Source organism: Carya illinoinensis, chromosome 9, assembly GCF_018687715.1.
Source record: "Carya illinoinensis cultivar Pawnee chromosome 9, C.illinoinensisPawnee_v1, whole genome shotgun sequence".
NCBI lineage: Eukaryota > Viridiplantae > Streptophyta > Magnoliopsida > Fagales > Juglandaceae > Carya > Carya illinoinensis.
This window is the reverse complement of record NC_056760.1, coordinates 10,165,255-10,227,711: the sequence shown is the minus strand read 5'-3', so window position 1 is coordinate 10,227,711 and position 62,457 is coordinate 10,165,255. Positions and strand designations below refer to the sequence as shown.

At 33.6% G+C, this 62,457-nt stretch overlaps 4 protein-coding genes across 10 annotated transcripts; all 4 read right to left on the bottom strand.

The window, feature by feature from the left end:
* Nucleotides 1-1,383: 1,383 nt before the first annotated feature.
* On the bottom strand, nucleotides 1,384-5,461 carry LOC122277170 (cysteine-rich receptor-like protein kinase 26). The gene is made up of 7 exons (XM_043087066.1): nucleotides 4,323-5,461; nucleotides 4,053-4,160; nucleotides 3,716-3,825; nucleotides 3,403-3,610; nucleotides 3,030-3,264; nucleotides 2,731-2,875; nucleotides 1,384-2,561 (listed from the first exon to the last, which is right to left on the bottom strand). Exons 1-7 carry the CDS (start codon nucleotides 5,224-5,226, stop codon nucleotides 2,250-2,252), a joined length of 2,022 nt encoding a protein of 673 aa, XP_042943000.1. The 5' UTR covers nucleotides 5,227-5,461; the 3' UTR covers nucleotides 1,384-2,249.
* A 5,109-nt stretch (nucleotides 5,462-10,570) lies between these two features.
* On the bottom strand, nucleotides 10,571-11,786 carry LOC122277540. The gene has a single exon (XM_043087554.1). It carries the CDS (start codon nucleotides 11,641-11,643, stop codon nucleotides 10,987-10,989), a length of 657 nt encoding a protein of 218 aa, XP_042943488.1. The 5' UTR covers nucleotides 11,644-11,786; the 3' UTR covers nucleotides 10,571-10,986.
* Nucleotides 11,787-42,752: 30,966 nt separating this feature from the next.
* On the bottom strand, nucleotides 42,753-47,963 carry LOC122276116. Of its 7 annotated transcripts, none has more exons than XM_043085606.1 (4): nucleotides 47,815-47,959; nucleotides 46,821-46,921; nucleotides 43,276-43,462; nucleotides 42,753-43,106 (listed from the first exon to the last, which is right to left on the bottom strand). In XM_043085606.1, the coding sequence occupies exons 3-4, from the start codon at nucleotides 43,444-43,446 to the stop codon at nucleotides 43,035-43,037; spliced, it is 243 nt and encodes an 80-aa protein (XP_042941540.1). In that variant the 5' UTR covers nucleotides 43,447-43,462; nucleotides 46,821-46,921; nucleotides 47,815-47,959; the 3' UTR covers nucleotides 42,753-43,034. The 7 variants fall into 7 exon arrangements, with proteins under 7 accessions (XP_042941540.1, XP_042941536.1, XP_042941538.1 ...); XM_043085602.1 differs by having other exon boundaries at nucleotides 46,821-47,037; nucleotides 47,815-47,952; XM_043085604.1 differs by lacking the exon at nucleotides 47,815-47,959 and adding an exon at nucleotides 46,398-46,556 and having other exon boundaries at nucleotides 46,821-47,787.
* Nucleotides 47,964-49,975: 2,012 nt separating this feature from the next.
* Nucleotides 49,976-52,524, bottom strand: LOC122275618. The gene is made up of 2 exons (XM_043084746.1): nucleotides 52,165-52,524; nucleotides 49,976-51,689 (listed from the first exon to the last, which is right to left on the bottom strand). Exons 1-2 carry the CDS (start codon nucleotides 52,474-52,476, stop codon nucleotides 50,436-50,438), a joined length of 1,566 nt encoding a protein of 521 aa, XP_042940680.1. The 5' UTR covers nucleotides 52,477-52,524; the 3' UTR covers nucleotides 49,976-50,435.
* Nucleotides 52,525-62,457: the final 9,933 nt, after the last annotated feature.

Genomic DNA, 62,457 nt, shown 5'->3' with positions numbered 1-62,457 from the left:
GGTGATTTTAAAATAATTGTTTAGATAAAATAGTGTCTCTCTATACGAGTTGAGAGACAATGAGATGGTTTCATACCGTCTGTTAAACCAAATGGCTCCTGATAAAAAGATTGAATACTTAAACAATAAAAGATTTTTGAGAAAGATGACCAAAAAAAGAAAAAAAAGAGGTTTGTCTTCTAATCTTGTAAGTGACAATGGCATGCATTTGTCTTCTAATCTTGTAAGTGGTGAAGCCAGTGCCTCATGTAGGAGCATCCGAGGCTATGATCGTGTAATAATTTTATTTTATTTTATTTATTTATTTATTTTTATAGATGCTCAACAGGTTAAAATATCTTTCAACTTTTACCCACCTTCTAACATTTGACACAAACAGACGGGATGTGTAGCAGTATAGTACAGTAGTACAATTCCAATGTTCGTCATCCATACCTGCCCCCATTAGTTCATACGAGCATGGCTACTCATAAGCCCATACAATCAAGCTGGTCAACAGTAATCAAATGACAAGTCATTTATAATTTTTTTGAGATTAAAAGTTTCTATTGTAGTACTATATGTGGTGATTGTATCTGCTTGTAAATATGCTTTGGTATCTAGGCATTTTGTGCAATCTCTGACCTCTTTCTTTCCCTTTCTTTTTATTTTTTTATTTTTGGTCTAGAAAAATAACTTATGAAGTGAAGTAAAGCTCTCAATTAATCAAGAGAAATGCCCATTTACCAATTGATTAATGCAAAGATTGTAATTAGTGGAATGAAAAGATAGAAATTGGGTGTCTGTCTTGACTTGCAAAGATTGTCTCTTGATGCAGTTTGTGTCAGGGGAATATGAAGCTAAACCTTGGATACCATCCTTCTACTTTTAAATTAATCCCAACCCATATGAGCAACCCTTTGTTTGTCAAAAAAATACGGCATCCCCATCTTAATTTAATCAGAGCTTTTCAATTTAAAAACTAAGAAAAATTGCCTAAGAAAGCACCAAATCACAGGGTTAAAAGTCCATGAAATATGTGCTGGTTAAGGTAATGGAGTCTGTAATGAGTACACACACGCTCACACCCCTTGATTTACTGTCTTTCTAGTTTTTAAGATTAAAAAAATAAAAAATAAAAAATTGGACCTTGGAACTTAAGAATTGCAAGTGGGAAGGGGGTAATATAATATAATATTATTCTGTTTGCCTTGTGGAATGTGTTTAGTAAGATTAAGCTTTATGATATTTAGTTTATTATATACATTTAGTAGCTTCACATGATATGTTGTTTATGTAGCTGTGAAGAAATATGCGACAATGAAAAGTGGATATATTTTAGTTAGAGATGACAGGCCAGATATTCTAGGGACCCAATAATTAAAAAACTTGAAGATTAAATTGTCATGAAATTTCTCAATTGTATTATCACATGCCTCGTAATGATTGTAGCAGAATACAGGAGACAATATCTATCAAGAGAGAGAGGGATTCATATTCTCCATAATTGACTGCTTGAATTGCACAAAAATTCGAACCATCAATGTGAAAGGGGCATGCTATCTCACTAAAAATGGCCCAGAGCAGAGGTTGCACCTACATAAGGCAAAGGGGCTCTCATGCTCTTTTCACATTGGTTGTCCAAATTGCAATACAATCTAACTAGCCAATTTCAAGGGATCTCCACCCGAGTCACAGAGAGAGAGGAACTCAATCCTAACCTGATAAAATAGTATATCAGGTCAATGCAAATGGTATAATTGGTCTGCAATGCAAAACACGTCTGCCACTAAACAAACTTGGACCTTGGTTTTAAGACGAACCAGACCCAAGAAACAAGGCTCGAGGGCCCTGCCCTGTACACGTAGTGGGACGATATTTTCCCAGACCTTCCGCGGCTTCGCTTTCACGTCGGAAACATATGCCCATTTACCCGCTTGCCTATCACCTGTTCTGAATGGCATATCTTTTCCTAAAGATCCCCTCTATCAGCCGTTCATCAGAGATAGAGCTCCATAATCTGGCTCACCAAGTAAAAAATCCTACATATCCTGGGCAATTCCATTACTGGAATGTCCATTGCCATCTCTGTTCAACTCCAAAGAAATTGAAGTCAATAGTATTGTGACAAGTATTCATCCTACCTGACGCTCTATATGGTGGAATAATTGGGAGAATTCAAAAGTTCAGAATGCGTCCGATGCCTATATATGGTGGCTCAGATCAGCGTTTTTTTTTTTTTTGAAATAAGCTCAGATCAGCGTTGTCTACTATGATTGTAGGACTCGAAAGCTTTTTTGCTTCCAAAACAATCTCCGGACGCTCTGACGGAAAGTTCTCCTACCTAACACTTTATGATCATCCTCAAATAAAGGGATTTCGATTTCAATGCTTCCATGTTTGTCAAAACCGTCGAGCATGGTAACAACTGAAGCCATGGTTGGTCTATCAGCTTCATTTGCTTCAGCACAGAGTAAGGCAGCGAGGATGCAGTTCATTATTTCAGATGTTGAGCCATCTGGCATCAATATTGTGGGATCTATAATTTCTGAAGCAGTTCCTTCAGTGAAGTTTTTCCAAGCCTGCAGGATAGAAATATATACATGATTTTAATTACTTAATAGGCAGAGGCAGCTACTAAGAGCATTTATTTCCATTATGATTATGTTGATTTCGTGTGCATGAAGTACTGACTAGTGCTGGACTAAATGAAGAAAGGAAATGCATCCGATTGAGTATGATTGTACTTACACAGCTCAAAAGATTGTCCGCATTCCCCTCGTTTCGAAAGCAATTGTTCTTCTGCCCGCACACTATCTCCAAGACTAATACACCGAAGTTAAAGACATCGGACTTCATTGAGATCAACGGCATGTGCATCACATCTGGAGCTCCGCTGTACATTATAAATAATGTCCATCAGTTTAATTCAAATATTATTGGTATCCATCAGTTTAATTCAAATATTATTGGTACTAACACCACTTACATGTCCTTCTACAATACAAGTTATACCTATTAAATGCTAATCTCCTTTCCATGATACTTACTTGGTCCTCCCAATTCTACTTGTATTCTCGGGAACTTGATCCAATGAATGCAAACTTTTCAAGCAAAAATCTGAAATCTTTGGATTCATTTCTTCGTCCAGAAATATGTTACTAGCTTTAAGACCATGATTCAAACATAGGTTATATTTTTCATGAAGGTAAAGAACCCCTTGTGCAATGCCTCTTATGATTTTGTAGCGCATTTCCCAATCCAAAGTTGCAAGCTTGAGCGGATCTACATTTCCAAGCAAGTATATGGGTCATTTAACTAAAATAAATGGAAGCATATATATTCTAACAAGATATGAAAGGCAAAACAACAAATGTTCTGCATATATAAATCAGAGAAGAAGTAGGTAAGTGCGAAATATACCAGACAGGTAGTGATCAAGGCTTGTATTTGGAACAAAATCATATATTAGAAGTCTTTCATTTCCTTTGACGGAACAGCCTAGGAGCTGAACAATATTAGGGTGTTGAAGTCTAGTCAGCGAAAGGACCTTATCCTCAAATTCTACCCCTTGTTGTCCATAACCCATTGACAGCCTTTTTACAGTAATGACTTTATCAGAGAACCTACCCTGATCAGAATAAAAATGGAGTGTATGTAATCATCCAGGAATTTGAAATTTACTATCTTTTGAGAATTATAGTTGTTACAATTCAAAAGGATAACATCTACTTACCTTATAAACATTACCAAATTCACTTTCACGGAGTTTATTTGCTTCGGAGAAGTTGTTCGTGGCAACTTTAATATTGTCAAAGTCGAATGGTATGGATCCAATTATCTCATCTACATTTTTAAAAAGAACTAATCAACACACATAAGTGATCAATTAAGTTAATTCTAAAATGAGAAGTAAAACAACTTAAAATATGTCCATACAGCAAGCCGGAAGCTGAATCTTATCCCCAACATCATGCCTATTGTTTGAATTTGTTATTTCCTTTAGCGATATACAAAAACAGTCTTTACTCAATAGAGTAACAATTAATGAACATGAAGAACGTATCACTTACTTTCAACTTTATTCCTTCCCCGCTTCGCCCTTATATAGATGCCCGCGATGGACGAGATTAGTCCCAGAAAAGTAATAGATGCCAAAACTACAATAAAGTTCAGGTTCCCTGCAAAAATTATAAAGTGAAAATTGTTGATCGAATATTGGAATTCATATTTCGTCTGGATATGGAGAACTAATCTTTAAAGTGAAAATAACAACAAACACATATCAAGCATTACATTAAATGTCAACCATGAGATTCTTATAAGCGTAACGGCATGGGTACCTTTTCTAATAGGCGACCTGTGAGGATCAGTTGGGGTTGGCGGATGATAAGGGCGTTGCCTGGGATAATAACTTCGGGTTGGCGGATGATAAGGGGGTGGCGTGGGTGGCGAATGATAAGGGGGTGGCGAATGAATTGTTGAGTTATAGAACGGGTAGACCTCAAACCTGATATCACAGCTGGGTCTAGCGATTCTCCCACCTTCCTTCCCATCACAACATCGTGGAATACCTTCAGATGCCCCAAGCAAGCAATCGTTGCATTCTTGTTCAGATAAATCAGGCGTGCATTGCACGAGTGCATATATGGTTTTGAAGTTTGATACGGTTGCATTCCCTGATGCAAACTTACGAAGAGAATAGCGTGCGGCAGCTCGACTTCTAATTAGCCTTTCCAGCAAGCTCCTAACAACGTCAAAGAACTGATCCGCATAGTTAGCCGATACGTTATTGATGCCCCACATGGTGAAATTGGGGCTGGTTTCTATGCCACCCAAAATCGAGCGATTTGAGTAGCGTAGCATACAGTGGTCGTACCACCCAATTGCCTCCTTATGATCGGGACAGAGCTCAGGGAGAAGGTAACTAGCATTGTAGAGGCAACCACGGCAAACATCCAGTTGAACATCTCCTCTACAGAGTCCAATTGCGTGTACTTCGTTGATGTTCTGGCCATAAGAGGAGTTGTAGAATCCGTTGTTGATAATTTCGGTACTGGTGTTGGATATGGAGTGGAGGAGGTGATTGAGGTTTGCCTCATATGTACTATTAGAAATGTAGTTATCCCTGTCGTCGTATAAACAGGAATGGTATAGGAAGGCTGGCTGTGCAACGGCTTGAGAAATTATCCTGAAAATGGCAGCGACGAACAGAAGAACTAATGTTGACGAAAGCATTATTGCCATATCTTCAATAAAATGAACCCACAAGGGAAGAGTTCTTTTTATAGGCGACAGTAGTAAATGCTGAGGGGAAAGGTATTGGGCTGAGTCGAAGAAGGAAAATTTTGTAAACTACGATTTCGTCTTACTTCTTTTTAACAACTAAACAAAGTCTATACTCTCATAAAAGTCTTATAATTGACCATCCTCGAAATCCGAAGTCTGAACAGGCTCTTGAGCACCTGAAACATTCCTGTTTCCGGGTAATACTTTTTCCCCGTCAATCTTGGTCGGTTGGCGTCAGAGACTCAGAAATTACCATCACGTGTGACTGTGTCTTAAATGACCCACTCTGTGAGATAACGCGTACATGTACAGTTGCATTTGAGAATGCTTTACTACATTTTTTTTTTTTTTTTCACTAAATGTATATTAATTAGCATTCATTACATAAAATAAAATTCCCAATTTGTTCTCCTACCTTAATCTGACGAAAATAATTTGTTTCCCGTTCGGATATCCCAAGGATCAACTGGCAAGGTCTCAGGTGCTGCGCTCTTTAAATCCTTTTGAGTTTCGGTTTGGGAGCTCAACCCACATCCGCTTCAGTTTCCAGCAAATCAAACAAAACTTTTGGCGAAATGAAAATGGGCCTCTTGGCAATAGGCCATATGGCTTTTTCGTGCAAATAACTAGCCACACAAAATTTTCATTTTAAAAATAAAATTCACATTTCATTATTACAATTTTCTTACATTTTCATACAAAATATAATAAACAATTTAACTTTTTTCCTACTTTTTCAAATCTCAAAATAATAATAATATTAAAATATAATTTAATATTTAATCTTAAAATTCAAAATTCTCATCTGAGAATTCTCAGTGACCAAGCAGAACCTAATTGAAGTTTTCTACTGCCATTTGTGATTACATGAGTTGTGTCGAGAAATAAATTTTATATTACTTGTGGATAAGGTCTTGAGTTTGTTTATAAAGAATGTGTAATCATCTCTTATTAGACCGATTTTATTAAATGAGTTAGGTTTTTGAATTTCTTCATGGTATTAAAGCCTATCATTTAACAAATAGAATCCACGCCACTTAACTTGTGACAATGATCAGAAAAAATATTGGCATGTACGTAAGGGAGGATGTTGAAGAATAAATCTCATAGGATAATTGGGCATATTTATAAGGAATGAGTAATCATCTCTTGTTGAACCGGTTTTATGAGATGAGTTAATCTCTTGAATTTATTCAAGTTTAGATGAAATGAAAGTTAAATAAAATATTATTTTTTAATATTATTTTTGTTTTGAGATTTAAAAAAAATATATTTATTATATTTTGTGGGGAAGTTTAAAAAAATTGTAATGATATTAGTTGAGATGAAACGGTTTGTAAAAACAAATTAGGTTATGTTTAGATGTCAAAATCACTTCAATCCATCTCAAATGAATCATTAACGAGACTCATTACTTATTCAATTTCTTATAAAAAACTAAGCTCATTTCAACTTACTTTATATATTCAAACACATATCTCAATCAATTTATATTCAAATACATCTCAATAAAACTTATAAAATAGTACTATTTACATATCAATTCAAATTATTTGAGATCATTTCAACATCTAAACACTGCCTAAGAGTTCATAACGAATCATTATGGTCAAATATGCAATGAAACGAACCTATTTGCTTTACTTTAAAAATAAATAAATAAATTTGAGGGTCTTATCATACTATCCATACATATTCTCGTGTGTTGGCTAATTTGTATAGTTTTGTATGCTTTACTTTAGGGGTGAACAAAATAATCGGCAACGGATTTCTACCGAAAATTTGACCCAACTCAACCCAAGTTAACCGATCTGAAAAGAAATAGTTCAGAATTTGCAAACTTCCATAACCATTCCGAAAAAAGGTTTGAAATTTGGTTATTAACCGATTTATGTTTTTACCCATCTATCTTATTTCTCTGGGCTTTTGTTTTTGAGATTTATCATTTGGGTATTGTACTGGGGAAGGAATCCCAAACCAGATTCGTTTGAAGAGAAAGAAAGAGATAGTTTTCATTTTTGGCCAAGTGCAGCTTGGAAAGTCGAGGATGCCGTTGCAGACCAAATCCCGGCGAGGCTACATGTGTGATCTGCATGCCTTGTGGTCTTAGAAAAGATGCTCTGTGTTTGATTGTGGAGCTACAAAAATTTGAAGGGGCTGGTCCTTATCTTTTCATAGAAAACAATTTGTGTTGCTTTGCTTTGACAATAAAACCTCAAGCAAAGTGGGTGCACACCCTCCTTCGATCCTCAGCTTCAGTTTCTTCATACATTGTCTTCCAAGACAGATTCCATGATCATGTTTTCTGCCAACCCAAAGATAATGAAGCAGTTATCAATGACGATGAAGAAAAGATAAGCAAACAACAAGTTAGACTTTAATTGGATTTGAAATCTTATTCTCTGAACTTATCTTCAAAAGACCTTCTTGAAGATTCTACAATAACCCACTTGAAAGAGAGAGTATAAAATGAAAGAACAAGACAAAAAAGAGTAGATTTGTAAAAGAATTGCATTAATCGAAGACATGACTTAAAGCATACTCAATTACTTAAGTTCTAGAGTCTAGTGTTGTGTGTAACGCCACGTATTCAATCCCATCCGAAACTGTAAGAAAGAGTATTGACTACTAACTTCTATTAAAGAATGATGTATTCTTAAAAAATAATAATAAATTAAAATTAAAATTCCAGGTCGGGAACCTGATTTTTTTAGAATATGCCCGGTTCAGACAATCGTTTATTCGGTCAATCGGTTAACTAAAGTTGCTTAAATCGGATCGGGTCAGAACTATGCATTTTCAGGCCGGGTGATCAGTCTACTTTACTTTTTTGCCTCAGCCCATATAAATCCAGAAATAATGTGCATGGATACTTATTTTTTGGGGCAAAAATCAATTAAGTAGATTTGTTTATATATGAAATAATATGAATGGCAGTGAAAGAAGATCCGATAGATCATGTGAAAGCCATCCAAGTTGTGAGGCTCGAGGAAGGTGTGGCGTCGTTTTCTTGAAAAAGGTAAGCTAATAAGGAATACCACAGCCGAGACCGTGAGTTTTTGTTAGATCATTCCGTCGTTTGGACGTCGGGTTGAATTAAATTTATTTATGAATAGTTATTAATTAATATAGTAGAGTGAATTTTATAAAAATTATTTAGGATGAATTTGTTTAGATATATTTAGATATTAAAATTAATTTAAATATATTTATGAAAAATTAAAAAATCTTATGGATCTCCCGTATAAGAATATGTTGAGTTGAAAAAGATTATAAGCCTTACGTGTAAAGAAATTTTGAGTTGAAGTGAGTTTAATAATTAGTAGAGTGAGTTTTGTGGAGACCATTTAATATGAGTTTATATGTATTTAGATGTTAAAATAAGTTTAGATATACTTATGAAAAATTAAAAAATATTGTATATCTTATTTATAAAGAGGTGTTAAATTGAAAAATATTATAAATTTTATGTATAAATAAGTTTTAAGTTAAAATGAATTTAATGATTTAATAATTAAGAATTCAAATATTAATTTCAGTCTAAAATTATACTAAATTGATCTCAATTATTCCAAGAGTTTTACTACATACAAGTACAGTTGCGCACTAATCTGTGTACCAATACTGATTTATTCATACTTAAAATTTAAATTAATATTATTTTTAATAAAATTTACTTTTTGACCAATCATATCATATTAATGTACAGATTAATATATAATTCTACTTGAAAATATATTTTTCTTTATTTTTCAAACGAGACAGGGAGACGTTGATTAACACCCCTCTGCTCCGCATGGGACCTTTTGTCAAGTTGTGCCAATGTGACCCCACTACCCCCCATCTATCCCCTTCCCCTTTAAACTAATGAGACTAATAGCCTCTCCTCTCTCGTGGGGTTGGGCCCTCCTTTGTTCGTCCAATTCTGCTCGTTACTCATCAGGGTCCATCTCTATTTGAGTTAAAATATACCCGTGTAATGTTAAAAGCATAGATGCCATAAAATTGACCTGATATCTTTTTGTTGTGCCTTTTTTTTTTAAATTGATCTAAATATTTTTTAAAAAAATAAATTAATAAATTGAAGTATTTTAATGTAATACATCATATTATAATTTATTTTTTACTATGAAATACATCTTACTTACCACATAAAAACACACTAGCTTATAAGTTTATTTTTACAAAATTCTTTTGAATTTTGTAGACCCAACAATTCTTTTTTAAACATATTGAGATTTTATTTGTAATAGATTTTTTTTTTTCTTCTAGGAAAAATACAAAGATTGCAAACCATATTCTTTTAGTTTATTTTTCATAACATTTTTCTAATTATCTCATCTAATCAATACAATTTATCTTATCTTATCTAATAGAGAGAGAGAGAGAGAGAGAGAGAGAGGGTATAGGTATCGTGATAATTAGCATGCACTATATGATACGTTTCTGGACATGGCACAATAATTGAAAGCAGGTGATGCATATGATATGATCAATACCTAACCTTTTGATTTGGACATCATAGGTGATGCAATACCACTTGTTGCTTATCGTATAATGCTAACTGCAATTATACCACGTAAGCACGTTCAACTGATCTTGTTTTCTTAAACTAAAACTCTGATGCATAAGATTGCTCACAAATTGTTTTCTATTTGTGACTTTTATTTCCCAATCATTTATATTAAAATTTAATTTAATTTTTTTCTTTTAAAAATTATAATAGATGTAATTTTCTCTCTGGACATATTATAATAGGCGCCATTCTAGAAGGAACCATGAAAATGACAAGACGATTCAACCCCTCAGGACGTGCAATGTGTTTACAACTTACATGGTGGGTTAATATTGTTTAAAGATTTGTTTTTTTAAGTGCCTCGAAGTGTCTAGGCAATCTCTCAAGCAAAGACTACGATTTAATATTAAAGGAAACATCTACTGTAATTGTTTTTTATTTTAAATATATGTAAATTTGTTATAAATTATGTTACGCAGAAGTTATGCTGGTGATGTTTCTGAATTGCATTACTCTTACATAATGATTATATTATTAAGTACTTCTTTCTATAGAATGGGTAAGAAGATGTTGGCTATAGGCTATAGCATGGAGAAGAAATGGACTTATTCTATTGTCAAGTCCAAGATACAACATACTATACACATTTAAGATTAAAATAACAAAATTTTATTTGTAAAATTTAAATTTTAAATTTTATTTTCTAAATTAAGTTATGTCATTAAATAAATAATATAAGCTTAAAAATAGAATTTTTGTTCAAAATAATACAATTCAAGATAAGAATAAGAATAATATTGTTCCCATGGGACCTAATATGCATAAATGAGTTAAGACGTCCATTTGATACACACACTTGGACAAGACAGACGCTACGCTCACAACCAAGTGAAATTACTTTCTAAAGAAATTGGGGAATTTTGGAAACCCAAATAAATCCCAAATTCCAGGACCCAGGACAGGACAGGAGGACCTCTCCATCAGAACCACAAAATCTGAACAAATAAGGTTTGGCTCACACGTAAGCCGAGTTAACTCGTTTGAACCCACCCGACTAGACCGAATCATCGCCCAATAAACTCCCCCAAAAAATAGCAATTAACATTACCAACAAACAACAATAACAAAGGCCCCCCCAAAACCCTCCGCAAACCATTAACTAATTATCGAACCGGATTTAATCCCTTCGTATTTTACACTAATTAACCATCGAACCCGGTCTGACTCCAAACCGCATCTCTGATCCGTCTCATATCCCGGCCCTTCAGCGTCCGGCCCACGCCCTCAAAAACCGAGGTGGCAGCCGTCTTCCGGCTACGCGCCAGGTACTCGTGTGGTGGCACCATCTCCGGGTCGCCATCGCCCAGGCCTTCGTCCAGCTCGTGCAGCGACTCGACCGAGTCGATTCGGAGGATCTTGCTCCAGTCCGGCACGTTCACTGGCGCCGACGTGGCCATTTGGTGGCCCCCACGTGGAGACGGTGCTGCCGCAACGTCATCGTTCCCGCGGAACTGGTGCACGATCCTAGAAGACGCTGTCGGGCGGCCCGATTCCTCGAAGGCCAACGACAGCCCACCCACCTGTCGGTCATCCCGGGGGATCCGGCGGCGGCTCCTGAAGCCCACGCTCCCGTTGCTCTCCACAGAGGCGGGTGCAGTCCACTCCCCCTGCGAATTGTTGCTGCCGTAAAGGACGTGGTCCTCCCGGTCAGTCATGCCTTCAACCATGGACCAGACATCTTCTTCTCCGAGCTCCGACGAGTCCGTTCCGTTCGACCCATGACCGTGGCCGTTGCCGTAGCTGAAGCTCCCCAGTAACCTTTCGCTTCGGCTCGTCGTCAATTTCCGACCCTTCGCCATTAGAGCATGGTCAGAGCTGGGCCACGGAATAGGGTTTGACCAGAGACCCAATATAAAATAAACGAAAGTTTTCAGACCCAAATTAAGCTACTAACTACTACGACTCCATTGGTGGAGGCTCTCGCATAAGCTCGCTTCTGAAGAATGGGAATGCATATATAGCATTATAAAGTTCACAAACCCCGGACCCCAGAAGTTAATTTCATGTGAATTTCGGGTGCATTTTGTCTCTGCATTTCATCACTTCACCAATGCGATTTACGGAGAGAATAGAAGACGCCAAGTAGGCCAAGTCTCTAAATGAAAGAAAACATCAGAGGTGGTAATTCATTCTACTAGCCCACGCGCTCCACTTACAGCGTAAGAACCACTTACCAACGGGGGCGAGTGTACGACGGAGAGGGAGAGCGTGAGCGTGGGCTTGAAGAATGAATACGACTTTGCCAAATATGATTACAAAATTATAAAAATTTACTATTTTTGGTCATTGGACTGTTCTCCACTCTAATTTTGACATTACATACAATCCCGTGAAGTGTGAACCTTTGGCATTGTGAAGTAAACAAGATGGAGGTCTTGCTCATTCTCCATTAAATTTGAATGTTAGGTATAGTCGTACAGATTTATATAATTATTTTTAAAAGATAGAGTTTATTATTAAATTAATAATTTTTTTTACGCAAATCTCATATTTATTTATTTTTAAGTATTTACATACTTTATAATTATAAATAATATTTCTCTCATAGCTAGGATGATTATAACATAATCCAAACGCTTTACACAAGTAAAGATGGAACTAAAATTTTCTATCAAAAGGTTATTACGCACTCAATTAGGAGGAAAAAAGAAAAGAGCAAGCGATATTGACTTGTCTCTTCTCAGTAAAAATGTTTTATATTTTAAAATAAAATTATTATTTAATTTTTACAATTCTCCAAAACATAAATAAAATAAGAATGAGAACTGCTACAGACATAAATAGATTATATAAAATAAACTTATAAACTGATGTAGTTTCATGAAATCCGTTATATTTGTTTTATAATAAAAATAACTTTACAATCTAACGTACCATATCAAGCCAAATCAGCTTTTAAGTTTACTTGTGTGTAATCCCTTTGTAACTAAAATATTTTCTAATAAAAATTTCATCTAAAAGAGCATAAGCATTATATATTCACATATACACATGCATATGCTTATACATATAAACATATCCGAAGCTTCGAGAAATATGAATACAATCTCAACTCACATATAAGATGTCTATATTTAATTGCATTAAGAAACTACCCGAATAAAATAAGGTAAATTATTAAAAATGTAAGTGTGAGAGACTATTTCATGGCATATCTTAGTTGGTTTATTGTTTTGTAATAGTTTATCAATTAGGCGACGATCATCTTTCTTTTTGTTTAAATGGTACCAAGCCCCTAATTTCTTCAAAATCTTGAAATTTTTTAAAAACTATTTTTATAAAGAAAAATAATAGCTACTATATAAATATTAAGTAATTATTTTTTAAAAAATAAATAAATGTAAAATTTATATAAAAAAATTAACCTTTTAATAATAAACTTTATTTCTTTTATAATAACTTTATAACATTTACGTAGTCCACAACTTTACCAACCTATCATTTTATAAAAGCTATATTTCACGGGGGGAGGGGATGGGGCGATTGTTATACACGTCTTCGAGATTGGATTTATCCACGTCACTTTTCATTCTGCTCCTAGAGAAGGACCCACTCTTTAACCCCATCTTGTTTGACTACGTCCGATGCATCCAATCGAAGCCCCACGTCCACGTGGTACGCAAACTAGACCTCCGAACTCCACTAGTCCTCTAAGCACTCCCCACGTGTGCGTTTCCAATTCGAGTGGTCCCGCCAGCCTTGACTCCATCGACACCACGTGGCAGAAATAGTGACGGATTAGTCAAGTGTATAAATATTACGTAATTATTTAAAAAAATAAAATTTATAATTAAAAATATTAATTTTTTTTTATGTAAATCTTATATTAATTTAGTTTTTTTTTTAAAAAACTGTATAATATTTATATAATTATAATTATAAATATCATTTACCTTTTATAAAGAAGTTGGGATGTTGCGGGTAACCCTAATGATAGTGACAATAAACTAACACTAGTGGTACGCACACAATTGAAGGTTTTTGGATGTAACCAGAATTTTAAGCTAATATTTAAAAAATAAAATAAAAAATAATTATTCACCCCACTTGTGCTAGAGAGCCACATTCGTCGGTCGAGAATAAATAAAAATGGTGGGGTCGACATGTGGCATTTGTCGTTTGTGAAGTGAACAAGATGGCTTATCACCATTCATTGTCTACAGATATCACAGTCAGAGGCAATCGGACGGTGCAATTCTAGCCCCTTTTGAGTACTGTTGTTGGTTTTGTTTTTCACTGTCCTATCTATTAATAAAAATTCGATTCATCATCTTTATATATTATACTTTTTTATTTTTTATTTTATTAAATATGTAATATCTGAATAATAACTAAAATAATTTAATTAATTTTAAGAAAAATAAAATAAATATATATAATATAAAATATGTAGATAATAAATAACAGAACTCATCAATCAATATGAGTATTTTGATTGAGGGTACTGTAAAGTGCCACTTGTTGTGCGGACCCTACCTTTCATAGATTGGACCTATTTTGTGGAGTCGGCAGGAGGTGGGACCCGGTATAGGTTGCCCCTATCCTAATACCTATACAGGGACTTCGGTTGGGACCCGCTATAAATTTGTTGGGTTTTGCCAGATGCGGGCCCTGGCCCAACTCTGGCTTGTATAATTGTATGGACGTATCATTGAAATCAAGTATCCTATGCTTGCCCAGCAACACATTAAAGGTCTTTCCTTAAAACAAAAAAAACCAATAAATTACATAAAGCTCCAAGTCAATATAATTTCACATTTATGGTATAACTGTAGTGAAAGGAAGAGTTATATAAATTATATTTGGCTCTGAGAGATAAATATTCCAAACCCAACATAAAATATGCGCATTAACTATATATTTATGTGTTCTTTTCCAATGATTATATATATATGAGCCATATTATTTTTATGCTATATTTATTATTTTAATCACAATTATTTAGGTGACATATTTTAAGTTTTTTTTTTTTTATAATAAATATCTAAGACTTAAATTGACATGATGCACTGCATCAATATGAATGACTCGAAAAAAAAAAAACCTAAGATAAAGAGCAATATGTTTTTTAATTATGCTACTATGCTCTCCGGCCATCTTGATCGCTTATATATTTAATTTTTTTTTAAAAAAAATTTATCGTTTAATAATTAAGAAAATGACTATTAGTGTATTATTATTATTTTTTAAAATATTTTAAACATATATATTTAAAAATGTTTTAAAAAAAGCAAAAGTACAATTTGCACCGGAGGCAAACCAAGTGGGCAAATTGAGAAGGCATAATAGCACTACTCTAATTTTTATTTTTTTTTTTTTAGTAACACTACAGCTACCGAAAAAGTAACCCAAAAAAGTCACCCAAATGAAGCTTTTTTTTTTGGATATTTTTTATTTATTTTTTTATATTTTTAAATATATTTTTTTAAATATTCACAACAGCACTTAAAAGAATTTACTTAATCACTAAGTAAAAAAAGTTTTTTTTAAAAAAATCGTATCTTTTTTTTTTCATACCAAGTGGGCAAATTGAGAGGGCATAATAACACTAGTGCTCTATTTTTTTTTTTTTTACATAATTCAGAAGATAAATACTACCCTTCATTCATAATGTTTAGTCTCAAGAGACTTTCCTTTGATTGATCAATATGTATCCATAGATATTTTCTTCATTAAGTAGTCGTCCCCACAATATTGGGACAAACCAATACCACAGGATTAACCTAGCTACGTACGTACAGCAAGCATGATATAAACATCTACATGATATATATTATTGAATCAAAATAATTAATTATATTATAGTAACAATTAAAGCCGACTAATTAATAATTTGTTATATATTTTGTATTTTCTTTGTAATTCGTATAAACCTCTAATATTGCATGCATGGCCCACCAGGGCTTTTTGTCTCTCATGTACAACCCTCCAAAACCCTACCAGAATAAGAAGCTGATTAAATATATATATGTGATGCATGATTTCTTAAGACTTCAGTACTGGACTAGCTTCGAAGCATGCAACAAAATCATAGAGGGGTAAAATGAATGGTTCGAGGTGCATGTGTCATTTTTTTAAGGAATCCGAATCTCACCTGCTACGACGCCATCCCCAGAACGATATATACATATAACCAAACAATAAAAAATGGATAAAAAAAAGTTCTTTCCATGTGATATCATGGTTTCCAGGTTGACATGTTCAGCAGTTTGTGGATGATAAAAGCAGGCATTTGTTTTAAGTTTTTTCTTCTTCTTTTTATAAAACAATAAGAGACCACCACTGGTTTTTTAATATTTGTTAATTGCAACTACCAGATCACTGCCTGTGTAATGATTGTACTAGAATGGATTGTAAGCACCATTTTAGGGTTTATTGGAATATTTAATGTGGGAGATGTCATGCATAGGAATAGTTTAACATGGGCTGCTTTGTACCTGCGAAGTTGGAGGAGAGTATTTCAGAAAGAGAGAGTATTTGTTGGGGGATCAGCTTTGTCGGGTAGTGAGGTCTAGAGCTTGCACACTCAAGCCAACCAGTGAACTGTACTGATTCTTCTACACGTGGTTGGTTGAAGCAGAATGGGGTCCAGCATTTTCAGAGAGACATGTTCATTTTCCGAGCCTGGAAAATGTTGTGAACTCCAATGCTTGGGATCATCAACAAGTGACTTATGCTTTTGGTAAGTGCTAGCTGTAAGTTTCTGCATGCAGTTCCCATCTGCATTTTCAATAATAGATTTTATTTTAAGTGTGTTTTATATATACATATATATTTATATAAAATGCTCTCTCTTCCGATCATATTCATCCGCTCTGAAATCTGAATGCCATGTGTTTATAGTGCTAGCTGCACATATAAAAAAGAAAAAGCGGTGGCATATTATAGTTGACAAAGTATTCCTCGTCCAAGATTTTTTTGTCAGTTCTACACCTGTCACCAGAGATTTCTTGTCTGTCTAAGCCTGTTATCAGCAACAATTATTAGAGTTACTGCTTATTAAGCTCGTATACAATTTCTTCTTTCACTCAACAATATGTCAGGCCTTTAATGGTCACCATATATCTTAACCAATTAATATTATTTTTATCCAACATATTTGAAAAAAAAAAATTAATTTTCAATCTCTTTCCGAGTGAAAATATAAATGTTGAATGAAAATATAAACGATTAACATGGATGTCTTGTCCAAATATTTCTAGCTTGCAGGGTGGGCGCTGTCTATGAACAAGGATTTGTTAATTTTGTTCTATTTATCAGGTTCATCTGCATTTTCCCAACTCGTCGGCCGAAATTATGGCCAACTTGCAGGATTGAAAGCGCACTAAAATTCTAACATTTAGTTTATCATTTTAGCAGGGAGTTGAGCCAAAGGGAGGTTTGTCTGTTTGTGGGTATGTTTTCATTGCCATTGAATTGGGTACAGCTCTGCACAACAAGACGAATCGGGCAACGAATCTCTAGTAGAGAGAAAGGGTTAGATATTCTTGCGATTTTCAATGCCCAATTATAATACGGAAAAAGTTCCAGCATGCAGGCAGGCCGGTCTCACTCACAGTTTCTCGCTTATACCTGGATGGAAATTTTCTGTCATAAATTTATGGATCTTGATAGTAGGCCGCCCAGATCTTACCACAAATTTATAGATTTCCTAATTCTTTACTTTTTTTTAAACATTTAAAAATAAAATAAAATACAATAATTAGCTCAATGCATAAAAAGTGAAAAGCATTGATGGTGGCAGCGCGCGCAGGTGGTCACGAGCAAAGGATCGATCACTATCCCATTCTCTTTTTTGAGGTGTTATTTTCACGTTTGGGGGCCAGCCACCACTTGATCAGTCCTGTGCCCCAATCTGTCTTCTCCTCGAGGATATGAAAATTGAAATTGATGACAATAAAACAAAAAAGATTTTGAATTTGAAGTCTTAATATTTGGTATGTGTATATCGATTGTAGCATGTTTTTTTCACTCGTTTGTGTTTTTGTTATTTCTCCGTCAGGCAGTAGTTTAGAGTTTGTCAATTACATAGCAGCACTTTTTTTACACTACCCCTTATAAAACAACTCCCGCTGCCAGGTTTTGCAAATGTCATCATCCCCTTTAGTACTCTTTAATAATTATAAGATAATCTTAATTGATAATCGACCTTTCACTATCTACAAACTAATTCAAATGAAATCTCATTATTTCATGACCTCAAACCTTTTCTTTTCCCTGTAGTCTGTAGATTCCTTCTGGTTTTATTTATTCAACAATTATTTCTTCCAGAATCATCTGCTTTGATTAACAAAGATTAGACAAGAATCTTTCCCTTCAAGCATTGAAAGGGTGGTATCAGATTATTATTTATGTATTTATAGCATTGCAACATCTCAATCAACCACCGGCCTCTCATGCGAGTCACTAGTGCTCCTGTCCATTTTGCTATTTCTGGTCAGAGTTGTACATAATGATTGTACCTGATGACACAGCCCTAGACAATAATATATGATGAATCAAAAGAAAACTATATATCTAGGATCCCTATGCAAGCATTTGGAGCTGTCACAAAGTAAATATTGATTACCACCAAATACCCAGGAAACATGCATGCATGCATGGTATAAATTAGAACTCACCCAGCTAATAACTTCAGATAACTTTTGATCAGGACCTTTTGCAGATGGGTGTGAGGTCACTCGCAATGTACAGAAGATCTAGCAGATAATGTAATATTTGTCTCAATTCGTTAACTGGAACAGCTAACAGCAAGCAAGCCATATCTTTGAGTTAAGCTATATATGTGTGTGTATATATATATATAGACACTCCTCCACCATAAGTAAGTTTATCAATAAAATTGAGACAGAATCGCTGTTAGACAGGTAATCTTCGGCTCTTCTATAATATATATATAACACACATGTAGTTGAAGTGCTTCTCCCACTTAGACACAATTTTGATTCCTGGTTTTGACACTGGTGGGGAGTCCATTTCTTTGTCAGGTACGTTCTGTAGTCTGTACAATCATGAAAGCGACAATTTTAGGATGCACACCTCCAAATATAACCTTAGAGTATTTTTGATGAATGCATCTTATCCTTTAAAATATATTATTAAATTTTATTTTTTTTATTTTATATATTAATTTTTATAATATATCATATATCAATTTTTTTTTTTTTCATATCATTTTAATATATATTATACCTTTTAATATTTTATGAGAGAAAAGTACAATAAAAAGAATTAATTTTAAAGAAAAAGTATAAGAAAAGATAGAAAATAATTAAAATACGTTTACATTTGTGTACACTTATCTAGTGGCAACACTGTACACAAATGTAAAATAGAAAAAAATGAAGCATATGTTGGATGCACGTTTTAGATTATTTTTCTTTAAATTTTACATAACAATGGGTTTTACAGATCTCCATTATGAGTGCTCTTAGTATTGTAATTATATTTTTTTAAAATATTTTTTAAATATCTTTAATTATTTAAAAATAATAATAATAAATGCTTTCTTAACTATTATGAAAAAAATAATAAAAATAATAAAATACACGAGAGAGCTTATTTGGGATATACTGCGCATTTGTTTTGCTTACAAGCATTTTCCTCGGTGAAAGTGGCACTACAGCTCTCTCTAGCTTATAGGTTTGGCCCTTTAGAATCGAGTGGATCTTGATTTGCTTGGCATCTTATTATTTGACGTGAAAGTTCAGTACCAGCAGTACCCCAAGAAATCTAATCAGCTGCCCTAAACATTGCACACAGTTCTCTCTCAAGTTCATTCTGAGAATGACATGCCGCAATGAATTGGGCGTTTGAATTTATAATATTAATGCATGATCTTGTTTACGACTAGCTAGCTAGCTCGAAAGGATCTGTTCTCTAGATCTTCAAAATCTGCAATCACATTATACGCATATATATTATTATATTCTTTATCTACAACCACACAGAGATTCTTCTTCCAGATTCGGAACAGTAGTGAACAGAAGTTATATCGCTTTCACAAAGGGGCCGGGCCGATCGAGGAAGAATACCATTTAACAAGTAAAACAGAAAAGTTCGTGGCGACCACACCGTCTGGCCTCATGTAACATCTATCTCGTACGTATACATTGCATGCTGTGCGAGACTCGTACATGATTTTGAGATTTGTTCCTGGGCTGGCATGCATTACTCATGTTACATACTTTGGACCTGAAAAAGGATGGAGTTTTCGGTGCAATATTATCAGTCTAATGCACGCGTTTTTAACCGAGAATTGGATGAAAACGATTATACATAGAGGAACGTAGTACGTACTCATGTTAGTTAATTAAGGAACTTAATTAATGGTGAAAATCTGGATCTTTTATATGGACTGGTACTGGAGTTTGTGAAGCAAGATATGTCAGAGTTTTAATTAGGCGAATATCAGAAAGAAATATAGGCACACGAACGAACTGTCAGTCTATAACATTAATTTAAATATATCTAAGAGATGGAGCATCTTGAAAGTAGTAAAGAAATGTTGTAGTAATTATTTGTAATTAAGGACTCGTTTATTTCATATATGGGATAAAATGAGTGGAGATTAAAATTAAAAATTGAATGAAATATTATTAAAATATATTATTTTTATATTAAAATTTAAAAAAATTAAATTATTTATTTTATTTTATATAAAAATTTAAAAAATTATAATAATATTTGAATAAGATGAAATGAAATATTTAAAAACAATGAACAAGGCCTAGATGATGACGAGGCTCACATGCATGCTGTTTCAGTCGTCCCGAAACCCAATCACTAAATTAATCGATCAAAACAATTCTTAATGATCTGGATTAAATTAGGTACTGTGCTTGAAAGACTAAATATTAAGGTCAAAATGATCAAGTAGCTCCCTTGCAAAACAACATAATGCAAACTTCTTTTTGGATCATAATGCAACTGCGCGCGCCTGATCTGGTAGCTGTTACTTCACTGTGTCTGCAGAATGACAATCAACATGTTACATGCAAGGGGCCAAAGGACTATATATATATATATATATATGCTGATATTCTGCATGATCGTGAATATATTTTTTGTACAGACAGGATCTTATTCGAATTTTTAATTTTTACAGTCTACATATTATATGTACAACTTGTGGGGAAATAACGCTATCAATTTTTGTGCTTCCCACTTTGCAGAGTATCATTTCCAAATCTTGGGGTTGTGACATGGTGGGGAGTCCATTTGTTGAACATGATATACATGATATGTAGGGTTTTGTACCATTCTGAAAAGTAGTACTATATATACATACATATATGCTCTTGTTTGGCCAAATAATGATGGGAACGATTTGATTGGCATCTTACATATTGTATGAACCAAACCTGCCACCACTCTTAGGGTAGTAAACTAAATGCATCAGTGCGGTTTGTCATTGATAGTATTTTTGCACTAAGATGCCGACCGAAACCGACCTATAGGGAGGGAGAGAACCAGCCGGAATCTTATGGTCGATGTTGATCGGTTTGATGGTCAGTTCATCGATGTTTAATCCATCCTCAAATAAGCAAATTCACATCACAATTTCACAAAAAATTCAACAATGCATAACAAATCATCTCGAAAATCACAATAAAAATCACAAATTAAAACAAATAAACAAATTAACGAAGTTAAGAGAAGCTTGATGATGCACTAATGTGTGGCTTTAACAAACAGAGTGTAGCGGCGATGTGGGGGTCTACGAGGCTAGGGGTGGCGGCTTCATTTTTGTTGGGGTTTGAGAATCCGGAGGGAGCTGGGACAATGGGACTTGGGACTTGGGACTCTGGGAGCAGTGAGAACTGGGAGGGATAGCAAGCGTTCAGAGAAAGAAGAAGAGGAAGAGAGTGAGGGTAGCAGGGGGTGAGGAGGGACCAGAGGATTATTAAATCCTACTTTGAAACGGCGTCATTTCACCTTTTTCTTTCCTCATAAAACTCATGTTCAAAACGATGTCGTTTCAGTCAATTAAGTGAAACGACATTGTTTTATATATAAGAGAAACACTTATATATATAATATCAACCAATTCGGCGATTTGACAATGGTTCAAACCAAGACTAAAGCGGCCAACTTCGGTTTGAGTAAATATTTGCCGCCGACCGACAGGTTCTTGACTCCAACTGCCGGTTCCCATCAGTTGCGGTCAATCTGGTTGGTTCTTGTACACCCCTAATCACTCTAACACCAAACTGATATGCCCATGCTGATGTAAGTAGATTAGGTCCAAATTTTACGTTAATAGTGACTACCTTAAGAAAGTAAATTTGTGCAAATATGGTAAAAAAAGCTAAATCTTCCTTTGATTGAAGCAATATCAATTATCCTTTCCCAGATCATCTATATATTCACTTTTTTGTCTTCTCAGAGAATATTTTGATTTTTGTTTCAACTATGGAAAAGATTTTGATTTTGATTTTGACTAAAGTTTTTACATGATTCTAGTTTAATTATTTATTTAATTTTCAGGCAATAACTTGGATTTTTCCCTCTTTGAAAAAATTCTCATAATTATTCTGACGGATAGTTAATCAATAGAAACTAGGGACTTGAAATTGAAAAGAGATGCAAAATAGAGAGAAAACTCTTAGAATCAATTTATTGATAAAATTTGAAACTATTTAATAAAGCCAGCAAGCTGAGCTTAAATATATAGACTCAAAAATTAAAATTCAAAATTAAGAGAATTTTTTCAAAAAGGAAAAATCTAAATTATTGTGTGAAAACTAAATATGTAATGAAACAAGAAGCTTGCCAAAAATTTGGTCAAAATTGAAATTAAAATCACTTCCATATATAACTTGAAACAAAATATCTTCTAAGAAGACAAAAATGAATGTAAATAGATAATTTGGGACAAATCTAAGTTATAAGATGATATGAGATGACATTGAGATTTCTCATAATTTCCTTGCCAAACATTATTTAAACACAAAACACTTTTCATTTTTAAATATTGAATTTTTTCATCTAATCATTACATATTTTCTAAACTTTTAAACGAAACCCAAAAAATAAAAAACAGTACAACTTTTTCAATTTTCAAAACAAAAATTATATTAAAAAATTATATTCAAAATATTTTAAGTTTATAATATTTTTATTCAACTTTTTCTCTCTTATTTTCTAAAACTTAATAAAATATTTTAACTCAAACTATTTTCCTACCATTCACAAATAATTTCACTATAATTTACAGATCAATTTTTATCTTATCTCATTATCCAAACATGCCTTGTGGTTTTTACCATATTTGCCCATATTTGCTTTTTTAAGATAACTCAATACTATCAATATAAAATCTAACCAAAATCCCATGATCAACTGCAGTACTTTGGGTTATTTGCATCACCCAAAATCAGTTTGGTATTCTAATATGTTTGCTATTTTTATAGGAAGCAATGCAAAGAACACATGATCCGTGTACATGGACCCATCACACGAATATTTTTTTATGCACATGAACAGTAAAATACTGTTTATATATATAAGGGATCATATAGATTACTGTTAATATGAGGATCAATATAGATACCATTTTTGTTTTGCAACATGGGCATCAAATGAATGAATTTGTGGGGGTCAAGGCTTGAAAATGTTTTTGTTAGTTTAGACGATCGATCTGTTATGAAACCAATTAAAGTTGGGCCGGGCTCGATGGGCTTTTTGTTATGTTTTATTTTCATGAGTTGCTAAGTGTTGTTAGTGGCCCATGGGGCTAGTTAGTGGTAGTAAAAATTGGCCCATTCGTTGGTTGTTGAATTAGGATTATTGTCTTTTAGTATATAGAGGGCAAAGGGGGTAGTTGTTCAGGATCTGAAAAATATTGTTGAAACAATTTATTTCTTTTGGGAGGAATTGGGAGCCTCAAACATCCCAAGACGTAGCCATTATCATCATCTTCTTCTTGTTCATTCGGTACTATCCTATTATAATTATTGCACGAATTAAGAGGGTCATTACAATTGGTATCCAGAGCCAACGATCTTGATATGGAATTGGGTAATGCAGAACTTTAACTTTGTTTTCAGAACTATCATCGTGCACTCCATGATGAATCGTATAGAGATCCTGGAGAAAGAGTCCTCACCGTGAAGTGTTCAGGCAAGAAAAAATTAAAAATTTTAGTTGAATCGTCTTTCACCATTTACTACGTGAAGCTGAACATTGAATATGCATATGGAAGAAATATCTATCCATTGGAACAACAAATATTAAAGGATGGAGATGTTCTTTTGGAAGATGAGGTTATGTTGATAGAGACGAAGATACTTGAAAATGGGTATCTCTTTCTGGAGATGAGGAGGGAAGAAATCAGCTCAACAAAATTAACAGAAGAGGAAGCAGCTTCTGATTTAATAGAAGAAATAAAAAAATCGGTAGTGAATGAAGAAAAAAATGATGTCCAATTGAATGGGGAGAACATTTCGTTTCTCTCTGTTTTCGGTAGTTCTTTGAAGTCAATAGAAGACTCCGCAGCTGGCAACCTAGGAGAGAAATCCTTGGTGGAGTCACTTGACCAAGCTGTGGATGTGGGGGTGGAAGAGATTGTGGCGATGTCAATTTATCCCAAATAAATCTTTCCATCTGTCCTTAAAAACCCAAATCCGCCAATTTCTGAATTCTCAGAAATTCCTCTCCATGCCCAATATTTAATCCCTAACTCCAGAATATTTGGCCCCAATGGCAAGAGTCATGTTGCCCCATTCACAATCCTAAACCTCATGAAATCCTTTAATTCCAGGTTTATATTCATTTTCTCTTTCAAAAGCATATCCGAAGATCTCAACCCTTCACCCTCACTCTTGGTCAAGTTAGTGTCTGGGTTGTGGATTTTTGACCCTGGCATTCACACGGACAGTCAAAACCACAGGGGTTGGAATGGCATCGGCATTGCCGCAAGGCCTGGAATGTTGGGTTTGTCAGTTGTCACCATCACAATTTCCTTATGTCTGCGGCTCAGTCCCAAAAAGTTGGCCAACGAAATACCAACCAACTTCTTCTCCTCCTTAATCTTTACCATCGTCACCTATCCTACCGAGGATCCTCGTGTCCTAAAGGTCTTCGAGTCCAACCTGTGTTACTTAGATAAAAATCGCATTGCCCTTTTTGATGGTCTCAAATCTAGGTCGTTTGAAGGCCCTCAGTGTAAAGCAATGGATGATAAAGCAAAGGAAGTAGTGATTTTGGATGTTAAAGATGGGCAAATTCATTTACGGGGACTATCTTGGGTCCTTGTAAAGTCGATGTCCGAGTTCTCTAAGGTGCCTTGTTGTGGGATTGAGAGGCGGAATGTCGCGCACATGGGTCTCAACGATGTCTCTAGTAGGAGCCATGGGGTGCTTGTGATTTCTGTTTCCACTCCTTTTGACGATGACTCCACCCTTCTCTGCTTGATCTATAAGAACTCAGAAATTGTTAATCAGGTTGATGACGAAGGGACCCTCTGGAACATAGAAATTGTTGTTGTAAAAAAATGCTTGGAGGCTCAGTATGAAGGTGCAATTGGTTTCGGTAATTTCCGTCAATACTTCTATGTAATTTTTGATACCGGTAGCTCCTCCAAGTGTCATCTCTTAGTGCCTTGTTATTCCCATGATGAGTACAAATTGAGAGATTTGAGGAACCCCAAGAAAAAGGTAGCACCCATTCTTATCAGACATGGTGGTTTTTGTGAGGATACCAATCTAAGCTTCACGCCACAGGGACTGCAACAAGTACTTCTAACGGGAGGAGAATCAATTTATGGCTTGAAATTTGAACATGAGAAACTTCACCTCAAACATGAAAGAAAAGGAATGCTATCAATGGCTAATGCCGGACCTAACACCAATGGATCCCAGTTCTTCATCACGACGACTCGCTCTTCTCATCTAGATGGCAAGCATTTTGGTGTTGCAGGACTTGGTGGGCTTGATCATGTTGCGGCAAAGAATCAGTTTGATTCAAAAAATCTTATGGGTAATGCTCTGATAGAGATGTATGGCAAATGTGAAAGCTTAGGTGATGCCAATAAGGTTTTACCAACGATGCCCAAGAAGGACTGTGTTTCAGGGAATTCTTTGGTCACAGTTTGGGCTGCCAACGGTTTGCTCTACAATGCATTGGAGTTTCTGGAAGGAAGATTTTTGGATAATTTAATGTCGCATCTTGCTACTTGGAGTGCAGTTATTGGAGGGTTTTCACATAATGGTTATGATGAGCAACCCGTTGAGCTGCTTTACAGGCTACAGGCTGCAAGATTTCAACCAAATACGCGAACCTTACCAAGCGTTCTCCCAGCTTTTGAAGAAGGAATACTTGAACGCTATCCCATTTTTCTTAACCCGGTGGAACAAATTGTGATTAAGCTTCTTGCTGATGTTGTTCGTAGGATAGCAGAGAATTTCCTGGCACTCTGTACAGGAGAGAAGGGCATTGGAAAGTCTACTGGGAAACCTATGCACTTCAAGGGATCACATTTTCATCGAATAATTAAAGGATTCATGGCCCAAGGTGGTGATTTTTCAAAGGAAGATGGCACCGGTGGAGAAAGTATATTCGGAGGAAAGTTTGTTGATGAGAATTTTAAGCTGAAGCATGATGGAGTTGGTCTTGTGTCTATGGCAAATTGTGGTCCAAACACAAACGGGTCACAGTTCTTTATAATCTTCAAGAGCCAACCCTTGGCCTGGTGAAAATGTGGTGGACCTTGGCCTTCGAATTCAATTAAGTTGTTTAGTGATGATGAACCTTGAGGACAAGGTTCTTTAAAGGAGGAGAATTTGTTATGAACCCAATTAAAGTTGGGCCGGGCTCGATAGGCTTCTTGTTATGTTTTATTTTCATGAGTTGCTAAGTGTTGTTAGTGTCCCATGGGGCTAGTTAATGGTAGTAAAAATTGGCCCATTCGTTGGTTGTTGAATTAGGGTTATTGTCTTTTAGTATATAGAGGGCAAAGGGGATAGTTGTTCAGGATCTGAAAAATATTGTTGAAACAGTTTATTTCTTTTGGGAGGAATTGGGAGCCTCGAACATTCCAAGACGTAGCCATTATCATCTTCTTCTTCTTGTTCATTCGGTACTATCCTATTACAATTATTGCGCGAATTAAGAGGGTCATATAGATTACTGTTAATATGAGGATCAATATAGATATCATTTTTGTTTTGCAACATGGGCATCAAATGAATGAATTTGTGGGGGTCAAGGCTTGAAAATGTTTTTGTTAGTTTAGACGATCGATCGTTATTTGTTTGGAAAATTCAAACAACTGAGAAATAGGTAATTAATTCTTTAACTATTATTCTAATACTTTGCATGCGATAAGTTAAGTACTACATGTACCAAAGATTTATATTAGTAAAGTAATCAATATTATCACTTAACTTTTTTTGTTATCAAGATTAAGACTAATAACAAGCCATTATGTTTATTAAATGTTCAATAAATAACATAAGGCCTCATTTGGATAGTCAAATAAGATGATAAATTTGTAAATAATAGTAAAATAGTTTAACTTAAAAAAGTTAGTTTGTAAAAGTGCCTGCATTTAGATGTAAAAGTGAAATAAGATCATTTTAATTTTTTTTATATAGAGATTTGAGAAAGTGGTGTGCCCACTAATTATTGGAAAGTGTTTTAATAATTAATGGGTCCCACAAATTATGAATATATATTCCATAGACTAATATCATTTATTAAATGAAAATCTTAAGTGCATATTAAATCAAAAATTATAATTTTTATATTTTCTAAAAATTAATACCGGGCCACGATCGTTTAAAGTAAGGGTTCATTTTTCCCCTTTACCAAACCACCGCGATCGAAGCCCCTAGGCCCCCCCTTGTTGCAGCCTAGCACCGCTGCTACTCCCTTTGACGTCAAAGTCACTGCAAATTGGACTGAGTTGTGGGTTTGGCAGTAAGGGACAATAAAGGCGGCAGTGATAGATTAAAAAATAAATAAAAAGAAAAAAGGAGTAAAAATTCAACTCCACAGAAGTTCAACTTGGGGGCGGCATTGGCCTCTCTAAAGCAAGAGAGGGGAGTGGGATTTAACAACAACTTCAGGAAGGGAGGGGGCTTGAGAATTTCTCAAAACTAGGAAGAGAAGAAGCTCGTATAGGGAAGGGAAAAATTAGGCATGGGGCTGTTATGTTGGCTAAAATGTTTTCTTTATATCTCCTCAACCTACAGTACTCAAATAAGGGAAGCCACGAATGAGATGAGCTGGGATGCTCTTAAATGTTTGTTTGGATATTGAAACTATTTTAGCCATACGAAATCTGCATGAAGTGAAATTGTTTGTATTTCATTTGGCTAACCAAAGAAGCCTAAGATTCATTTGATGAGCTTTTTAGATGATTAAATTTAGACAAACTTATAATAAAATCTTATAATAAAATTTTGGTCATTTCGATTTATATGGAATTTTTGAAATTTGAACGCAAGCGTTTGTCTCGTATTTGTTACATCATTTATGTTATGATTGCCACAACTTTCATATTTTCAAACTTTTAGGTTACATTTAGATGTTGAGATAAGTTGAATTGAGTTGAGTTTTGAATGGTAGTATTTTGTTGATTCTATTGAGATGAGTTTTGAAATTACTGAAGTATCCCAGTGTATTCACAAAATTATCTACCACTTCACTTAAACAAATTGGTTAGATCTCAATCTTGTAATTATTTAATCAATCAAACATATAAAGTAAATAAATAAATATGCATGACACAACGATTAGTTACAAAGGAAAACTTTTTAAATAACTCTTTAAGATAAAACCCTATGAGACAACCTAATTCAGAAAAGTCAGTTTTATTATTTAAAAATCAAATTACAAGTAAGTTCTCAATTACAAAATTTTTGTCAATTGATTCTTTTACTTGACTAGGTAAAGGACTCGTTTGTCTCTACTGCAGCAGTAGCAGTCAGAACCTCTGATGATTTTCAAATATTGACTTTTCTCCTGTAACTCCAGTGGCTAAAACTCAACCAATTAATTTTTTAACATGGAGCACGATCACACTTTTTGATATAAACAATATGAAAATTCTTTAAGGAATTTTCTCACAAAAACAATTCACTAAAAAGTGCTCTAGAAAATATCTAGATCTGAATCTCTACAGATCCTAACCAATAGAATCTCTTAAATAAACAATCTGAAAGTAATTTTAGTTTCAGTAGGACTCTGCTGACGGATCGAATCAATCGCAAAGACGTTTCCTGACAGAATACTGACACCTGCAATAAATTCTCTACAGTAATAGATCTCAGTTTAATCTCTTTTGATCTGGATAAGTGAAGAATCCTTGGAGCTTGATTTTCACACATATGATTTATCTAAACAATCTCTTCTACCTCTTAGAGAAACTTAATATTATTATAGATAAAGTTAATAAATCATTTACATTCATCCAAAATTACAAACTTAATGTTATGATAAACTCTATCATTTTAGTCACCTTATCCTATCCAAACTTATCAAATTAATCACCTAGTTATAGCCAAACTCTTACATCTACATTTTCCCATTTGGCGGATTGGTGACAAACTCTTGCATCCACAAGTTTAAATCTTTTAATTTGATATGAGTTTAACTTTTTAGATTGACATGTTTGAAGTAGGTTGAAATGAGTTCAAACATATTATTGAACTTATTAAAAAACATTAATAAATATTATTGAACTTATATAACATACCTATCTCTCTTATTTTAGGTTCTAGACCGAGCTTTGTAGACGAGTTCTTCTTGATAAGTGGGATGAAAATTTTGAGTTTAAAATGAAATATTAAAATATTATATTTTAATGTTATTATTTTTTTGAGATTTGAAAAAGTTAAGAAAAAGTTGAATTATTTATTATATTTTGTATGGAAATTAATTAGAAAATTTGTAATAATGAGATGAAAATTTTGTGTTACCAAACCAAACCTTAATCCACTTTAATAAATCGCATTAATCCTCGTACTTATATCGGTTGTGAAATAGAATTGATGTGATGTGAGTATATACCTTTGGAATTAGTAAATAATTAAGATAAATCATTTCGGAGAGCTTGTAATATTTGCTAACCTAAAACCGATGCTTTATCCAAAATATCAAGACAGATGAGATTCTAAATTCAAGAGAAAGCAAGAGACATGGTTGTATAGACATGAAGAAATTTTACATGCTACACCACTTCTTATCCCACTATCATAACGTGATATGTTCTGTTAAGAGAAATTCTACATAGAAGACTTATACTACACATTTCCACTTAATCAACATGTATTTTTTTTTTCTTTGCCAAAGGCCAACGTCCAGATGGCATGAAGCACCACCTCCAAAAGTGAGGTATAGGGTTCGATACCTTCCCCAAATTTCATCAAAAAAAAAAAAACCAAAAACAAAAACATGTAATTTTTTTATTTTTGTCGTTCTATCTTAATATTTAAATATATGTGTATTTAAATAGAATGATAAAAATAAAAATAGTATATATTAATTAGGTGGAGGTGTGTGGTGTGAGATTTTCTTATAACATGTCTTTTTCTGTTAATTTTTAATTTTTTTTAAATAAAAAGTAAAAAATAAAATATGAGAGAGAGAGAGAGAGAGAGAGAGAGAGAGAGAGATGATCTAAGGGTGATAAGAAAATTGCTATATTTATAAAATGGAACGAATTTGAAATATAAGATAGTATTGTGGCACGTAATATTACTGTTAGACATGCCCACATACAAAAAAACTAAGACAAATTGAACTATATATTTAGTCCAAGGGCTGGATCGAGCTCAGAGAATTAAGCTCTATTAGTTCTTTTAGATCCGGCCCAAACTACTTGCTTGCAAATTCTGGCCTTGCTCGAAATTGAATAGGCACGAAGGGATTGAAAGGCCTAACAAAGTCGATCCTAAGTTCAAGAAATAACTTTAAGAACTGGTTTGAAAAGGCTTGAATGTTGGGCCAAGCCCGAACCTGCTGGCAGGCCCATGATTAAGTCTAAATAATGAGAACTTAAAATATTAACACTTTCCAGGTAAATGGTAATTTCTGTTTAAAGAGGTTATGATATTTAATAGGCATAAACTTTACTCTCCCTTTTATTTTTGGCCTGAATTTCAACCTTAATGAACTTTTAACAACAAAGGAGCTGAATGCAGGATTTGATGAATTATTAACGACCGACAATCGGAGACCGCTAACCTTTGAGGATCCGAAACCGGAACCCACTTTTTAAATATGTGTGTTTTTGTTACGTTTGGGCAATGAGATAATTGAAAAAGTTCTTGGACCTAATTTATCTCATTAAACTGGGTCAATAAGGATAAATGAGCCCACACTATTTATCCCATAACAAGAATTATGAAAAAGGCCTACACGTGAGGAGGGTAGTGAGGAATCAATCTCATATTACCTGTGAATAAGGTCTTAAGCATGTTTATAAGTATTATGCAAACCTATCTTGTTGAACCAGTTTTATTAAATGAGTTAACCCCACGAATTTCTTCAATAATCTTCGATATTCTGTGAATAGTAATGATAAAATAGTAAATAATAATAAAAAATAATAATAAAATAATGAACAATATTAAGATATTCTTAAAATACTCTAATACCCAAAGTAGTCCTTAGTATTTAAAAAAAAACAAAAACCAAAAAAGAGTACACATACTTTTTTTAAAAAATACACTATTCAATACACTTAAAGTAGTCTCATCGGAATGTCCAAATCTAAAATTAAAGCTGCTTTTTACCTATTAGACATCAAAACGCCTGCATTGGATTATGCAATAACAAATTTTGTAATTTTTAGCTATAGCAATTAGATAGAAAATATCAAATTTGATTGCAACTGTACAATCGTCAAATACTTATTTTATTAATATGTTGTAACTCTCTCTCTCTCTTCTCTCGCATAAATATATTCCAGTAGCTTTAATTCTGTCTTGTGCCAGACCCAATAGCTTTAATTCATGAGCTAAATTAATTAAATAATTAAAAAATTAAATATTTTTTAATTAAAATTAAATTCATGATAAAATTCAATAAATTAAAAATATCCAAATTAAATATTTTTTAGGTTAATATTATTTTATTACTATATAATGAATAATCCAATGTAGATATTTGATGTAAATGGAATCATCAAAGTTAAATTCATCTTATATTTAAATTCATCTTATATTATTTTATTATTATATAATAAAAAAATAGCTATCCAATTTAGAGATTTATGTGAATAGAATAGTTAATATTCAAATTCATTTTATATTCATCAAAAGTATCACTTACATATGCATAATCTAATAACACTTCCTTATACCCATATTCAGTGTCACTAGCAAGACCTGAAGTTTTAACTCCTCGCAATAGCTAGCTACGTTGTAGATAGCCTCTCTCATGTCACTGCTCTTCCCCTAAAGCATAATAATAGACTTATTACCTTATTACCACTCTTTTATTATTCTTTTTATTTTTAAATTTTTTTAATTGTTTTTACTTAGTGGTTAAGAAAATGACTATTAGTAAAGTTGTATATTTTTTTTAATAATTAATGATGTTACAAAATACTTAAAAGAAAATAACAAAAAATAAATAAAAATTTCAAATGTATTAAAAATAAAGTAAATAGGTAGTAAGGGAGCAGTAATTGTATTACTGCCCTCCACTAAATATGGAAAGGCCAACCAAGTGCTCGATGCTCGTACAAGAGAGAAGACCACATGCAAGGGCAGAGGAATTAACGATAGAAGAGATCAGGGAGGTGCCAGAAAAAGTAACTTACAATATTACTAAACGCTACTAGATATCATGATAATATAATAATTTTGTAGTTTTCAACTTTGCTCATGATGTATCTTATTAATGCCTTTTTTCGTGTAGCTGGATTCATATAGAGCTTTCCATACAAGATATAGAAATGCTCATTAGAGCTTATCGAATTTTTCAAAGAAAAAATTTAGTTACAAACATAATTGTGTACTAATATGTGTATCAATTTATTGTGATTGGATAAAAAATAGATTTTATTAAAAACAGTATTAATTTAAAATTTAAATAAAAAAAATCAATATTAATACATAAATTAATACGCGATTTTACTTATATATAACAAAACTCTTTTTCAAAATCGGAATACTCTAATGCACAAGTCAATCTACTTTCACGGCAAGATCTACAATTGAGAGAGTTGCTAAAGTGTACAGTATGTGTCAGCATAAATTAAGTCTTTTGCACGTGATTATATAAAAAATAATATTCCTACGTCATAAAATTATATGTAAATAATAATAATAAACAACTCTCTTTTTTAGGCCCAACAGTACATGAAAATCTCCGAAGAAAATTTATTATGTTAATCTAGAGATCATGAAATATTCTTTGACCATGGAATGAGTTAACTTAACGAAAATTTCAAAAAAAAAAAAAAAATCTAAAACAACGTTCAAAAGATCATTAATATAAGGCAGGTAAACAAATGCATTAATACTGAACAAAAACAACGGGCAACAGTGTATTTTCCGCTTTGAAAAATGAAAATGCAAGAATACAAACAGACCATACACATTTGATATATAGAGATTAGAGAGTGTGGCTCGCTCAAGATGATCATCATGATTCATGAACTTCTAGATCCATGGATGTAGAACATTAACGATGAAGATGAAAAGAAATAAAATAAAGTTGTCCTTACAAGCAAATAGTAATAATGCACATTAGTATATGTTTAGATTAGCATATCCGTAGTTGGAAATTAGGGTTACTCATGATTTGCTTTGACTATGCGAGTGAGACGGAAAACGGAGAAACCCAAATTTACTACTAGCTATGCTTTGATGAGTTAAGCATCCACATTGGTTTCATCAAAGTCATCTTTTAAATTTGATGAAAATTACATATTTTTTATAAATTCAAAATCTTCATATCCATAACTCTACATTGGATTAACCATTAGATTCATCAAAATAATAATATAATATTATTTTTTAATAATAATGATTTTAATTTTTTATTAGTGAAAGAGGGAAAGAGGGAAAGGAAAACTTACCACCCATGCTAGTGCTTGGGCTCACAATAATGTTTGAATCCTGTTGGGGAATAAATGGAAATAATAATAAAAATACATTTAGTTAGTAAACAGTAACCCTTTAAATTTGAAAGAACCCGTAGATATACTGTAACTCAAAAATTTTCGCTCATCCCTTTGACTAATCTAAAGCAGTTGTGTTTGGTAAAATTTAACATATTATATATTTGACTAGAATTTTAATAAAACTAATGTCTCAAGTGTTGCATAGAAAAAGAAAGAGAGATAGAGTCGTGTTGCGGAGAAATAAATGTACGCAGGTATATGTGAGAAATTAGAATAATGAGGTTGAGTAATTTGGAACTCAAGCTCAAATGGTTAGGTTCGGATTGGCAAGTGAGAATTTTGAGATGAAAATTTTGAATTTTAAGATTAAATATTAAATTATTTTGAGATTTGAAAAAGTTAAATTATTTATTATATTTTATATGAAAATTTGAAAAAGTTCTAATAATGAGATGAGAATTTTGAGTTTGAGATGAAAATTTTTAATGTCTAAACTGAACTAGTGTCAGTGTGTCACATGATATTGTTTGAATGATGAGATAAGAAATTTTAATTTTAAATAAAAGTTTAAAATTGAATAAAATATTATTTTTTAATATTATTATTGTTTTAAAATTTAAAAAAATTAAATTATTTATTATATTTTATGTAAAAATTTAAAAAAATTATAATAATAAAATAATATGAGATAAAATAAGATAAATTTTTTATATCTAATCTACCAAACCTACCTTAATAATCAAGGCTAGTGTTCAAGGTTGTGTTCATAATGTTAGATTTTAGCATGTGAAATCAAGGTGTCAGTGTGACACTAATAGAGGGTGTTTGAGTGTTTTGGAGGCAATCTCAACTATTTTATGGAAAATTATAAATATACAAAATATAATATTAATTTTTAAAACACTTTTGGAGGGGCGGTAACCCGATAGAACCTTTATAGCTATCTTTGGCATGTATATATATCTCTAAATTAAGCAAAGATTTTCTCTTTTAACAAAATATTTCTTCTTTTTCTTTAGGCTACGTTTGGATGAAGAATTTAGATTTGGATTTGACTTAAGATTTAAACAAGTCTAAGATTTTGAAAATCCTAAAATCTTGTGCAAATTTCAATTCAAATTTTAATCTATGAACTAAACAAGAAATTCTTAATTATAAATACTTACATCCAAGTCTTCTTCCCCACCAAAGATATATATGAAATTTAATGAGAGTTTTGCTTCTTAAAATGAGCAACTAGTATTTCATGCATGCTAGCCAATGTTTTAAATACCGTATCGTACTAGCCGATATATTCTGTACTGGCCACTAGTCTAGTACAGGTATTACACATATTTCATACTGCCTTAAATACTGGCTGATATTTCGGCCTGTATCGGCCTATATTTCGGCCCATACCAGGCGGTATTTTGGCTTTTAATTTTTTTTTTTCATTTTATCAAACTGCAAGCTCATTTTTTAATTTAAATTCAGACCAGGCTATTTATAATTTATGTATTTGTATTTATATATAATTTATTCATATATCGACTATTCCAAAATGGTACACAAAACGGTATTGATAATGAAATATTTTATTCCAGTGTTTTGGCCGGTATGGCCTCCAGTATAGTATTTAAAACTTTAATATTAGTTCTAGTACTGCAATGATCATGCATGCAGCACTTGTACAAAAAATAATATTTATAATATAATAGCAAATTATGAATGAACGCATGCATGCATTCATGCGCTCTAAGTAATTAATTTATCTATCCTTGTCAACTTTTTAACTCCCAAAATCTTGTACAGTACTTTGCCTTTTGGCGTCCTTAATATGGCTAGCTAAATCGATGATCATATATATGCTTTAGAAATTTGAAAATATCATCAACATGCTGCTTGTAATAATATTTTGTCTTTCTTTTGTTTAATTTGTTCCGGTCCACATGCATGCAATCTTTTGTTACGTACTCTTTTTCTCTTGATCAAACCCCTTTTATGGATAGAGACGGCCTCCAAATTAATGCGTTGGTAGAAAACCATGAATTCCTTTTGTGGCCGCTGCATGGGCTGCACTGATCATCATCATTATGATGATTATCCAATAAAATGAAGCAAAACGCGTACCGTATACGATGATCATCATCATGCATGAAGTAGTATATATTTATCTTCGTCAATAAAGAATCTACTTCTTTATACACAAACTTTATGAAAGACATAAAGCATACCAAGTTTAATTATTAGGGTTTGGCTCAAAGTTGGGTAAAGGCCTTGGGCTTAGGGGTATATATGCTCCCACTAGATCTAAGGTTTAAATCTTTTCTTGGGTTTAAATAATCTCTAAAGGTCATTGGACTTGAAGATTTTCCTTTTAAATCATCCAATGTGCACTTACAGAAAACTCTTTTCCGAGCATCTATGCATTCTCAAGATTAATCAGGACACTGCTCTAAACATTGATGGTGTCAATAAAAAAACATTATATGCTATAAATATATTTTTTTTATGATTTTCTTGTAAATCAAAAGTTTCTGATCTTTATATATCTAATTTGTTACTTTAGACATCAACAAGGAAGCAAATTAATTAAAAGACAGCCACGCAATTGTGAAGAATTGAATTTGCGCCTCAAGAAAAAAGAATGGAAAAGTCTAGTTGTAAGCATACTTGTGCACTAATATGTGCACTAATTTATTGTGATTGGTCAAAAAGTAAATTTTATTGAAAACACTGTTAATTTAAATTTTAAGTATGAAAGAATCAGTATTAGTATGCAAATTAATACGCGACTATGCTTATATATAACAAAACTCAAAAAGAATTGATGATCCTATAGCACACCAGTGGATGATCGTGTACTAGTACTGTAACGTAGGCAGGTTAATTTCCTTTTTCCCGTCATGACCAATGATCAGTACAATGCATTTATGTGTGTGTATATATATATATATATATATATTTATATATATGTGCATGTTTGCTATAATATGGGTTGTGATAGGGTTACTATCTTATTACTGACCATCTACTACTGTATATCAAGTTTATTTATTTATTTTTTTAATTTTCTTTTAAGCATTTTTTTAACAACCTTAATCACTAAGAAAAAATTAAAAAAAATATATAACTTTACTAATACCCACTTTCTTAATCATTAAGTAAAATAAAAAATTATAAAAAAAAAATCAAATAAAAAAAGAGTAGTAAATAAGTACGTAATAATGTAGTAGTAATGCTATCATTTTCCCTATAATATTTATCCAAACAAAGGGATAGATACATCATACATAATGATATAATATCTGTACTAATTTATAGTGTACTTATAAAACAATACATTATTAAAAATGAATGCAGGACTTGGCACTTATATTAATATAATCAAGTAATTCTCAATCATAATTCATACGCCCAATTAGAAACTTAAAAAATCTTGAGAGTTGAACATCATGTGCAAAAACAATTATAATTGTCAGAAGAATTAACAATGAAATTATATATATAGTATCAACGTCGTACAAAAATATTAAATGTGTCTTAACGAAGTCACTATGGTATCTAATTAAAACTCATGATATATGTTCTTAGACATATCACAAACGACCCAGCTTTAAAAGGAGGAGAAAAAACAAACATAAAAACTTAATTTGTAAACTGTATTTGTAAACTGTAACGTACGAATGCAAAGCTATCCACAAGATATTAAATTTGTAATTGATGATCTGGCCTAATTTTGTTAATTATGCGCGTCTGTCCTTGCTAGCGAGCAATCACAAATAATTAGTCAGCTTGCTCGCTAGCGACATATCTTTTAGGAATGCGCATGTCCACATGCGCTGGACATGCGCTTAAGCGTGCACACACACACACACACATATATATATTACGGAATTTGGAAGTCTTCATTTTTTTTATTCCTAATCACATAATTTGAAACAACATATAGTTTGCATTCATTTATGCATTTGAAACCTATTTTTCAATTTGATATAATTAGTACATGATGACAAATTAAATCATTTGAAATAAAAAGATTTTATCAGAACCTTTACATATTAACTCAAAAAATACATACGTACGTATTTATTATAATAATAACCTAGATGATCTAGTGTTGTACGTAGAATAATATATATATATAAACAATCCGTAATGATCTATATTTATGTTGGACGCGAATTGCATATATATAATGCTTATGAAAACCCAAGACCAAGCTACGAATAATATATATAAAAAGTAATGCTATATATAGTCATTTTTATATATTCTTTATACACTCTATTGATATGATTGATTGAATCAAATTTTTTTTAATATACAACTAATCATAACATTAGTGAAATGTGTAAAAGAATACTTACAAATGACTATACATAATTTTTATAAATATAAACTCTATAATTATAATTAATTAAATATTATCTCTCGGATATATATGTCTCGATCTCCAAAATCTTGGAGCAGTCCTGAATTTATCTAATAATAATTATTCAAAAAAATTCCAAGATCCCTAGAACAGTTCCTTGATATGGGTGGGTCTATAGGACACTAAAGAAGACTCTCGTCCGACGGCCTGACGTTTCATGCAAAAAGAAAGCAGGCATTGTGCCCTAAAGTCATCTGACGTAGCAGTGGTGAGGACATTTCAAAATCAATCTCTGTTATCAGATGCTCGTGGTCTGGAATTCCCACTGCCACGTAGTCCACTTGTGGGTCGTACTTATACAAAAGCACTTTCCTGAAAAATAGCCTACGGAATATATGCCGTTCGATCTGGACGGTGGAAAAGCGTGCACACCACGTCTCCCATTATCATGATCTAGCCTTTCTTCGTGTGTGTATATATATATATATATATTCGCGTACAGATTCTGTATAATTGTTAAATTACGATCACTTGGCTATATATATAAAATAAGTGAGTGATGTTAAATATAATCTCAAGTGTGGATGTCTCACATGATATTTCCTTTGAAGTACTACATTTGAAAACAAGTGACATGCACTAATAATTAAAAAGTAGTTTTTTTTTTTATTATTTTTGTATGTGAATCTTTATTTTTTTAAAAAAAGCTATATACTAGACTTGCACGTTCTAAAACAGTATAAATCATTTATCATGAGAAGAATGCTTTGGTTAATTTATATATATATATATATATATATGATTTGGTTAATTTAAAGTAAGAGTGTAAAAAAAAACCGATAAACCTGTAAACTGGATCAGACCGGACCAAACCGATGGGATCGGTCCAGTCCCGAGGTTGGTTCGGTCCGTTATTGGTTTTATTTATCTTAAAACTGGTCAAAATCGGTCTGGTTCTAATTTTTCTTTTTCTAAAACCGGACAGAACTTGACCAGACCGGTTTATATATATTTTAATTTTTTATATATAATATATAACTATATATAAAATAGTTTTGTATTATATGATAAATTCCTAATTAATATAATATTAAATTTTAAAATCTTATATCATTTTGTTTATTGTATTAATAGTTATATTAATATTATTTATTACATATTAATAGTTATACTAATACTATATCACTATATATTATAATATACTATAATATATCATTATATTATATATTATAATATACAACAATATATTATCACTATACTATAATATACAATATTATATTTTATATATAATATAGTATATTAAAATCAGTAAAACCGGAACGAACTGGACCGGAAATCAATAAAACCGGAATATCAATTTAAGAGGATAACCAATGCGTAATCGGTTTTGAAAAATACAAAATCGGTACATACCGATTTGATCTTAAATTTTATCCAAAACTATATCAAACCGGACCGATTACACCCCTAATTTAAAGCTTCACACACGAGCGTCTGGGTAGCTTTTCCTTTCTAGAATTTTGAATGGAGGCAAACGTGCGGATAATTGCTTAATTCGAGTACATCAAGTTGGCATAATATCTTTCCGTATTATCCAAGGAATTAATTAAAGTATTAACAATGGTCATGATGGTATATTCTTTAAAAAATTCAGGCACATGATCATCATCCTTCTCAAGGGTTTTTTTTGGTTATAACCCATATCAATTTCGCACGTAAGAATATCAGTATTTAAAGGGTTGAATCATGATCAGCATCTTACAGGTTTCCTAGAATTTAATCAACAGAGGACTTTTTTTTTTTTTTTTTTTAAGAATCTTAATCAGTATTCTAATTGATGGAATATTTCAAATCTTGTCACCTTAGTACCTTCTAATTAAATGGTCAAATGCTTCCCGGCCACTAATATATCCATTTATCAAATAAATGATCGAGCTAATTGAGATCGAGATCAGCAATTAATATTAATTTCAGCTTTACAGATAAATTTCCAATGATAATAACATTAATCAGAATTTGAGGGCAGAACATGTATATATATATATATGTATATGTCTTTAACAGAAAACTGTTAATGAAATGTACTTTGGAATCATGTGTAATATTTGAACTACCACGTGCATTAATGCTTTCCGATTTGCATGCATCGTGCAACCCTGCTGCTGCTGCTGCTATATATGAATATTATCTTAAACGTGGATGATTGATCTAGAATCGTTTAATGGTGAAAGGGTATAAGAATAATAGAAATTGGTGGTGTTGGAATCTAATTCCCCTAGCGCCTATCTTATCTGTTTTGACAGGGCTACCGCCGGCTTTATTTTGCTAATTTTCATGCAAAAAAACTATTCCTCTCGTATGGAAAAGGAAGAAAAATTGCAGCCTTAACACATTCATTTGTCCTCTATCTCTCTCCCTCCCTCACAGGGCACGTGCAAGCACACACAGCTAGAATATTAAAAGTACAATGATTGAACAACGCGTACAAGAGATTGGATGTGCTAGCTAGCTTTCTACATTCAATGTTAATATGAGGTAAATGAGACAGACTGTAGGACCCAAATTGCCTTCATTTTGTTCGTTAGAGGTTATAATATATGATGAATTTATCCATAGCCAGCAGCGCGCAGGGCAGGGGTCAAGTTCTGCAGATCAATCAAAGGCTTGAATATTAATGCTAGCTACTTCTGCAGTACTGCAAAGTTATATTGGTACACGTACCACATGCAACACCACACGCATTAGATATCGGCCCATGAAAATAGTTCCCATAACAAAACTTTTGTTCATAATTGCACATGCATCTGACAATATTATTGCATATAGATATATAGATTCTCTCTATGTACGCACATCAGGTAGCTAGGGATCGCTTTATATATATATATATATGTATGTATATATTTACCTACAGCCACGTACGTACGTACGTCTGTACCAAGGACCCAAAACCCCGAAAATTAAAGATAGCTTTACCCAGATCAGATCAGATCAGATGATGATCATTTTCGCATCAAAAGATGCGTATCCAAGACATTCAATGGACCGGAGATCTGGCCAACATGCATGTCGACGCAGCTAGCTCCAACAGATGAAGCTTGAATATAGATAGACCTTACAACGTCGACTGATGTTTTCATATTTGGAGATATATTAGTAAGGGAATTAGATCTATTGGTATATTCGTATTTCGTTTGGCTGCATGTGCTGATCAGGGAGCTTTTAGAATTTCTAGAGTCGGGTAAAAGGATGGGGAGCAAGGGGACCATATATGGCTCCCAAAGAATCTTGACGTATTTTCGCTTTTCGATTTCTAGCAGGCGTACATGATCAAATGATAAAAACTTCCTCTCTCTCTCTCTCTCTCTCTCTCTCTCTCTCTCTCTCTCTCTCTCTTCATTTTTATGTTGTCAAGAACTTTGATTGATAATTTGATAGTGTTTCTTGCAATGTTATGTCATTTTTAACACAAGTTTAGTAAGACATAAAATGGTTATAAAAACCTTGTTAAACCTTTTTTTCCCCAAATCCTTTTACTCGGAAGGAGTACTTCTTATTTTTATAGTGCAACATTAATCTTGTGCTTGCATTAAGGTTCCCTGCATGTACATGTTGAACCCGTTAATTCGACACCAATTGTGGTTAGTAAGTTCATGTTAATCCACTTAATTAGATTCAAGTAATAATAGGATCGAAAGGTATACTCAAATCTTTTATAACATTTAGCATCTATTGATGAAGATTTCTTTTCAGAACAAAGGCATGTGATCGAACTACTAACAACATATCTAATATTTAATTATTGATCTCTAAATTTGCTTATACGTCATTGATAACAAAAATTTTAAACCAAGAGTACTTTACAATAATTTAGATTTCACTCATTGTGAAATGAGAAATGTTTTAACTACAAAAAAATTTCATAAAACTGTCCGCAACTTATAAACATAGTACGTTAGATTATAAAATTATTTTAATTATAAAGTAAATCTAACGTACAATATCAATTTTTTTGTAACCATAGCATGACTTCGATCTCTTGTTCTTAGTTTCTGACTTTTGTCGACGGTACTTGGAAATTGCATGAGACATAAATAGCCTGCTACATACCATCATGTTCATGCAGTACCATGGAATATTTAGTCCTGCTTGTATTTTATCAACTACACCTTTTTTTTTTTTTTTTTTTGCACTACTGGCCACTTGACAATGGAATTTAATCGCAATAAAAATGCAGATAGTTATTATAGGTTAAAATTAAGTAAGAGAAAACATTGGACCCAATCAAGGGAATATGAAATCAAACTAATTTACGATGGCAGAACAGTAGCATTCTACCTCACTTTAGCCTATGATCCGTCTGTATTGTAAATATATTAATATATCTACCAACACAACATTAGCATTCTTTTCTGATTTCTCATAACGGGTATTGCAGTTTTGCAATCAAAGGAACATGTCAAAACTTCGAGTAGCAGAGCAGAGAAATAGCTCAGATTCCTTTCTTGTCCAACTCATTTTACAGATTATTGCAAACCTCTTTAACTGGACGAGGATTTATATAAACTACAGTATATTTGTTCAAAAAATGTTTGATGTTTTCACTGGCGAAATATCATCCAAGTTGAATCGAGAAATGATACACTCTTTGGTTCAATAAACAAAATAGTTCCTTCCCCTGCTACTAAACGTCTGCAACTCTGAACCCCTGAAGAATGAGCCCGAGTCAAACATTCTTATCTAAAAACCCCAAACTACTTCCTTCCTCTGTTAAGCCTCTGCAGGTGGTAATTAATACTTCCCCAGGACTTCCTTTTATTGCTTGTCTGCAATAAATGTAATCATAAGCTTTATAAGCACACATTGCATAGAACAATCCTAGAAGAAGCGTAATCTATATCCAGGAACCAATACGAAGTATGCGAAAGAAGAAATGGTACAAACAGCTATTAACTGCAGCAGCAGAAGATACGATAAACTTGAAAATTGGATCACCTGAGAATCCATACAAGCGCTCAAAAGTTCCTTCTGCCTAACACACTTATCGTCACTGCTGTGGTTAACAGCCAAGCAGTTGAGAAATGTAATCATTTCCTTCATGCAAGGCTTGTGAAGAGAGCCAAATTTCTTTGGGTTGATATGAAGTGTACCGGCTTTACGGCCCATTGCTCTATGCTCACAACTACATATGCCCAACCAAGACATCGTTAGACTTGACCACTTCATGAAAATATATGATCAAGAACAATAATGAAAAGGAGGCACTAGAAATAATTACAATCATCAAAAAATGATAGGGATAAAGAGGAAAAAAAATTGAAACAGACCAACATTTCAAGGCACTTAAATGATCACGTAAACAGATACAATCCCATTTAAGGAACTAGGAGCATGCACCATTCAGTCAAACTACATACACAGAAAGGATCTGATGCCAGACAATCAGTAAAGTCCTAACCAAAAACAAGTCGCTGCAATTTTCTGCACTTCAATTGCTAACTGAGAAATTGCACTCTTTTCTTGTTGCTGAGTTTGAAGATCAGGGATTCTTACCCCACAAAATCAGGGCCCAGGTACCCATGTTTAATACCCTTAAAATTCATTCACAGATGCAAAATTTCTTACATTTCTTATGGTAAATATATAACAAAATTCTAATGACGTCCTCACATCAGGGTATTGCCAGCCAACAGTATATTGCATTCAGCTGTCAACGGAAGCAACATATGATTGGAAAGATGACTGAAAAGCGAATCTGTTTCTAGAAGAGAAAACTAACTCCAGACATACTCTTCTAAAGCGCAATCACATAACTCTAAAAAATATAGTGATTCCCAGCCAAGGCTTCACAGTTAACACCTAATAACCAATATTCTACATATCTGATATCACATTCTTGTGACAGTTCCCTATCTGCAATGCATTAGGATAAAATCTGCATTCCATTTGTTATTCAAAGGCTATCTGCCCTGCCACTCTCCAAGTTAATTCAATTGATCCATGCCTCCTGAAACAAATTCTTTCACAACCTTGCAATCCCATAATAACCCCTACAGAGAGGGGGGTGGTTATGAAATGAGATTATATAGGTATGAAATTGGCAAGGGAACCACAGACAACTTTTGTAAGGGCATGGTTTGATGTAAGATTTTCTTGAAATTGTTTTTAAATTAAGATGAAGATTTTTAGAGATAGGATTTTATGGGGTTTTATGAAAGTGGTGGGCCTATAGGCTATAGAAATTTATATATTTCTAAGTTATACCATCATACAAACTTTCTACACTTCAATTGTTACCTGAGAAATTTCTACATTTGTACATCATACAAATTTATGTACTTCTAAGATAGCTATGTTTTAACCACTTTTCTTTCAATTACACAAGCGCCCAAGTGGAAGCCCAAATTAATAGGGAGTCTTATACTGCAAAGGTTTATACATATATAGGGAGTCTTATACCTTTCCTCCCCAAACACTCAAAATGTAAAGATTTATTCATATTACCGAACAAAATAAAGTAAACTAGAACACTAGAACATTTTAAATAGACCTAAATGAGTTGTATTTTAGAATGCAGCGCATAAAAATGCAAACTGAAAAAGAGAAAAAAAAAACAACAGATCCAAAGCAGACAAAAAAGAGCCCCACATCAATTCAGTATCATCTGTTTCTTGTAATTCAATAGTTCTCACGGAGTAAACAGAAGAGAAGGAAGGCTATCATCTATACATTCCTGAAAAAGAAAGAACACAATGCTGCAAGACTAAAAATACTCCGATTGACCAGACACCCATCTTTCCAAGTGCATACAATAAAGGGAGAAAAGAAATAGAAGACAGAAATTTATATCAAATAATAGGCGTATCAATATGGTTTTTCTATATTTTTTTTCCACAGTTTTTATTTATATGAAAGTTTTTCATAACACAAGTTTTCATCATGAGTAAAAGGCATTATCCAAGTATACTGAAAATACACATCAAATACACCTAATTAAAGAAAGTGGATGAAGAGAATCCTGAAAAGTAAAACTAGAGAAACATAGATGGGCAACTATCGAATGGTAGACTGTATTGAGAAAGAAACACATGAGGTCCTCCAAAGTACTTGTGCTATCTTTGAAACTTTGGTCATTTCTTTCTCTCCATATCCTTCACATTAAACAGATTGGAACTATATCGTGATGACTGCCAACCTGCCCTTTCCAGCATGCTAACCTATCAACCACCCATACCTACCAGCATCATCCAATCAAGCTCAAAAAGACTAAAAAATCTTGCCAAAAGTGCTAGCTAGCTACCTCACAATGGAGTAAGAGAAGATCTTCGGTTTTCCACATCTGCTGTGGGGAGCTAAAAATTATAGAAACGATTTAACTAGGAACACCCCCTCTTAAATCTGGCTCAATGCATCTTGTCTTATCCACCTTGTCTCACTCAAAGAGAATACGAACAAGCAGAAAATGAGCTAAAAAGAGATCCACCTCCTGGTCCCGTCCACTCTAATAAATTCCACTTCTCATTGAGGAGAACCATTTGAAAGCTGTAAAATTTCTGCCACCAACAATGCACCTTAACCCAAGCATACGTTGCGTAATATTATACAGCATACATTCATAGCAACGAAGCAATCCGAATCCATTGTGTCAAACATGTGGTAGTCTAGCCAGCAACTCATATTTAGTATCTTAATTTGTGAGTATAAAGTGAGGCGAATCTCTATGTGGTTCCATGAGTATGCACGAGTAAACAATGAAAAGCATATGGGTAAGCAAAAGCAGAGCAACAGTTACATTGGCATGAAAGTCGACACCTACTCGGACTAGCTTTTCACCCATAGCTTAAAGAGTGAGAAGAAGACTAAAAGCTGGCCATATGGCTATACAAGGAATAAACTATTTGGATGCAAGTATTCGAAGCAAACTTCTAGAGTAACGATAATTGGGTTAAGCCTGTGATCAGTCCATTGTCAATCCTCGCATATTAACCTATAAAGAAATCCTCGCATATAAAATACCCCTTAGATCAAGAAAGTGAACAGCTTTTTGTCTAATTCCTTTTTTACTAATCAATCCAAAACCACTTCTTATAAACAGTGGAATGAAAGAATAAAATTACTAATTATTCCGTCTCCACACTTATAGACGCAACTTGTTTTCCTTCGCCGCAGGTTGACGTCTCCACACTCCACCATCCACTCCACGCCGCAACTTGTGAGATTTGCCTCTTGCTGGCTGCTGCTCTTTGCAACTCCCCACTAAATTTTCCCTAAAAAATCTACAGCTTTCTGTTCAGAAGTGAAGATAATAACAAGTGGTAACTTTTACATAGCAAATAATGGATGAGTCAAAAGTGTTGGATGAAGAGATTGCAGGGATAAATACTAAAAGACTAAAAGTAGACTAAAAGTATACTTCTATTCCATTTCCGTGATCTGATCTATCAACGGAAGTTTTTATATTTCAACCATCCCAAGCGAAATGCAATGTTGATCAGAAAAGCACCCAAAGAACTCATGAATCAAAATTATAAACTCAATACCTCGGAATGTCGGCGAGGATCTGTGGAGGAATCAGAGATGAGAGTCTGAGAGAGGGCTGCGGCCTGCGTGCAGGGGACTGGGATGGGCTACGTGCAGGGGACTGGGGGAGGGGCAGAGATGAGTCTGAGAGAGGGGCTGGAGGCAACCCTAAAAGCACTAAAACGACGCCGTTTGCAAACTCGACCCATGCATTTCACTAGCATAGAGATCAAGCTCCTTCGAAGAACTCATAAAAATATTTTTTATATCAAAACAGATTATAATTACATTCTAGCCAAAAAAAACCAAATCTGTGAAAAACAATCTAAAAGGGAAACATGGGTAAATCTGACCCACATGGATAATTACATTACACCTATAGAATTTGAATGAGCACATTGGATAAAATCTGACCCACATGTTATTATAAAATTGAGAGAAATTGGTGACATTTGCATACACGTACAGAACAAACAAAAAAAACCCAGATCTAGACAAAAAATTCCAAATCTGTGAAAAACAATTAAAAAGGGAACCATGGCCACCGAGATTTCTATCAACCAGTTAAAAACCCAAACATGTTCTAGCACAAAACGGTGTAATAATGTATTATGGACTCGAAAATACGAAATCAAAATGGATAACAAATCTTCAAAACAGTCCCATAAAATACGAAATCAAACAAAACCCCACAAAACATAATATGCAAAATCTCACTAATCAGTAGGCGAATGCAAGATTCAACCACCAAAAGATAAAAATACACAAAAGAGCGAAACATGCTCCAACCAAACCACAGAACCCGATTCAAAACTACACCAAATCTATGAACTCAAACAAAACCATAAACCCAGATCTAATCTTTTTTTTTGATAAGTTAAATCCATATCTAATCTATCCATATCTACATCTAAAAAGCGAGAGATGCTAAAGTTTTCCCGGGGGGGAGAGAGAGAGAGAGAGAGAGAGAGAGAGAGAGAGAGAGAGAGAGAGAGAAGTATCGAGAGAAAGTACCGACGGCCTAGTCACCGGCGACGATGAATCCACCTACCAGTAAAAGTTAGGGTTTCGGGGGTAGAGAGAGAGAGACAGAGAAGAGAGACTGAAGTAACGGGTTTTAGTTTTGAAAACTGCTTCGCATCAGCCCCACACCCAACGTACCATCATTTTTAAAATATAAAATAAAAAAAGATAAAATAATAAATTCATATTTTTTAATAATGTAAAAAAATATGAAACTGCTGTGTATATTTTTTTTTTAGTTTTTATTTAGACTTTCGTCTGACGAAAACTGAAATAAGCTATTGCTTCTTAATACACGGGACCCGAGTTACGGATATCCGGTTATATAACCGGATCCGTAACCGGTTTTAAATTTTTAACCGGTAATTTTATCTGCCTGGATTAATCTGGATTCTGTATTTCAGATCGGATCGGGAAATATCCGGGCTGGATGCACACCCATAAGTAACCCCCAAATATTCTATACATTTCCACCACTAAGTTGGTAGAGAAAAATTCAAGAATAAGAGTTTTAGAAGGACTAGAATAAATCTTATATTGGTCTTATGTCCATAATAGAATGAGTCAAAATATTAACACACGAGCCATGTAGAAGTCTCTTCTTTCACTTTACATATAATAGAGTTGGCTCATTTGCTTCTGTTGTCTGTAGTTGTTGGAATTAGAGGGAGAAAAAGTCTATTTACAACCAGCTAAGGGGAACCGCGAGGGCACCGTGTCCCACGTGGCTGGTTGTTTTAGAAGAAAGAAAGAAAAAAAAAATAATCTTAAATTGAAGAATAATTAATCGAAGAATTTCGAAACAATCCTAACAAAAACCTACATCTGAAATGGAAGCACACGAGATTCAGAGAAATTAGATGAAAATGAAAATATTTGAGAACCAATAATTCAGAGAAAGTGATGCATTAATTACAATTCGAATATCTCCAAAAGGAAAGGAAAATGAGAAGGGAAATGAAAGAAGGTGTGAAGAAATAGAAGAAAAAGAGACGAAAATGGGCAATGGCCTCTGCTTTTGATGCTTCTCCTTTTCCCTTTGAAAAAGAAATGAAAAGTGGAGTCTGCTAAGGAAGAAGAAAAATTTATGTGAACCTTTATTGTTGCAGTGATATGCTACTCAACCGAAAAAGAAAGAAAATATAAAATGTTGTTTGCTTCCAAGTGTGGTTTGCTACACCAAAGGAAGAAGAAAATCTGTGTGAACTTTTGTTGCCTTGTTACAGTGGTCTGCTACCCGACCGAAGAAAAAGCAAAATAGAAAATCTTCAAAATGTGGTCTGCTACACCGAAGGAGGAAGAAAAATCTAGAACTTTGTTTTGTTTTGTCTTTTTCTTCGCTTTTGTCTTTTTGCCTTTCTAATTTTTGTTCTTTTTTTAATTTTTTTTCTTTCACATAAATTTTGCCACGTACAATCGGTTGTATTCCGTTTACGCAGGCCGGTTATATGTAACAAAATTGTTAGAGAGAAATTTTTCTCCTCTCAAGAGTCAAGATAGCCGCTTCTACAATATAACTGAGATGAGGTTCTTTTGACTCATTGAGATAGTCTCTTAACGCTTTACTTGAATTTTCAACACAAAATGAATAGCTTATCTCATTTTTCTAATAAAATACCCCGTTTTAATTAGATTTTCACAAATGATTGTCACCTCTTAACTTTGTAATTGAAATGGCTAGTTCTTAAGAAGTGTATTTGAATGATTACTATCCTTGGTAAAGGTTTATCATGAATCTTACGAATGCCATCCACCGATAATTTTATCCCAACGTGAAAACACTTGGCAATTGGATCAACAATATTGTCGAATTTAGTTTCGACGTTGATAATTGAGAAATATTTTAATTAATTATATAAAATTAAATTTATAGAATATCGTTATTTGATATATTATGTAAAATTATAAAATTATTTTTATTAAAAAAAAATTAATCACATAAAATTATTTTACTTTATAAATTTATTTTTATATACTTTGTCGTGCAATAATTATGCTATTTAAACCTATATATACTTTTTGTTCTCTTCCTTTTATGCACGGCCACGCCGAAGTGGGTACAAGTAGTCTTTTGTCTTTTTCCATTTTTGTTTTTTTTTTTTTCCCTCCATGGCATGAGTACGAGTTGTCACGTCGAAAGGGTAAGGCTGCGCATGATGCAAACAAAGAGAACGCATAGGCTTTGATGTCTACGTCTTTTTTTCTCGTGACGGAACCGACACGTACGATACTGGTTTTTTCCATAGAATAAGACCCCAGGGGCCCACAGTGAGTCGGAACGAGAACACGCGAACGTTTGCATCGGTTCCACACCTCAACGGTATCAGTACCATCTGTACGTGAATTGTTATACTCAATTATGTTAGTATATAAATGAATTGTGCAAGGGTGTGGATATATGCAGGTCTCAACTGCCTAGGAAAAACAGAAACCTTTTAACTCGCTAGATCCAAGAGGAGGAGGAAATTCCTCTGATCCACCGGGTAGGAAATTTTTCAACTGAATTACCAGAAAGGAGGCAACTTAACAGGTTTAAGATCCCCTCAAATTTAAAGAGGTGGGCTTTTATTTTGTTAAGAAATGAGAAGCCCACATCACCGAAGTCTCACTGATTAAAAAATGTGGCGCAATTGAGATTTCTGGTTTCCCAGTAACAACTTTTGTTTATGTTTATGGGTGGCTCGCGGCCGTTCTACACCTACCCGCCCTTTCATTCCTCGAGCAATGTGTGGATTGGGGGAGTCTTGTGTTGCCCTCCTTTGTGCCGCTACATCACTTGAAACTGCCCCATTACCATTACACTCTTCTACCATTATCCCGGAGGATTCATCGTTGCTCGGGTGTGCATTCTTCTTTGATTGCTCTGCTGATGGCCAGCAAATCTCAGATCGTTGTTCTGCAGTTTCGACACATTCAGTTTCCGTATTCACAGAGGCGATGTTGTTAGGACTTGTGTGGATTTTGGAGGATGATGCAATTCCCCCCTCATCAGCTTCACCTTTTCTTTGATCACTATGATTCGAGTACATGTTCTCTGGTTTCGAGGGCACATTCGAAAATTCCTTGATGTCTTGAATATTCATTGATTTTACTGCATGTTGGATCGACTTGGCTTTCCTTAATGCCTTTGGGTTTGCATACGGGGTAGAACCTCTGGACCGCAGGAAAGTCTGGAGATCATTTATCAGTTTGTTCATCTGACTATACCTATCTTCAAAAGCAAGTTTTGCATCAACCAGCTTCATTTGGATTTGTTCTTCACGCAAAATTTCAGCCATCTTCAACATCTGCCTCTCTTCTTCCACTTCCTCACGAATTCTCCTCGACTTTTTCTTCAATGCCTCTACTTGAGCCTTATGTTCTCCAATCAGCTTCACTAGTTCATTACATACTTCCACCGTTAGTTCTCTGACCCTTTTCTCTTCCTCGTACTTTTGCACGATTTGCTTTGCAGATAACTTGGCATTGGCTACCTCATTGACCAATTTGGCATTCAGAATTTCCATCATCTGATAACTTTTCCTGTGCCTCACTAATTCATCCTTTAAACCATCAACAACCGTACGGTTTCTCGTGCGTCCTCTGCTCTGCCAGGAAATCCTTTCCTCCTCCAGCTTCCTCAGCAAGTGCCCAACCTTTTTCTTGGAGGACCGCTTCTCAGCTTCAAGCTCGCGAATTCTGGAACTAGCACGCACTAGTTCTGCCTGCAAAGCGGAAGCAGCAAAGCGACAAGCATCTGATTGATCTTCAGAGAGCTTCGTATGGCCATAAAACTGGTAGACCTCATTAGACACTCCTGAACACCTAGGATCCCGCTTTGCTCCCCTCTCCATTGAGGATTTGTGATTCAGCAAAGTCGATTCAAGCTTGCGGGAGTGATCAGAATGAGAGAGCAAGGAGGTAGACGATCAAGATTAGATCATGTATATAACTCGGACTTTCACACATTTGATGGCTTGAATCAGATTAAAATATAGATTTCCGTGGCTCACAGCGATAATCTCATAATAACTTACTTTTATTTTCTGTCTGGCAAGATGATTATAATTCATTTGAAAACTATAACAGATATAAAGTTTAGAATTTCTCGATGAAAATGCTGTTTTTTTCTTTTCCTTTCTTATTATTTTCTTCTTTCCACAGCAACCAATTAACTCATCAGTAACGGTGAGTCGAAAATCTTATTGGTTGTAGCGAAAATTGAGTCAAAGCAAACAAAATGAGCGACCAATGTTATCAACAAACTACTCTTTTTCTGAGCCGAACTGTTTTACAGCACTAATCTCCACATAAATTAACGTAAATATGAGCAAAACTACACAGAATTACGGCATTAATTACCTGAGACTCAACCATATCAGACGGTCCACATACTAAACCACCGGTACCAAATGAGACCTCGGCAAACCACAATTTCCAGAGCCCAGCGGAGAGCTTTCTCGCTGATACCTCGACTCTCGATCGCCAGTAATGCCCTCCTCCGGAGGAAACGAAGGCAAGCTTGCCGTCATTGAATAACTTCCACTGCGAACGAGGAGTTTGCGGAGGTACGTAGTACTTGCGGCGCTGGGAATATAAGGCCAAGCTCGGAAGGTTGGGTTTCCGGCAATGGGGAGTCGCAGAGGAGGAATGGGCTAAGCCTGTGAAGTTCATTAGGTTTAACAAGGTGTGGGAGCCATGATCGAGAGAGAGAGAGAGAGAGAGTAGCTATTGGGAGTTTCGCAAAGTACGTATATATGCGTTGACGATGTGCGAAGGATTACATTAGGCAGCGCTCGAGCTAAACGTACTTATTCCCAAATTTGGAAGTTTGCTGGTTTGGTTTGGCTTGTACGGTGGTATTTTCATGTTCTATCTTATCTTATTTAATTATTATAATTTTTTAATAAAATATAATAAATAATTTTAAATTTTAAATTTTAAAATAAAAATTATATTAAAAAATAATATTCTAATAATATTTTATTTAAAATTTTTATCTCATCTCAATTTATTATCCATACCTAATCTTACACATAATTTGTATGGTAAAATTTTACCAACTCATCTCATCTTAATATTTAAATATCACAAATACAAATATTTTTCAATTTCAAAATTTTAATTTTTTAACTAATTATTACTTAATAATTACAACTTTCATAAACTTCCAAATAAAATATAAAACAATTCATTTTTTTCAAATTTCAATACAACGATAACATTAAAAAATAATATTCTAATATTATTTTAGATTTTTGTAATTTTTTATTTAATTTTTTTCTCTTATTTATCAAAATTTCATAAACATATTAACTCAAATCATTTCATTATTATTCACAAAACATTTCATTATTATTCATAGATTATCTTATCTCATCCCACTAGCCAAACCAGGCTCTAAGATCTCATTTAGTTATGCATATTAGAGTAGATGACATGAGACAAGAAATATGTGAATAATAGTGAAATAGTTTATGAATAATAGTGAAATAGTTTGAGCTAAGATGTTTTATGATATTTTGAAAAATATAAGAGAAAAAATTGAATAAAAATACTATAAAGTTAAAATATTATTAGAATATTATTTTTAATATTATTTTTATTTTAAGATTTAAAAATGTTGAATTTTTTTTTTTTTTGTGTTTTATTTAAATGTTTGAAAAAAATTATAATAATTAAGTAATGATTAAATGAAAAAATTGAAAAATTAAAAATAAAAAGTATATGAATTTTAATAATGTTTAAATGTTGACATCATGAGATGAGTAGAAACCATTTCTGAAACTAAATGAAGCCTTAAATTAAAAATAAATTCTTTACAAATGACAAAGGGTACCTTGTACTGTGCTTAAAGGACACATAACTTTCATTTCTTTAAGTTAGATATAATAATTCGTGTCCAGTGATTCAAGTTCATGTTATAAAAGAGTTGATCATAATTTAACTCAAATAACTAAATATGAAGCCATTCGAATTAGCATTATTTAGGTTTGTGTAAACCCGACCCCAATAAAAGGGGCAGAGCTAGGCTTACAGATTAATCATAACCCGACTCAATTAATATTTTGACTTTTTCAAGTTGAATTTGTTATACATAACTTTTTTTTTTCTTCTTAAATGGAAAGCTGGGGCGATCAGCGTAACTATCATTTCTAAATGTGATTATAAGAGCTTTTTTTCATTATAGAATGTATGATTTGAGTAATAACCGTTGTCATGTTTTTATGAATTGTATCAAATATTACTGATCTTAATTAATTAAGTTGAACATTATTCTTTAAGAATTTAATAATATTTTATGAAAAACCTTTCGTGTAAACATTAATAACTAATAAATAGTAAATACTATGAGATGTAACTTATCTTTTTCTACTCCGCCCCCCCCCCCCCCTCCCTTTCCCCTTCTTCTCTCTATCTGCTATTTTTGTGTTTTTTATCTTTTATTTAAGTTTATGTGAGTTTTCAGGTAAATAAAGGAGGGGAGTTCCGGCAGGATCGTTTCCAGCCACTGACCCTCAGCACGCAACCCACCAGGGTGTTGGACAGATGCCGATCTTCAAGACCACTGAATGCGGTGCCGGAAGGGAGGGTGCGTAGCCCGCACGTGCAGGACAGATTCTCGAACAGACCCAGAGCGTGGCTATTACGCGCCACCGGGGAGCCACCTGCCGGTTCATAACCTGATTTTTCTGGGTCCTAAGACTCCGAGTGATCACTGAACGACCGTCGAACCCCCTCTAAGAGTGGTTACGTTGCAGGCACCACTGATTTGTTTTTTCTTTTCATCCGTCTATTTTATTAGTTTTTCTAGGTATTGTTTTGTATTACTTGTTGTAAACTGAGCGGGTGTTGGGGTTTTTTGACTGGACACAACCCGGGGCTCGTGCTATAGAGAAAGGCAGTCGGTGTTACGGCCAGTGAACATTCGGCCAACCTCTGATGGAGGTTTTGTGGTCCGCACGCGAGCTGGGTACTCGTGCTGTGCTTGGGCTCCTGAGGCCGTCGTCTGGGATGGGTGTGCTGCCGGACCCTCACCGCTACTCGGTTTCGTTGGTGTTTGGTTGTATGGTAGTGTAGTTTTTTTGTAATTTTGTTTGTAACAGATTAGGAGTATGCTTTTGGACTTAGTGTCTAAAACTGTGATGTTCGTTAATCCACATTCTTAGAAGGTTGGAAGGGCAGATCATTCTGTTTTTATACAGAGTGATTTCTCTCTTTGGAGAGATTTAGAAGTTAAGACAATGTCCGCTACTTCGTATGCAGGGATACTCCAGAGCAGATGAGTAGGTTAGCTTATAGTCGAGATTTTTCTATATTAATAAGTCACATTTATAATTTCGTTATGATGGATGGATTCTCATTTTTTTTTTTTAAATAAAAAAAAAAAAAACTTATCTTTTTCTGCGGCTTTATTTTCTTTACTCTATTGTCCTTTTGAGGGACTCTTGCGCTAGCATTCTACACACGTTTGACACGTCCCAGCAACTATAAATTGACAAATTAATACGTTACTATTAAGTGATAAAGATGAAGGGAACCAAATATCTGTACGTTGCCGACTTACATCCAACCGGCTTATAAACTTGTTAGGTATGGAGGTTGGGATGAGTTGAATTAAATTGTAAATAATAATTTTTTATAAGTTTTATTAAGGTAAATTGTATGTTTAGAATTATAGTGAAAATATAGTTTATAATTTTAGGATTTATAACTTGTAATTTAAGTAATAAATTTTATTATTAAAAACTTATTTATTGTTTAGTAATAATATATTTAAATAATTTTAAACACGTTATGTTTTTTTAGAATAAAATTAAAAAAATATTTGTTGATATAGAAATAACGATTATTTGATTTTTTAAAAATTATGATCATTTTTTTTAAAAGTTTGAAAGTTATAATTATATGAAAATTGTATTAATATTTTCGTCTATTGATAATTTTTTTAAAATAAGAATTACATTTCGTATTATCTGAAAAAATACATATGAGATGATGTTTTTTCTTAAATATACTTTTTAATTTATTTGAGATTAAAAGTGTTTTAATATGTAACATCAAAATAATCTAATTTTTCTATTAAATAGTTTTTAAGACTATTTAAACATTTTTTAATATTCTTATTGTAATTCTAAAAAGGTTATTTTAATTTTTTTAAGTTAATATGAGTTTAATATTTTAGATTGAAATGCATAAAATAAGTTAATATGAATTTATTTTTTTATAAAAAAATTAAAAAAATAATTAATTTTATTAATAATTAATTTAAAATATAAAATAAGTTAAAGATGAGTTACTTCAACAACCAAACAAAAACTTAATTAATTGCATGCACCATTAATTTCAGATGGATTGAACAGGAAAGTGCAGGTAATCGAGTGTCAGCACAACTGCATAACTGTTAATGCAGACCTAACCCAACATCTACGCTCATCAATTGGTTCGCTTCCTCGATCTCATCATCTTGTGAGTTGCCATATTAATTTAGGGAATTGCTTTTACCACAGAAAGTGGCCGTGAGATTTTATTTTTATTTTTTAAAATATTTAAGTAAATATTTTTAATAAATTTATGAATTTTTTTAAAAAAAATATATATTTAATGAGTTTAAAAAAACCAAAAAAAAAAAAAAAGCGAAATTCTTTTTACCTCTCAATGAGCGTTTCGGTGGCCTCACTATGTAGAAGTAGCACCGTCCATTAATTTATGTATGATAAAATTATTATAAATGATAAAGTTATTTAATTTTAATTTAATTTAATTTTAGTAGTCGTAAATAATTGATCATCTTCTTTTTGAATTAATTTTACCCGACACTAATCTAGTTAATTATAATGACAGTCCATAAAGTCATGTACGTACGTTCAGGGGTCGAACAACTCATGAGAACAGATCACATTAACTGATCAGGAAAAAGGTGTTTTCTTAATTAAGATCAGTGTCAACCGATTCGTGCGATCATTGATGTCCGCTGATCGGTCAGAAACGTACGAGGATTCGTATACGCAAGCATATGCGGCCACGCAAGCAGCTCTCGGATCACATGTATTTTATTTTACATTAATTTCAGGTTAGAGCTTTTGTAAAAGGATTTGGGCGTTAATTAATTCTTGAAAACTGGTGCAAATTATATATAAGAACAATATATACTAACTATATTGGATTTGGATTCATTCTTTGTGATCTCATGTTAGGCACAATAAGCAGTACTTCGACGATCAATATCATGATCGAACGATCATATATATATATATATATCCGACACTTGGGTTGAGAGGAAGTTATGGGTGGTAAGAAACCATTGAAGTATTAGTCGTACGCTGCAGGTAACGCTCATTTTAAATATGTGGTACTCCATTTATTTAATTTTTAAACGTATGGCAAAAACTTAAATGTCGGAAGGAGAAAATGTTGTCACGGGAGGAGAGAGATTTTGATAAAAGCAGTAATTATGTCTATACCAACTTATTCAATGGATTGCTTTAAACTACTAGATGAGTTGTGTAAGGAGTTAGAGAGTATGATGTCAAAGTTTTGATGGGGAAAAAAGTAAAGAGAACAAGATCCATTAGATTAGCTGGAGACACTATAAGAAAATACGTCTTTTCTAACATCACTAATAGTCGCAAATAATTTCAAAAAATGCTGGTAATAATTATTCGCAGCATTTTTTGATATGCCGGATGTTAGTCGCAATTGTATACTCACTTATAAATTAATCTAGTGATAGACTAAAAACGCTGCAGATATTCCACTATTTACAGCGTTTTCTCACGCTGCAAATAATCCATAAAAACGCTGGTAATAACAGTCTGCCTGTGGCCATAAAACGCTGAGAAAAAAATTCTGCAGCGTTGCTTCAATGTTGCAAATAACACTAAATTTGCTGTAAATAATCCAGTTTATTTGCAGCGCTATCAAGCAACGCTGCCACTATCAGTACATTATTAATAGCGTTTTAAAATTACGCTGCAAATAAGTTTATTAACAGCGCTATAAAACGCTGTAAAAGCCTGTTAGAACGCTGCAAATATTCGTTTATTATTGGTAGCGTTTTAATATAACGTTGAGAATATTTTTTTAGCAGCGTTACAAAATCTAATAACAGGGAAGCCAACATATTATTTCCAGCGGGATGTAAAACGCTGCAAATAATATTCCTAAGCCAAATTTTTTTCGCAGCGCCTCATTCAATGCCGAGAATGACTTTGTTTTTAAACATACCTAGTACGTAATTGTTACGTACTGTTTGGTACCTAATTCAATCCAACTCAGACCCATATTTCAAGATAGAAGCATATTTGCCTTTTAACAACCATAACATTTTCAATATAATATAAATTCAAAAATCCAATGCAACATTGTTACAATCTTTTCTGGTCATCAATACATTAGCCTTGTACATTAATGGAAGGAAATTTTAACTCCTATGTTTTGGAGTCAAGCTAACAGGAAATACATGTGTAAATTTCAAGTTCTCTCCATAAATACAGCCCAATACATCAGGTTTAGGTGTTCATGGAACTGGAGATCATGAAGCTTCTCCCCGAGAGCCGCTGGAACATCTACAGCACCCCCCCATGCATGAAATTTTACCATAGGTTACGTACCCCTTCAATGTTAGTTGCAAACAAATTAGATTCAGCTACAAATGTACAAAATTAATTTCATGCTTCAACTCTTTGGCATTCCTAGGCTCTGCATATAACAACTCTTTGGTATTCCACTTATCTGCATATAATATATACATATATATCAAATAAAACATGATTAACTACTTTGCATTTAAGATCTAATTAAAAACATCCAGACTCTATATATATACACATTTCAAACTCATTAATAAATGGAGATTCAGATTGGGGTGTCTGTTTGAATTGACAATAGAGTTTAGAGATGGAAGGCCTTTAAAGCATGAGGTGATGGAGAATTGATTGAACAGGACATTGAGACTTCATGCTGCTACATACAGGTCCTTTAAACAATTAATAGACTCTTCTTAGCAGCTTGAAAAAAAGATCAACAATTTCAACTACACCAAACGTGAAGTATACCTAATTATTGGCTGCATGGGCCTAATTTTTCTGTATCGTCATTCTCTTGTATGTCTTTTGTAGAATCATGGACGGTTTTACTTGCATATGGTTGAGCAGGGTTGCTAGTGTTAGATAAATTGCTATTTATTCCTGAATCCCTACTCTTTTGATTTCTTTTTCTTGCACATGGTTATAGCATATGTTCCTTTAAGTGGTCTACCAAAGAAAATCCTGGAAGCTTAAGACTTAATGGGCTACAATCTAGTGATAAAAGAGAACACTGAAAGAATATACTTTAAGGCCTTCTGCTGCTCTTGTACCAGAGGTTCAAAACGTTGCAGAATCTTTATGTAATTATTAAAAAAAAAAAACTTCACCAGTCATTTCTTTCTCTCTGGATGAATCGCATCAAACAGATCAAAGCATTATCATGTCAACTATATCTAGAATACTATATCATGTCCATCATGTCAAGTAGACCCATCATGTCAACTATATCATGCCAATTATCAACAATATCTAGTTGTGTTCATCCTATCAAACACCATAATTAGTAACAGGGAAAAGAAATTAGGAATAAAAACAACCCATTTAAAATGCACAACTTCCTTTGGTTTCAGCATTATAAGTGTGGGTAAATAACCACCCCAATAATCACCCTAAAAACCTGAACTAGCAGAAAACACCAAGTTCAGCCCCAATAATCGACATCTACAAGAATTGACCTGAGATCAATGATTATTGGGACTAGATCAGCAATATTTTATAGTATATTCATAATTTTTCATAGACCAATACATGAGGCTAATAATAAGTGTAGATGTTTGACAAATGAAACTTTTCCTCCATCCTTTCCATTACATGTAACAACATGTGTTTTAACAATTTAAACTCAAATGATGGGGCCTGTTACTAATGATGTTATCATGGTGTTTATTTATTTATCCTTAATTTATTCTTGTAACGTAGGTATCTTTTAGTAAAATCCGACGCATCAAAGCCCTATAAGTGTGAATAAAGGTTCTACACAATTATGTTTAAAGTGCTTCCATAATATATATATAGAGAAATCTGGGAAACATTCGAAGATAGGTGCATAAATGCAATAATCACAATACTAAAAGGAAATGAACCTTTGAAGGGAAATAGGTTTTTGTTTCATACTTGAAATTATCATATATAGAAAATTATCATACTAGTGTTTTCCACACAATTATAATCACTGCCACCTAAAAGCTATCTCAGTCAATTAAAATATAAGTCATCCCTTTTATTGAGAAAATGTTGGATGCATAATCAGTGGGTGGAAGAAAAGACGGGTAATGAAGACATAACTTGAAATTCAGCTTCCTCTTTTGATGTAGTCCAAAGTTCAGGAATCCTCTATTTTGGCACTCATCACACAGGCCCACACCTTACCAATCTACTTATCCAAGCATGCCAATCATAGTACAATGCCATTGCAAAAAATTTCCAGTCCCATTCAGACCTTTCCATGGTTTGGTATTATGCATATCCTGTACATAATGTTGTCAAGCCCAACAGAAATATTACCATTAGTTTTAAAAGTCTTCAATAAGTAGTAAGTGACTTATTTGCTAGCAACTACAATATGTTTAAATTTATAAAGATAATGGTGGCTTAGATATTTACCTTTATGATATTACCACATTGCATAATCTCATGGATTGTTGGTTGCCCAAACTGAGCACATATATATTTAAGGATGAAAACACAGGGCCCAAAAAATAGTTTTACCCAACCCAGCTTGCTCCCACAAAACATATACATATAGCCTTCCATTGGGTATATATACCTTGAAGGCCATAACACCATCGGCACAACAAAAAATGCACCCAAAAAGCCACAAAAAACCAAACCCTTATCTTCTCAGATGTCCCCACTCATTGAGTTTCTCGCTGAGACTCACTGAGCGAGGTCGGGTTAGCAGCGAAGAAAGCCCTCAATAAGCGGTCGGTTTCCACTTGTCTCTCCAACAGAAGCTGCATGTTTGCCTTCATTGCCTCCATCTCACTCTTGGATGATTCAGCCTCATTCTTATGTTTCTCAATCAAATCTAGGTACTCTTTCTCTCGTGCCAATGTCTTTTGTCTCGTAAACTCTGGGATTACCATCTCTCCCAATCCTCTTGCGTAACCTGGTCTATGACCAAGTACTTCTCTGAAGACACCCGCTATCCTTTCGTCAGTTCGTTGCTTTGGTTCTAGTTCATCCAACTTCGAAACCATGTCCTTCTGAAATACAACATTATAAATCCATTAAATATAATGATGTCTAGTTAAGTTAGCATTTTTGTTATTCAATCAAAAGAAAAGAACTAGCAATAAGTTAGGCAAATATTTGAATTCTACGAATTTACTCACATATTTGTCTTCGGTGGCAGGTGTTAAAAAGTTATTTTTCTTCTTTGGCCAGTGGGTTTCCTTGAAGAAGTCTACCATATTCGCCGATTCAGCCCTCTACCAAATGTGTGCGGAATGTGGCATGGTATAACACACAGTCAGGAAAGAGACGTCGACATATTTCGACACTCGAATTGGTAGCTTAATCCCGGTATTTATTAGAATAACAAATAATGCTATACGTTTCAATAGGGACAAGATGCTTTGTCCCTATATGGAAATACTTTACTACGGAATTCTAGTGGGCAAGTGTAATAGCCTAAACCTAGTACCTTCTCTTCAAGAATGCGCACAAAGGATTTGCGACCTGCTGTGTGGTTAATAACCAGCCTCTTCCTACTCTCCTGATTTTTAGTAGATATTTCCTGCCATGAAATTACCATTAAATTAAAACAATTTTCACACATATGTTGAGTAACATCCAATCAACATATGTGATACATTAACTAACTGAATAATAAGTTTGTATTGACCACGCTTGATGCATACCTTGAAGGCCTTGCTACCCCATCTACCACATAGCTTCACCCAAACAAGGGGATTGACCAAAACTGTGCAGTTAGCCAATGCTTCGTCATGGCTGGCATATGATAAATATATCCTATACAATTCATGGTGGAAAGCATTAAATCGCTTCCGAAGTTGTTTCATTACAGTCAATCGATGGTTCTCCAATTCCCAATCAAGTTCAAAATCCCCCTGCATATATAATCAAATGTATTTGGGATATATTATTATACTACGACCATTGTTAAACCTACCAACATTAAAGTGGAAAAGTCTTACCCGAACACGATCAATTAACTCATCCTTATGTGCTTGGGGTACATCGCTCCATCTTGCATAACTCATGTCACAATGATGTTTGACTATCCATGTTAATTGTGTTGTAAACATGTTGGCATTTGAGCAGCATGGTGCTGTTTCTCCATTATTTATCTTCAACAGCACCTTTCCATGCTTCCGCAATTTTTCAAATTCAGTGCACTTGGCTGGGCCACGTCCACGTCTCCTCTGAGCCTGGTTTGGTACAGGCTCCATGGGGATGTCCTCACCTGTATGTTCATAAATAACATCAAATGTATATGGTTACATTATTTGATGTTATATAAAACTGAGCATATGGAGCATGATAAAATATGTCATTATAGTTAATAAAACTGGTTATTAACGCATTACCGATCTGAGGAATT

Bases quoted from the DNA above. Each gene is read 5' to 3' on its own strand.
- LOC122277170 (XM_043087066.1), bottom strand. From the start codon at position 5,226: ATGGCAATAATGCTTTCGTCAACATTAGTTCTTCTGTTCGTCGCTGCC. The intron at 4,161-4,322 runs GTACCCATGCCG...TAATTTTTGCAG, and splicing joins CAGGTCGCCTATTAGAAAAG to GGAACCTGAACTTTATTGTA. The intron at 2,562-2,730 runs GTAAGTACAATC...TCTATCCTGCAG, and splicing joins CGGACAATCTTTTGAGCTGT to GCTTGGAAAAACTTCACTGA.
- LOC122277540 (XM_043087554.1), bottom strand. From the start codon at position 11,643: ATGGCGAAGGGTCGGAAATTGACGACGAGCCGAAGCGAAAGGTTACTG.
- LOC122276116 (XM_043085603.1), bottom strand. From the start codon at position 43,446: ATGGGCCGTAAAGCCGGTACACTTCATATCAACCCAAAGAAATTTGGC. The intron at 43,107-43,275 runs GTGATCCAATTT...CATTTATTGCAG, and splicing joins GCGCTTGTATGGATTCTCAG to ACAAGCAATAAAAGGAAGTC.
- LOC122275618 (XM_043084746.1), bottom strand. From the start codon at position 52,476: ATGAACTTCACAGGCTTAGCCCATTCCTCCTCTGCGACTCCCCATTGC. The intron at 51,690-52,164 runs GTAATTAATGCC...CACTCCCGCAAG, and splicing joins CTGATATGGTTGAGTCTCAG to CTTGAATCGACTTTGCTGAA.